The following is a 72,089-nucleotide window of genomic DNA, read 5'->3' as shown; positions in this document are numbered from 1 at the left end:
ATCCTTCAATCCATCCATCATCCATCCATCATCCGTCAGCCATCCATCCATCGATAATCCATCCATCATCCATCGTTCTTCCATCTATCCATCCATCAATCCATCATCCATCATCTATCCATCCAACCATCAACCATCCATCATCTGTCATCCATCCATCCATCATCCATCCATATTCCATCATCCATCCATCCATCAATCCGTCCATCATCCATCCATCGATCTGTCATCCATCCATCATCCAACATCCATCCATCATCCATCCATCATCCATCCATCATCCATCCATCATCAATCATCCATCCATCATCCGACATCCATCCATCCATCCATCATCCATCCATCATCCATCATCCATCCATCCATTCATCATCATTCATCCATCCATCATCCATCCATCATCAATCATCCATCCTTCACCCATCATCCATCAATCCATCCATCATCCATCCATCATCCATCATCCATCCATCCATCCATCATCCATCATACATCCTTCATCCATCCATCCATCCATCATCCATCCATCCATTCATCATCATTCATCCATCCATCATCCATCCATCATCAATCATCCATCCTTCACCCATCATCCATCCATCCATCCATCATCCATCCATCATCCATCATCCATCCATCCATCCATCATCCATCATCCATCCTTCATCCACCCATCCATCCATCATCCATCCATCAACCAACATCCAACCATCCATCCGTCCATCCGTCCATCATCCTTCATCCATCCATCCATCCATCTTCCAGCATCCATCCATCATCCATCCAAACATCATCCATCCATCCATCATCCATCCATCCATCATCCATCCATCATCTGTCATCCATCCATCATTCTTCCATCCATCCATCATCCATCATCCATCCATCCATCATCCATCATCCATCATCCATCCATCCATCATCCATCAATCCATCCATCCTCTGTCATCCATCCATGCTTCCAAACATCCATCATCCATCCAACATCCATTACCCATCATCCATCAATCAATCATCCATCCATCCATCAAACCATCATCCATCATACATCCATCCTTCATCCAACCATTCAGCCATCATCCATCCATCCATCATCCATCCATCCATCACCCATCCATCCATCATCCATCCATCCATACACCTTCCATCCATCATCTGTAATCCATCCATCATCCTTCAATCCATCCATCATCCATCCATCATCCGTCAGCCACCCATCCATCGATCATCCATCCATCATCCATCGTTCTTCCATCTATCCATCCATCCATCCATCATCCATCATCTATCCATCCATCCATCATCCATCCATCATCTGTCATCCATCCATCCATCATCCATCCATATTCCATCATCCATCCATCCATCCATCATCCATCCATCATCCATCCATCCATCCATCTGTCATCCATCCATCATCCAACATCCATCCATCATCAATCCATCATCCATCAATCATCCATCCATCATCCATCATCCATCCATCCATCCATCATCATTCATCCATCCATCATCCATCCATCATCAATCATCCATCCATCCATCCATCATCATTCATCCATCCATCATCCATCCATCATCAATCATCCATCCTTCACCCATCATCCATCCATCCATCATCCATCCATCATCAATCATCCATCCATCATCCATCCATCCTTCATCTGTCATCCATCCATCCATCCATCATCCATCCATCATCCTTCATCCACCCATCCATCCATCATCCATCCATCATCCAACATCCATCCATCCATCCGTCCATCATCCTTCATCCATCCATCCATCCATCCATCATCCAGCATCCATCCATCCTCCTTCCATCCAGCATCCATCCATCCATCATCCATCCATCCATCATCCATCCATCATCTGTCATCCATCCATCATCCTTCCATCCATCCATCATCCGTCATCCATCCATCCATTCATCATCCATCCGTCATGCATCATCCATCATCCATCCATCCATCATGTCATCCAACCAACCATCCATCCATCCATCATCTGTCATCCATCCATCATCCTTACGTCCATCCATCCATCAATCATCCATCATCCATCCATCATCCATCATTCATCCATCCATCATCCATCATTCATCCATCCATCATCCATCGATCAATCCTTCATCCATCCATCATCTCTCATCCATCCATCATTCTTCCATCCATCCATCATCCTTCCATCCATCCATCATCCTTCCATCCATCCATCATCCCTCCATCCATCCATCATCCATCAGACATCCATCATCCATCCATTCATCATCCATCCATACATCCATCATCCATCATTCCTCATCCATCCATCATCCAACATCCATCCATCTATCATCCATCATCCATCCATTATCCACCATCCATCCATCATCCAGCCAACCATCATCCATCATTCATCCATCATTCATCCATCATACATTCCTCCATCAATCCATCCATCCATCATCCATCCATCCTTCATCTGTCATCCATCCATCCATCATCCATCCATCATCCTTCATCCACCCACCCATCCATCATCCATCCATCAACCAACATCCAACCATCCATCCGTCCATCCGTCCATCATCCTTCATCCATCCATCCATCCATCCATCATCCAGCATCCATCCATCATCCATCCAAACATCATCCATCCATCCATCATCCATCCATCCATCATCCATCCATCATCTGTCATCCATCCATCATTCTTCCATCCATCCATCATCCGTCATCCATCCATCCATTCATCATCCATCCATCATCCATCATCCATCCATCCATCATCCATCAATCCATCCATCCTCTGTCATCCATCCATGCTTCCAAACATCCATCATCCATCCAACATCCATTATCCATCATCCATCAATCAATCATCCATCCATCCATCAAACCATCATCCATCATACATCCATCCTTCATCCAACCATTCAGCCATCATCCATCCAGCCATCATCCATCCATCCATCATCCATCCATCCATCATCCATCCATCCATACACCTTCCATCCATCATCTGTAATCCATCCATCATCCTTCAATCCATCCATCATCCATCCATCATCCGTCAGCCACCCATCCATCGATCATCCATCCATCATCCATCGTTCTTCCATCTATCCATCCATCCATCCATCATCCATCATCTATCCATCCATTCACCATCCATCCATCATCTGTCATCCATCCATCATCCATCCATATTCCATCATCCATCCATCCATCATCCATCCATCAATCCATCCATCATCCATCATCCATCCAACATCCATCCATCCATCCATCCATCTGTCATCCATCCATCATCCAACATCCATCCATCAACCATCCATCATCCATCAATCATCCATCCATCCATCCATCATCATTCATCCATCCATCATCCATCCATCATCAATCATCCATCCATCACCCATCATCCATCCATCCATCCATCATCCATCCATCATCCATCATCCATCCATCCATCCATCCATCATCCATCATCCATCCAACCTCCATCCATCCATCATCCATCCATCCTTCATCTGTCATCCATCCATCCATCCATCCATCATCCATCCATCATCCTTCATCCACCCATCCATCCATCATCCATCCATCTTCCAACATCCATCCACCCATCCGTCCATCCGTCCATCATCCTTCATCCATCCATCCATCCATTCATCATCCAGCATCCATCCATCATCCTTCCATCCATCATCCATCCATCCATCATCCATCCATCCATCATCCATCCATCATCTGTCATCCATCCATCATCCTTCCATCCATCATCCATCCATCATCCTTCATCCACCCACCCATCCATCATCCATCCATCAACCAACATCCAACCATCCATCCGTCCATCCGTCCATCATCCTTCATCCATCCATCCATCCATCCATCATCCAGCATCCATCCATCATCCATCCAAACATCATCCATCCATCCATCATCCATCCATCCATCATCCATCCATCATCTGTCATCCATCCATCATTCTTCCATCCATCCATCATCCGTCATCCATCCATCCATTCATCATCCATCCATCATCCATCATCCATCCATCCATCATCCATCAATCCATCCATCCTCTGTCATCCATCCATGCTTCCAAACATCCATCATCCATCCAACATCCATTATCCATCATCCATCAATCAATCATCCATCCATCCATCAAACCATCATCCATCATACATCCATCCTTCATCCAACCATTCAGCCATCATCCATCCAGCCATCATCCATCCATCCATCATCCATCCATCCATCATCCATCCATCCATACACCTTCCATCCATCATCTGTAATCCATCCATCATCCTTCAATCCATCCATCATCCATCCATCATCCGTCAGCCACCCATCCATCGATCATCCATCCATCATCCATCGTTCTTCCATCTATCCATCCATCCATCCATCATCCATCATCTATCCATCCATTCACCATCCATCCATCATCTGTCATCCATCCATCATCCATCCATATTCCATCATCCATCCATCCATCATCCATCCATCAATCCATCCATCATCCATCATCCATCCAACATCCATCCATCCATCCATCCATCTGTCATCCATCCATCATCCAACATCCATCCATCAACCATCCATCATCCATCAATCATCCATCCATCCATCCATCATCATTCATCCATCCATCATCCATCCATCATCAATCATCCATCCATCACCCATCATCCATCCATCCATCCATCATCCATCCATCATCCATCATCCATCCATCCATCCATCCATCATCCATCATCCATCCAACCTCCATCCATCCATCATCCATCCATCCTTCATCTGTCATCCATCCATCCATCCATCCATCATCCATCCATCATCCTTCATCCACCCATCCATCCATCATCCATCCATCTTCCAACATCCATCCACCCATCCGTCCATCCGTCCATCATCCTTCATCCATCCATCCATCCATTCATCATCCAGCATCCATCCATCATCCTTCCATCCATCATCCATCCATCCATCATCCATCCATCCATCATCCATCCATCATCTGTCATCCATCCATCATCCTTCCATCCATCCATCATCCGTCATCCATCCATCCATTCATCATCCATCCATCATCCATCATCCATCATCCATCCATCCATCATCTGTCATCCAGCCAACCATCCATCCATCCATCATCTGTCATCCATCCATCATCCTTACGTCCATCCATCCATCAATCATCCATCATCCATCCATCATCCATCCTTCATCGATCATCCATCCATCATCCATCCATCATCCATCCATCATCCATCATCATTCATCCATCCATCATCCATCATTCATCCATCCATCATCCATCTACCCACCCATTCATCATCCTTCATCCATCCATCATCCATCCACCCATCCATTCATCATCCTTCATCCATCCATCATCCATCATCAATCCATCCATCATCCATCCATCCATCATCCATCCATCCATCATCCATCCATCATCCATCCATCCATCATCCATCTATCCATCCATTCATCATCCTTCATCCATCCATCATCCAACATCGATCCATCCATCATCCATCATCCATCCATCCATCATCCATCCATCAATCATCCATCATCCATCCATCTTCCATCATCCATCCATCATCCATCCATCCATCATCCATCATCCATCCATCCATCATCCATCATCCATCATCCATCCATCATCCATGCATCTATTATCCATCCTTCATTCATCCATCATCCATCATCCATCATCCATCCATCCATCATCCATCATACATACATCCATCATCCATCCATCATCTGTCATCCATCCATCATCCGTCCATCATCTGTCATCCATCCATCATACTCACATCCATCAATCGATATATCATCCATCATCCATCCATGATCCATCCATGATCCATCCATGATCCATCATTCATCCACCCATCTACCCACCCATTCATCATCCTTCATCCATCCATCATCCATCCACCCATCCATTCATCATCCTTCATCCATCCATCATCCATCATCAATCCATCCATCATCCATCCATCCATCATCCATCCATCCATCATCCATCCATCATCCATCCATCCATCATCCATCCATCATCCATCCATCCATCATGCATCCATCATCCTTCATCCATCATCCATCTATCCATCCATTCATCATCCTTCATCCATCCATCATCCATCATCAACCCATCCATCATCCATGATCCATCCATCCATCATGCTTCCATCATCCTTCATCAATCATCCATCTATCCATCCATTCATCATCCTTCCTCCATCCATCATCCAACATCGATCCATCCATCATCCATCATCCATCCATCCATCATCCATTCATCAATCATCCTTCATCCATCCATCTTCCATCATCCATCCATCATCCATCCATCCATCATCCATCATCCATCCATCCATCATCCATCATCCATCATCCATCCATCATCCATGCATCTATTATCCATCCTTCATTCATCCATCATCCATCATCCATCCATCCATCATCCATCCATCCATCATCCATCATACATACATCCATCATCCATCCATCATCTGTCATCCATCCATCATCCGTCCATCATCTGTCATCCATCCATCATCCTCACATCCATCAATCGATCCATCATCCATCATCCATCCATGATCCATCCATGATCCATCCATGATCCAACATTCATCCACCCATCTATCCTTCCATCCATCCATCATCCATCCATCCATCATCCATCCATGATCCATCATCCATCCATCCATCTATCCATCCATTCATCCATCATCCATCCGTCATCTATCATCCATCCATCATTCATCCAGCCATCATCCATCCATCCATCATCCATCCATCCATCATCCATCCATCCATCCATCATCCATCATCCATCCATCCATCATCCATCCATCATCCATCCATCCATCATCCATCCATCATCTGTCAACCATCCATCATCCTTCCATCCATCCATCATCCATCATCCATCCATCCATCATCCATCATCCATCCATCCATCATCCATCATCAATCATCCATCCATCATCCATCCATCTATTATCCATCCTTCATCCATCCATCATCCATCATCCATCCATCCATCATCCATCCATCATCCATCCATCCATCATCCATCATCATCCATCCATCATCCATCCACCCATCTATCCATCCATTCATCCATCATTCATCCATCATCCATCATCCTTCCATCCATCCATTATCCATCCATCCATCATCCATCCATTATCCATCATCCATCCATCCATCTATCCATCCATTCATCCATCATCCATCCGTCATCCATCATCCATCCATCCATCATCCATCCATCATCCATCCATCCTTCATCCATCCATCATCTGTCATCCATCCATCATCCTTCCATCCATCATCTGTCATCCATCCATCCATCCATCCATCATCCATCTATCATCCATTATACATCATCCATCCATCCATCATCTGTCATCCAGCCAACCATCCATCCATCCATCCACCATCTTTCATCCATCCATCATCTTGACGTCCATCCATCCATCATCCATCATTCATCCATCATCCATCCGTCATCCATCATCCATCCATCATCCATCCATCATCCATCCATCCATCATCCATCCATCCATTCATCATCATTCATCCATCCATCATCCATCGTCCATCATCCATCCACCCATCATCCATCCATCCTTCATCCATCCTTCATCTGTCATCCATCCATCATCCTTCCATCCATCCATCATCCTTCCATCCATCCATCATCCTTCCATCCATTCATCATCCATCCATCATCCATCATTCTTCCATCCCTCCATCCAGCCATCATCCATCATCCATCCATCAACCATCCATCCATTCATCATCCATCCATCCATCATCCATCCATCCATCATCCATCCATCATCCATCATCCATCCATCTATCATCCATCATCCATCCATCATGCACCATCCATCCATCATCCATCATCCATCCATCATCCATCCAACCATCATCCATCATCCATCAATCATTCATCCATCATCCATCCATCCATCCATCCTCCATCAATCCCTCCATCCATCATCCATCCATCAAACCATCATCCATCATCCATTCCTTCATCATCCATCCATCCATCTTCCACCCGTCCATCATCATCCATCCATCCATCATCCATCCATCATTCTTCATCCATCCATCAATCATCCATTAGCCACCATACATCCATCATCAATCATCCATCCATCATCCATCCATCCATACATCCATCATCCCTCCATCCATCCATCCTCTGTCATCCATCCATCCTTCCATCCATCATCCATCCATCATCCATCATCCATCAATCAATCATCCATCCATCCATCAAACCATCATCCATCCATCCACCATCCATTCCTTCATCATCCATCCTTCCATCTTCCACCCATCCATCATCATCCATCCATCCATCATACATCCATCATCAATCATCCATCCATCATCCATCCATCCATACATCTGTCATCCCTCCATCCATCCATCCTATGTCATCCATCCATTCTTCCATCCATCCATCATCCATCCATCATCCATCCATCATCCATCAATCAATCATCTATCCATCATCCATCCATCTATTATCCATCCTTCATCCATCCATCATCCATCATCCATCCATCCATCATCCATCCATCATCCATCCATCCATCATCCATCATCATCCATCCCTCATCCATCCACCCATCTATCCATCCATTCATCCATCATTCATCCATCATCCATCATCCTTCCATTCATCCATTATCCATCCATCCATCATCCATCCATGATCCATCATCCATCCATCCATCTATCCATCCATTCATCCATCATTCTTCCATCATCCATCCATCATTCATCCAGCCATCATCCATCCATCCATCATCCATCCATCCATCATCCATCCATCCATCATCGACCATCCATCCATCCATCGTCCATCCATCATCCATCCATCCTTCATCCATCCATCATCTGTCATCCATCCATCATCCTTCCATCCATCATCTGTCATCCATCCATCCATCCATCATCCATCTATCATCCATTATACATCATCCATCCATCCATCACCTGTCATCCAGCCAACCATCCATCCATCCATCATCTTTCATCCATCCATCATCTTGACGTCCATCCATCCATCATCCATCATTCATCCATCATCCATCCGTCATCCATCATCCATCCATCATCCATTCATCATCCATCCATCCATCATCCATCCATCCATTCATCATCATTCATCCATCCATCATCCATCATCCATCATCCATCCATCCATCATCCATCCATCCTTCATCCATCCTTCATCTGTCATCCATCCATCATCCTTCCATCCATCCATCATCCTTCCATCCATCCATCATCCTTCCATCCATCCATCATCCATCATTCTTCCATCCCTCCATCCATCCATCATCCATCATCCATCCATCATGCACCATCCATCCATCATCCATCATCCATCCATCATCCATCCAAACATCATCCATCATCCATCAATCATTCATCCATCATCCATCCATCCATCCATCCTCCATCAATCCCTCCATCCATCATCCATCCATCAAACCATCATCCATCATCCATTCCTTCATCATCCATCCATCCATCTTCCACCCGTCCATCATCATCCATCCATCCTTCCATCCATCCATCATCCTTCCATCCATCCATCATCCTTCCATCCATCCATCATCCATCCATCATCCTTCATTCATCCATCCCTCTATCCATCCATCATCCATCATCCATCCATCATCCATCCATCCATTCATCATCCATCCATCCATCCATCCATCATCCATTTATCCATCATCCACCCCTCATCCATCATCCATCCCTCTATCATCCATCATCCATCCATCATCCACCATCCATCCATCATCCATCCATCATCCATCCAACCATAATCCATCATCCATCCATCATCTGTCATCCATCCATCATCCTTCCATCCATCCATCATCATTCATCCATCCATCATCCATCATCCATCCATCCATCATCCATCCATCCTTCATCCATCCATCATCTGTCATCCATCATCCTTCCATCCATCCATCATCCATCCATCATCCGTCATCCACCCATCCATCCATCATCCATCCATCATCATTCATCCATCCATCATCTGTATTCCATCCATCATCCTTCCATCCATCCATCATCCTTCCATTCATCCATCATCCATCCATCATCCATCATTCTTCCATCCCTCCATCCATCCATCCATTCATTATCCATCCACACATCCATCCATCTATCATCCATCCTCCATTAATTCATTATCCAACATCCATCCATCCATCATCAATCCATCATCCATCCATCCATCATCCATCATTCATCCATCTATCATCCATTATCCATCATCCATCCATCATCCACCATCCATCCATCATCCATCATCCAACCATCATCCATCCAACCATTATCCTTCATCCATCCATCATTCATCCATCATACATCCATCCATCCATCCTCCATCAATCCCTCCATCCATCATCCATCCATCAAACCATCATCCATCCATCCATCATACATTCCTTCATCATCCATCCATCCATCTTCCACCCATCCATCATCATCCATCCATCCATCCATCATCCATCATTCATCCATCATCCATCCATCAACCATCCATCAACCATCATACATCCATCATCAATCATCCATCCATCCATACATCCATCATCCCTCCATCCATCCATCCTCTGTCATCCATTCATCTGTCCATCAATCCATCATCCATCCATCATCCATCCATCATCCATCCATCCATCATCCATCCATCAATCATCCATCCATCCATCATCCATCCATCCATACACATTCCATCCATCATCTGTCATCCATCCATCATCCTTCAATCCAACCATCATCCATCCATCATCCGTCAGCCATCCATCCATCGATCATTCATCCTTCATCCATCGTTCTTCCATCCATCCATCCATCATCCATCATCCATCCATCCATCATCCATCCATCATCTGTCATCCATCCATCATCCTTCCACCCATCCATCATCCATCCATCATCCATCCATCCACCCATCATCAATCCCTCCATCATCAATCCATCCATCATTCTTCCATTCTTCATCCACACATTCATCATCCTTCATCCATCCATCACCCATCATCCATCTATCCATCCATTCATCATCCTTCATCCATCCATCATCCATCATCCATCCATCCATGCATCATCCATCCATCCATCATCCATCCATACACCTTCCATCCATCATCTGTCATCCATCCATCATCCTTCAAGCCATCCATCATCCATCCATCATCCATCAGCCATCCATCCATCGATCATCCATCCATCATCCATTGTTCTTCCATCCATCATCCATCCATCAACAGTCATCCATCCATCCATCATCCATCCATAATCCATCATCCATCAATCCATCCATCATCCATCCATCAATCCATCCATCCATCCATCATCCATTCATCATCCATCCATCTGTCATCCATCCATCACCCATCATCCATCTATCCATCCATTCATCATCCTTCATCCATCCATCATCCATCCATCCATCATCCATCCATCCATCATCCATGCATCATCCATCCATCCATCATGCATCCATCATCCTTCATCAATCATCCATCTATCCATCCATTCATCATCCTTCCTCCATCCATCATCCAACAACGATCCATCCATCATCCATCATCCATCCATCCATCATCCATCATCTATCATCCATCCATCATCCATCCATTTTTATCCATCCTTCATCCATCCATCATCCATCATCCAGCCATCCATCATCCATCCATCATACATCCATCCATCATACATCCATCCATCATCCATCCATCATCCGTCCATCATCTGTCATCCATCCATCATCCTTACATCCATCAATCCATCCGTCAACATTCATCCATCCATCTATCCATCCATTCATCCATCATTCATCCATCATCCATCATCCTTCCATCCATCCATCATCCATCCATCCATCATCCATCCATGATCCATCCATCTATCCATCCATTCATCCATCATCCATCCGTCATCCATCATCCATCCATCATTCATCCAGCCATCATCCATCCATCCATCATCCATCCATACATCATCCATCCATCCATCCTTCATCCAGCATCCATCCATCCATCATCGATCCATCATCCATCCATCCATCATCAATCCATCATCTGTCATCCATCCATCATCCTTCCATCCATCATCTGTCATCCATCCATCCATCCATCATCCATCTATCATACATTATACATCATCCATCCATCCATCATCTGTCATCCAGCCAACCATCCATCCGTCCATCCACCATCTTTCATCCATCCATCATCTTGACGTCAATCCATCCATCATCCATCATCCATCCATCATCCATCCGTCATCCATCATCCATCCATCATCCATCCATCATCCATCCATCCATCATCCATCCATCCATTCATCATCATTCATCCATCCATCATCCATCATCCATCATCCATCCATCCATCATCCATCCATCCTTCATCCATCCTTCATCTGTCATCCATCCATCATCCTTCCATCCATCCATCATCCTTCCATCCATCCATCATCCTTCCATCCATTCATCATCCATCCATCATCCATCATTCTTCCATCCCTCCATCCATCCATCATCCATCATCCATCCATCAACCATCCATCCATTCATCATCCATCCATCCATCATCCATCCATCCATCAGCCATCCATCATCCATCATCCACCCATCTATCATCCATCATCCATCCATCATCCACCATCCATCCATCATCCGTCATCCATCCATCATCCATCAATCCCTCCATCCATCATCCATCCATCAAACCATCATCCATCATCCATTCCTTCATCATCCATCCATCCATCTTCCACCCATCCATCATCATCCATCCATCCATCATCCATCCATCATCCATCATCCATCCATCATCCATCCATCAACCATCATACATCCATCATCAATCATCCATCCATCATCCATCCATCCATACATCTGTCACCCCTCCATCCATCCATCCTATGTCATCCATCCATTCTTCCATCCATCCATCATCCATCCATCATCCATCCATCATCCATCAATCAATCCTCCATCCATCCATCCAACCATCATCCATCATACATCCATCCTTCATCCAACCATTCATCCATCATGCATCCATCCATCATCCATCCATCCATCATCCATCCATCATCTGTCAACCATCCATCATCCTTCCACCCAGCCATCATCCATCCATCATCCATCCATTCACCCATCATCCATCCATCCTTCATCCACCCATTCATCCATCATCCATCTACCCACACATTCATCATCCTTCATCCATCCATCATCCATCCACCCATCCATTCATCATCCTTCATCCATCCATCATCCATCATCAATCCATCCATCATCCATCCATCCATCATCCATCCATCCATCATCCATCCATCATCCATCCATCCATCATGCATCCATCATCCTTCATCCATCATCCATCTATCCATCCATTCATCATCCTACATCCATCCATCATCCATCATCCTTCATCAATCATCCATCTATCCATCCATTCATCATCCTTCCTCCATCCATCATCCAACATCCATCCATCATCCATCAGCCATCCATCCATCATCCATCCATCAATCATCCTTCATCCATTCATCTTCCATCATCCATCCATCATCCATCCATCCATCATCCATCATCCATCCATCCATCATCCATCATCCATCATCCATCCATCATCCATCCATCTATTATCCATCCTTCATTCATCCATCATCCATCATCCATCCATCCATCATCCATCCATCCATCATCCATCATCCATCCATCCATCATCCATCCATCATCAGTCATCCATCCATCATCCGTCCATCATCTGTCATCCATCCATCATCCTCACATCCATTAATCCATCCATCATCCATCATCCATCCATGATCCATCCATGATCCATCCATGATCCATCATTAATCCACCCATCTATCCATCCATTCATCCATCATTCATCCATCATCCATCATCCTTCCATCCATCCATCATCCATCCATCCATCATCCATCCATGATCCATCATCCATCCATCCATCTATCCATCCATTCATCCATCATCCATCCGTCATCGATCATCCATCCATCATTCATCCAGCCATCATCCATCCATCCATCATCCATCCATTCATCATCCATCCATCCATCCATCATCCATCATCCATCCATCATCCATCCATCCATCATCCATCCATCATCTGTCATCCATCCATCATCCTTCCATCCATCCATCATCCATCATCCATCCATCCATCATCCATCATCCATCCATCCATCATCCATCATCAATCATCCATCCATCATCCATCCATCTATTATCCATCCTTCATCCATCCGTCATCCATCATCCATCCATCCATCATCCATCCATCATCCATCCATCCATCATCCATCATCATCCATCCATCATCCATCCACCCATCTATCCATCCATTCATCCATCATTCATCCATCATCCATCATCCTTCCATCCATCCATTATCCATCCATCCATCATCCATCCATTATCCATCATCCATCCATCCATCTATCCATCCATTCATCCATCATCCATCCGTCATCCATCATCCATCCATCCATCATCCATCCATCATCCATCCATCCTTCATCCATCCATCATCTGTCATCCATCCATCATCCTTCCATCCATCATCTGTCATCCATCCATCCATCCATCCATCATCCATCTATCATCCATTATACATCATCCATCCATCCATCATCTGTCATCCAGCCAACCATCGATCCATCCATCCACAATCTTTCATCCATCCATCATCTTGACGTCCATCCATCCATCATCCATCATTCATCCATCATCCATCCGTCATCCATCATCCATCCATCCATCATCCATCCATCCATTCATCATCATTCATCCATCCATCATCCATCATCCATCATCCATCCATCCATCATCCATCCATCCTTCATCCATCCTTCATCTGTCATCCATCCATCATCCTTCCATCCATCCATCATCCTTCCATCCATCCATCATCCTTCCATCCATTCATCATCCATCCATCATCCATCATTCTTCCATCCCTCCATCCAGCCATCATCCATCATCCATCCATCAACCATCCATCCATTCATCATCCATCCATCCATCATCCATCCATCCATCATCCATCCATCATCCATCATCCATCCATCTATCATCCATCATCCATCCATCATTCACCATCCATCCATCATCCATCATCCATCCATCATCCATCCAACCATCATCCATCATCCATCAATCATTTATCCATCATACATCCACCCATCCATCCTCCATCAATCCCTCCATCCATCATCCATCCATCAAACCATCATCCATCATCCATTCCTTCATCATCCATCCATCCATCTTCCACCCATCCATCATCATTCATCCATCCATCATCCATCCATCATCCATCATCCATCCATCAATCATCCATTGGCCACCATACTTCCATCATCAATCATCCATCCATCATCCATTCATCCATACATCCATCATCCCTCCATCCATCCATCCTCTGTCATCCATCCATCCTTCCATCCATCCATCATCCATCCATCATCCATCATCCATCAATCAATCATCCATCCATCCATCAAACCATCATCCATCCATCCATCATCCATTCCTTCAACATCCATCCTTCCATCTTCCACCCATCCATCATCACCCATCCATCCATCATCCATCATCCATCCATCATCCATCCATCAACCATCATACATCCATCATCAATCATCCATCCATCATCCATCCATCCATATTTCCGTCATCCCTCCATCCATCCATCCTATGTCATCCATCCATTCTTCCATCCATCCATCATCCATCCATCATCCATCAATCAATCATCCATCCATCATCCATCCATCTATTATCCATCCTTCATCCATCCATCATCCATCATCCATCCATCCATCATCCATCCATCATCCATCCATCCATCATCCATCATCATCCATCCATCATCCATCCACCCATCTATCCATCCATTCATCCATCATTCATCCATCATCCATCATCCTTCCATCCATCCATTATCCATCCATCCATCATCCATCCATGATCCATCATCCATCCATCCATCTATCCATCCATTCATCCATCATCCATCCGTCATCCGTCATCCATCCATCATTCATCCAGCTATCATCCATCCATCCATCATCCATCCATCCATCATCCATCCATCCATCATCCATCATCCATCCATCCATCATCCATCCATCATCCATCCATCCTTCATCCATCCATCATCTGTCATCCATCCATCATCCTTCCATCCATCATCTGTCATCCATCCATCCATCCATTATCCATCTATCATCCATTATACATCATCCATCCATCCTTCATCTGTCACCCAGCCAACCATCCATCCATCCATCCACCATCTTTCATCCATCCATCATCTTGACGTCCATCCATCCATCATCCATCATTCATCCATCATCCATCCGTCATCCATCATCCATCCATCATCCATCCATCATCCATCCATCCATCCATCATCCATCCATCCATTCATCATCATTCATCCATCCATCATCCATCATCCATCATCCATCCATCCATCATCCATCCATCCTTCATCCATCCTTCAACTGTCATCCATCCATCATTCTTCCATCCATCCATCATCCTTCCATCCATCCATCATCCTTCCATCCATCCATCATCCATCCATCATCCATCATTCTTCCATCCCTCCATCCATCCATCATCCATCATCCATCCATCAACCATCCATCCATTCATCATCCATCCATCCATCATCCATCCATCCATCATCCATCCATCATCCATCATCCATCCATCTATCATCCATCATCCATCCATCATGCACCATCCATCCATCATCCATCATCCATCCATCATCCATCCAACCATCATCCATCATCCATCAATCATTCATCCATCATACATCCATCCATCCATCCTCCATCAATCCCTCCATCCATCATCCATCCATCAAACCATCATCCATCATCCATTCCTTCATCATCCATCCATCCATCTTCCACCCGTCCATCATCATCCATCCATCCATCATCCATCCATCATCCATCATCCATCCATCAATCATCCATCAGCCACCATACATCCATCATCAATCATCCATCCATCATCCATCCATCCATACATCCATCATCCCTCCATCCATCCATCCTCTGTCATCCATCCATCCTTCCATCCATCCATCCTCCATCCATCATCCATCATCCATCAATCAATCATCCATCCATCCATCAAACCATCATCCATCCATCCATCATCCATTCCTTCATCATCCATCCTTCCATCTTCCACCCATCCATCATCATCCATCCATCCATCATCCATCCATCATCCATCATCCATCCATCATCCATCCAGCAACCATCATACATCCATCATCAATCATCCATCCATCATCCATCCATCCATACATCTGTCATCCCACAATCCATCCATCCTATGTCATCCATCCATTCTTCCATCCATCCATCATCCATCCATCATCCATCCATCATCCATCAATCAATCCTACATCCATCCATCCAACCATCATCTATCATACATCCATCCTTCATCCAAACATTCATCCATCATGCATCCATCCATCATCCATCCGTCCATCATCCATCCATCCATCATCCATCCATCATCTGTCATCCATCCATCATCCTTCCACCCATCCATCATCCATCCATCATCCATCATCCATCCATCCACCCATCATCCATCCATCCTTCATCCATCTACCCACCCATTCATCATCCTTCATCCATCCATCATCCATCTACCCATCCATTCATCATCCTTCATCCATCCATCATCAATCCATCCATCATCCATCCATCCATCATCCATCCATCCATCATCCATCCATCATCCATCCGTCCGTCATGCATCCATCATCCTTCATCCATCATCCATCTATCCATCCATTCATCATACTTCATCCATCCATCATCCATCATCCATCCATCCATCATCCATCATCCATCCATCCATCATGCTTCCATCCATCATCCTTCATCCATCCATCTTCCATCATCCATCCATCCATCATCCATCCATCCATCATTCATCATCCATGCATGATCCATCCATCATCCATCATCCATCCATCTATCATTCATCCTTCATCCATCCATCATCCATCATCCATCCATCCATCATCCATCCATCCATCATCCATCATCCATCCATCCATCATCCATCCATCAACTGTCATCCATCCATCATCCTTCCATCCATCCATCATCCGAACATCATCTGTCATCCATCCATCATCCTTACTTCCATCCGTCCAGCATCCATCATCCATCCATCATCCATCCATCCATCATCCATCCATGATCCATCATCCATCATCCATCCAGCCATCTATTCATCCATTTATCCATCATTCATCCAACATCCATCATCCTTCCATCCATCCATCATCCATCCATCCATCATCCATCCATGATCCATCATCCATCGTCCATCCATCCATCTATCCATCCATTCATCCATCATCCATCCATCATCCATCCGTCATCCATCCATCCATCATCCATCATCCATCCATCCATCATCCATCCATCAACTGTCATCCATCCATCATCCTTCCATCCATCCATCATCTGTCCATCATCTGTCATCCATCCATCATCCTTACGTCCATCCATCATCCTTCCATCCATCCATCATCCATCCATCCATCGTCCATCCATGATCCGTCATCCATCATCCATCCATCCATCCATCCATCCATCCATTCATCCATCATCCATCCATCATCCATCATCCATCCATCATCCATCCAGCCATCATCCATCCATCATCCATCATCCATTCATCATCCATCATCCATCCATCCATCATCCAACCATCCATTAATCATCCATCCATCATCCATCCAGCCATCATCCATCCATCCATCCATTATCCATCCATCCATCCATCATCCATCATCCATTCATCCATCATCCATCCATCATCCATCCATGCATCATCCTTCCATTCATCCATCATCTGTCATCCATCCATCCATCATCCATCTATCATCCATCATCCATCATCAATCCATCCATCATCTCTCATCCAGCCAACCATCCATCCATCCATCCATCATCTGTCATCCATCCATCATCCTTACGTCCATCCATCCATCCATCATCCATCATCAATCCATCATCCATCCATCATCCATCCATCATCCATCATCCATCCATCATCCATCCATCCATCATCCATCCATCCATCCATCATCATTCATCCATCCATCATCCATCATCCATCCATCCATCATCCATTCATCCTTCATCCATCCATCATCTGTCATTCATCCATCATCCTTCCATCCATCCATCATCCTTCCATCCATCCATCATCCTTCCATCCATCCATCATCCATCCATCATCCTTCATTCATCCATCCCTCCATCCATCCATCATCCATCATCCATCCATCATCCATCCATCCATTCATCATCCATCCATCCATCCATCATCCATTTATCCATCATCCACCCCTCATCCATCATCCATCCTTCTATCATCCATCATCCATCCATCATCCACCATCCATCCATCATCCATCCATCATCCATCCAACCATAATCCATCATCAATCCATCATCCATCCATCATCTGTCATCCATCCATCATCCTTCCATCCATCCATCATCATTCATCCATCCATCATCCATCATCCATCCATCCATCATCCATCCATCCTTCATCCATCCATCATCTGTCATCCATCATCCTTCCATTCACCCATCATCAATCCATCATCCGTCATCCACCTATCCATCCATCATCCATCCATCATCATTCATCCATCCATCATCTGTATTCCATCCATCATCCTTCCATCCATCCATCATCCTTCCATTCATCCATCATCCATCCATCATCCATCATTCTTCCATCCCTCCATCCAGCCATCCATTCATTATCCATCCACACATCCATCCATCTATCATCCATCCTTCATTAATCCATCATCCAACATCCATCCATCATCCATCCATCATCCATCCATCATCCATCCATCCATCATCCATCATTCATCCATCTATCATCCATCATCCATCATCCATCCATCATCCACCATCCATCCATCATCCATCATCCAACCATCATCCATCCAACCATTATCCTTCATCCATCCATCATTCATCCATCATCCATCCATCCATCCATCCTCCATCAATCCCTCCATCCATCATCCATCCATCAAACCATCATCCATCCATCCATCATACATTCCTTCATCATCCATCCATCCATCTTCCACCCATCCATCATCATCCATCCATCCATCCATCATCCATCCATCATCCATCATCCATCCATCATCCATCCAGCAACCATCATACATCCATCATCAATCATCCATCCATCATCCATCCATCCATACATCTGTCATCCCTCCATCCATCCATCCTATGTCATCCATCCATTCTTCCATCCATCCATCATCCATCCATCATCCATCCATCATCCATCAATCAATCCTACATCCATCCATCCAACCATCATCTATCATACATCCATCCTTCATCCAAACATTCATCCATCATGCATCCATCCATCATCCATCCGTCCATCATCCATCCATCCATCATCCATCCGTCATCTGTCATCCATCCATCATCCTTCCACCCATCCATCATCCATCTATCATCCATCATCCATCCATCCACCCATCATCCATCCATCCTTCATCCATCTACCCACCCATTCATCATCCTTCATCCATCCATCATCCATCTACCCATCCATTCATCATCCTTCATCCATCCATCATCAATCCATCCATCATCCATCCATCCATCATCCATCCATCCATCATCCATCCATCATCCATCCGTCCGTCATGCATCCATCATCCTTCATCCATCATCCATCTATCCATCCATTCATCATCCTTCATCCATCCATCATCCATCATCCATCCATCCATCATCCATCATCCATCCATCCATCATCCATCCATCATCCTTCATCCATCCATCTTCCATCATCCATCCCTCCATCATCCATCCATCATTCATCATCCATGCATGATCCATCCATCATCCATCATCCATCCATCTATCATTCATCCTTCATCCATCCATCATCCATCATCCATCCATCCATCATCCATCCATCATCCATCCATCCATCATCCATCATCCATCCATCCATCATCCATCCATCAACTGTCATCCATCCATCATCCTTCCATCCATCCATCATCCGAACACCATCTGTCATCCATCCATCATCCTTACTTCCATCCGTCCAGCATCCATCATCCATCCATCCATCATCCATCCATGATCCATCATCCATCGTCCATCCATCCATCTATCCATCCATTCATCCATCATCCATCCATCATCCATCCGTCATCCACCCATCCATCATCCATCATCCATCCATCCATCATCCATCCATCAACTGTCATCCATCCATCATCCTTCCATCCATCCATCATCTGTCCATCATCTGTCATCCATCCATCATCCATCCATCCATACATCTGTCATCCCTCCATCCATCCATCCTATGTCATCCATCCATTCTTCCATCCATCCATCATCCATCCATCATCCATCCATCATCCATCAATCAATCCTACATCCATCCATCCAACCATCATCTATCATACATCCATCCTTCATCCAAACATTCATCCATCATGCATCCATCCATCATCCATCCGTCCATCATCCATCCATCCATCATCCATCCGTCATCTGTCATCCATCCATCATCCTTCCACCCATCCATCATCCATCCATCATCCATCATCCATCCATCCACCCATCATCCATCCATCCTTCATCCATCTACCCACCCATTCATCATCCTTCATCCATCCATCATCCATCTACCCATCCATTCATCATCCTTCATCCATCCATCATCAATCCATCCATCATCCATCCATCCATCATCCATCCATCATCCATCCGTCCGTCATGCATCCATCATCCTTCATCCATCATCCATCTATCCATCCATTCATCATCCTTCATCCATCCATCATCCATCATCCATCCATCCATCATCCATCATCCATCCATCCATCATGCTTCCATCCATCATCCTTCATCCATCCATCTTCCATCATCCATCCATCCATCATCCATCCATCCATCATTCATCATCCATGCATGATCCATCCATCATCCATCATCCATCCATCTATCATTCATCCTTCATCCATCCATCATCCATCATCCATCCATCCATCATCCATCCATCATCCATCCATCCATCATCCATCATCCATCCATCCATCATCCATCCATCAACTGTCATCCATCCATCATCCTTCCATCCATCCATCATCCGAACATCATCTGTCATCCATCCATCATCCTTACTTCCATCCGTCCAGCATCCATCATCCATTCATCATCCATCCATCCATCATCCATCCATGATCCATCATCCATCGTCCATCCATCCATCTATCCATCCATTCATCCATCATCCATCCATCATCCATCCGTCATCCATCCATCCATCATCCATCATCCATCCATCCATCATCCATCCATCAACTGTCATCCATCCATCATACTTCCATCCATCCATCATCTGTCCATCATCTGTCATCCATCCATCATCCTTACGTCCATCCATCATCCTTCCATCCATCCATCATCCATCCATCCATCGTCCATCCATGATCCGTCATCCATCATCCATCCATCCATCCATCCATCCATCCATCCATTCATCCATCATCCATCCATCATCCATCATCTATCCATCATCCATCCAGCCATCATCCATCCATCATCCATCATCCATTCATCATCCATCATCCATCCATCCATCATCCATCCATCCATTAATCATCCATCCATCATCCATCCAGCCATCATCCATCCATCCATCCATTATCCATCCATCCATCCATCATCCATCATCCATTCATCCATCATCCATCCATCATCCATCCATGCATCATCCTTCCATTCATCCATCATCTGTCATCCATCCATCCATCATCCATCTATCATCCATCATCCATCATCAATCCATCCATCATCTCTCATCCAGCCAACCATCTATCCATCCATCCATCATCTGTCATCCATCCATCATCATTACGTCCATCCATCCATCCATCATCCATCATCAATCCATCATCCATCCATCATCCATCCATCATCCATCATCCATCCATCATCCATCCATCCATCATCCATCCATCCATCCATCATCATTCATCCATCCATCATCCATCATCCATCCATCCATCATCCATCCATCCTTCATCCATCCATCATCTGTCATTCATCCATCATCCTTCCATCCATCCATCATCCTTCCATCCATCCATCATCCTTCCATCCATCCATCATCCATCCATCATCCATCATTCATCCATCCCTCCATCCATCCATCATCCATCATCCATCCATCATCCATCCATCCATTCATCATCCATCCATCCATCCATCATCCATTTATCCATCATCCACCCCTCATCCATCATCCATCCTTCTATCATCCATCATCCATCCATCATCCACCATCCATCCATCATCCATCCATCATCCATCCAACCATAATCCATCATCCATCCATCATCCATCCATCATCTGTCATCCATCCATCATCCTTCCATCCATCCATCATCATTCATCCATCCATCATCTGTCATCCATCATCCTTCCATCCACCCATCATCAATCCATCATCCATCATCCACCCATCCATCCATCATCCATCCATCATCATTCATCCATCCATCATCTGTATTCCATCCATCATCCTTCCATCCATCCATCATCCTTCCATTCATCCATCATCCATCCATCATCCATCATTCTTCCATCCCTCCATCCATCCATCCATTCATTATCCATCCACACATCCATCCATCTATCATCCATCCTTCATTAATCCATCATCCAACATCCATCCATCATCCATCCATCATCCATCCATCATCCATCCATCCATCATCCATCATTCATCCATCTATCATCCATCATCCATCATCCATCCATCATCCACCATCCATCCATCATCCATCATCCAACCATCATCCATCCAACCATTATCCTTCATCCATCCATCATTCATCCATCATCCATCCATCCATCCATCCTCCATCAATCCATCCATCCATCATCCATCCATCAAACCATCATCCATCCATCCATCATACATTCCTTCATCATCCATCCATCCATCTTCCACCCATCCATCATCATCCATCCATCATCCATCATTCATCCATCATCCATACATCAACCATCCATCAACCATCATACATCCATCATCAATCATCCATCCATCATCCATCCATCCATACATCCATCATCCCTCCATCCATCCATCCTCTGTCATCCATTCATCCGTCCATCAATCCATCATCCATCCATCATCCATCCATCATCCATCCATCCATCATCCATCCATCAATCATCCATCCATCCATCATCCATCCATCCATACACATTCCATCCATCATCTGTCATCCATCCATCATCCTTCAATCCATCCATCATCCATCCATCATCCGTCAGCCATCCATCCATCGATCATCCATCCTTCATCCATCGTTCTTCCATCCATCCATCCATCATCCATTATCCATCCATCCATCATCCATCCATCATCTGTCATCCATCCATCATCCTTCCACCCATCCATCATCCATCCATCATCCATCCATCCACCCATCATCAATCCATCCATCATCAATCCATCCATCATTCTTCCATTCTTCATCCACACATTCATCATCCTTCATCCATCCATCACCCCTCATCCATCTATCCATCCATTCATCATTCTTCATCCATCCATCATCCATCATCCATCCATCCATCCATCATCCATCCATCCATCATCCATCCATACACCTTCCATCCATCATCTGTCATCCATCCATCATCCTTCAAGCCATCCATCATCCATCCATCATCCATCAGCCATCCATCCATCGATCATCCATCCATCATCCATTGTTCTTCCATCCATCATCCATCCATCAACAGTCATCCATCCATCCATCATCCATCCATAATCCATCATCCATCAATCCATCCATCATCCATCCATCAATCCATCCATCCATCCATCATCCATCCATCATCCATCCATCTCTCATCCATCCATCACCCATCATCCATCTATCCATCCATTCATCATCCTTCATCCATCCATCATCCATCCATCCATCATCCATCCATCCATCATCCATGCATCATCCATCCATCCATCATGCATCCATCATCCTTCATCAATCATCCATCTATCCATCCATTCATCATCCTTCCTCCATCCATCATCCAACATCGATCGATCCATCATCCATCATCCATCCATCCATCATCCATCATCTATCATCCATCCATCATCCATCCATCTATTATCCATCCTTCATCCATCCATCATCCATCCATCCATCACACATCCATCCATCATCCATCCATCATCTGTCATCCATCCATCATCCGTCCATCATCTGTCATCCATCCATCATCCTTACATCCATCAATCCATCCATCAACATTCATTCATCCAGCTATCCATCCATTCATCCATCATTCATCCATCATCCATCATCCTTCCATCCATCCATCATCCATCCATCCATCATCCATCCATGATCCATCCATCTATCCATCCATTCATCCATCATCCATCCGTCATCCATCATCCATCCATCATTCATCCAGCCATCATCCATCCATCCATCATCCATCCATCCATCATCCATCCATCCATCCTTCATCCAGCATCCATCCATCCATCATCGATCCATCATCCATCCATCCATCATCAATCCATCATCTGTCATCCATCCATCATCCTTCCATCCATCATCTGTCACCCATCCATCCATCCATCATCCATCTATCATACATTATACATCATCCATCCATCCATCATCTGTCATCCAGCCAACCATCCATCCGTCCATCCACCATCTTTCATCCATCCATCATCTTGACGTCCATCCATCCATCATCCATCGTCCATCCATCATCCATCTGTCATCCATCATCCATCCATCATCCATCCATCATCCATCCATCCATCATCCATCCATCCATTCATCATCATTCATCCATCCATCATCCATCATCCATCATCCATCCATCCATCATCCATCCATCCTTCATCCATCCTTCATCTGTCATCCATCCATCATCCTTCCATCTATCCATCATCCTTCCATCCATCCATCATCCTTCCATCCATTCATCATCCATCCATCATCCATCATTCTTCCATCCCTCCATCCATCCATCATCCATCATCCATCCATCAACCATCCATCCATTCATCATCCATCCATCCATCATCCATCCATCCATCAGCCATCCATCATCCATCATCCACCCATCTATCATCCATCATCCATCCATCATCCACCATCCATCCATCATCCGTCATCCATCCATCATCCATCAATCCCTCCATCCATCATCCATCCATCAAACCATCATCCATCATCCATTCCTTCATCATCCATCCATCCATCTTCCACCCATCCATCATCATCCATCCATCCATCATCCATCCATCATCCATCATCCGTCCATCATCCATCCATCAACCATCATACATCCATCATCAATCATCCATCCAACATCCATCCATCCATACATCCGTCACCCCTCCATCCATCCATCCTATGTCATCCATCCATTCTTCCATCCATCCATCATCCATCCATCATCCATCCATCATCCATCAATCAATCCTCCATCCATCCATCCAACCATCATCCATCATACATCCATCCTTCATCCAACCATTCATCCATCATGCATCCATCCATCAGCCATCCATCATCCATCATCCACCCATTTATCATCCATCATCCATCCATCATCCACCATCCATCCATCATCCGTCATCCATCCATCATCCATCAATCCCTCCATCCATCATCCATCCATCAAACCATCATCCATCATCCATTCCTTCATCATCCATCCATCCATCTTCCACCCATCCATCATCATCCATCCATCCATCATCCATCCATCATCCATCATCCGTCCATCATCCATCCATCAACCATCATACATCCATCATCAATCATCCATCCATCATCCAACCATCCATACATCCGTCACCCCTCCATCCATCCATCCTATGTCATCCATCCATTCTTCCATCCATCCATCATCCATCCATCATCCATCCATCATCCATCAATCAATCCTCCATCCACCCATTCATCCATCATCCATCTACACACCCATTCATCATCCTTCATCCATCCATCATCCATCCACCCATCCATTCATCATCCTTCATCCATCCATCATCAATCCATCCATCATCCATCCATCCATCATCCAACCATCATCCATCCATCCATCATGCATCCATCATCCTTCATCCATCATCCATCTATCCATCCATTCATCATCCTTCATCCATCCATCATCCATCATTCACCCATCCATCATCCATCATCCATCCATCCATCATGCTTCCATCATCCTTCATCAATCATCCATCTATCCATCCATTCATCATCCTTCCTCCATCCATCATCCAACATCGATCCATCCATCATCCATCATCCATCCATCCATCATCCATCCATCAATCATCCTTCATCCATCCATCTTCCATCATCCATCCATCATCCATCCATCCATCATCCATCCATCCATCATCCATCATCCATCATCCATCCATCATCCATCCATCTATTATCCATCCTTCATTCATCCATCATCCATCATCCATCCATCCATCATCCATCCATCCATCATCCATCGTACATCCATCCATCATCCATCCATCATCTGTCATCCATCCATCATCCGTCCATCATCTGTCATCCATCCATCATCCTCACATCCATCAATCCATCCATCATCCATGATCCATCCATGATCCATCTATGATCCATCCATGATCCATCATTCATCCACCCATCTATCCATCCATTCATCCATCATTCATCCATCATCCATCATCCTTCCATCCATCCATCATCCATCCATCCATCATCCATCCATGATCCATCATCCATCAATCCATCTATCCATCCATTCATCCATCATCCATCCGTCATCTATCATCCATCCATCATTCATCCAGCCATCATCCATTCATCCATCATCCATCCATCCATCATCCATCCATCCATCCATCATCCATCATCCATCCATCCATCATCCATCCATCATCCATCCATCCATCATCCATCCATCATCTGCCATCCATCCATCATTCTTCCATCCATCCATCATCTGTCATCCATCCATCATCCATCTATCATCCATTATCCATCATCCATCCATCCATCATCTGTCATCCAGCCAACCATCCATCCATCCATCCACCATCTCTCATCCATCCATCATCTTGACGTCCATCCATCCATCATCCATCATCCATCCATCATCCATCCGTCATCCATCATCCATCCATCATCCATCCATCATCCATCCATCCATCATCCATCCATCCATTCATCATCATTCATCCATCCATCATCCATCATCCGTCAGCCATCCATCCATTGATCATCCATACTTCATCCATCGTTCTTCCATCCATCCATCCATCATCCATCATCCATCCATCCATCATCCATCCATCATCTGTCATCCATCCATCATCCTTCCACCCATCCATCATCCATCCATCATCCATCCATCCACCCATCGTCCATCCATCCATCATCCATCCATTCATCATTCTTCCATTCTTCATCCACACATTCATTATCCTTCATCCTTCCATCACCCATCATCCATCTATCCATCCATTCATGATCCTTCATCCATCCATCATCCATCATCCATCAATCCATCATCCATCCATCCATCATCCATCCATACACCTTCCATCCATCATCTGTCATCCATCCATCATCCTTCAATCCATCCATCATCCATCCATCATCCATCAGCCATCCATCCATCGATCATCCATCCATCATCCATCGTTCTTCCATGCATCATCCATCCATCAACAGTCATCCATCCATCCATCATCCATCCATAATCCATCATCCATCAATCCATCCATCATCCATCCATCAATCCATCCATCCATCCATCCATCATCCATCCATCATCCATCCATCTGTCATCCATCCATCACCCATCATCCATCTATCGATCCATTCATCATCCTTCATCCATCCATCATCCATCATCCATCCATCCATCATCCATCCATCTATCATCCATCCATCCATCCATCATCCATGCATCATCCATCCATCCATCATGCATCCATCATCCTTCATCAATCATCCATCTATCCATCCATTCATCATCCTTCCTCCATCCATCATCCAACATCGATCGATCCATCATCCATCATCCATCCATCCATCATCCATCCATCCATCATCCTTAATCCATCCATCATCCATCATCCATCCATCATCCATCCGTCATCCATCATCCATCCATCATCCATCCATCATCCATCCATCCATCATCCATCCATCCATTCATCATCATTCATCCATCCATCATCCATCATCCATCATCCATCCATCCATCATCCATCCATCCTTCATCCATCCTTCATCTGTCATCCATCCATCATCCTTCCATCCATCCATCTTCCTTCCATCCATCCATCATCCTTCCATCCATCCATCATCCATCCATCATCCATCATTCTTCCATCCCTCCATCCATCCATCATCCATCATCCATCCATCTATCATCCATCATCCGTCCATCACCCACCATCCATCCATCATCTGTCATCCATCCATCATCCATCCAAACATCATCCATCATCCATCAATCATTCATCCATCATACATCCATCCATCCAACCTCCATCAATCCCTCCATCCATCATCCATCCATCAAACCATCATCCATCATCCATTCCTTCATCATCCTTCCATTCATCTTCCACCCGTCCATCATCATCCATCCATCCATCATCCATCCATCATCCATCATCAATCCATCATCCATCCATCAACCATCATACATCCATCATCAATCATCCATCCATCATCCATACATCCATCATCCCTCCATCCATCCATCCTCTGTCATCCATCCATCCTGCCATCCATCCATCATCCATCCATCATCCATCATCCATCAATCAATCATCCATCCATCCATCAAACCATCATCCATCCATCCATCATCCATTCCTTCATCATCCATCCTTCCATCTTCCACCCATCCATCATCATCCATCCATCCATCATCCATCCATCAACCATCATACATCCATCATCAATCATCCATCCATCCATACATCTGTCACCCCTCCATCCATCCATCCTATGTCATCCATCCATTCTTCCATCCATCCATCATCCATCCATCATCCATCCATCAACCATCAATCAATCCTCCATCACCCATCCAACCATCATCCATCATACATCCATCCTTCATCCAACCATTCATCCATCATGCATCCATCCATCATCCATCCGTCCATCATCCATCCATCCATCATCCATCCATCATCTGTCATCCATCCATCATCCTTCCACCCATCCATCATCCATCCATCATCCATCATCCATCCATCCACCCATCATCCATCCATCCTTCATCCACCCATTCATCCATCATCCATCTACCCACCCATTCATCATCCTTCATCGATCCATCATCCATCTACCCATCCATTCATCATCCTTCATCCATCCATCATCAATCCATCCATCATCCATCCATCCATCCATCATCCATCCATCCATCATCCATCCATCATCCATCCATCCATTATGCATCCATCATCCTTCATCCATCATCCATCTATCCATCCATTCATCATCCTTCATCCATCCATCATCCATCATCCATCCATCCATCATCCATCGTCCATCCATCCATCATGCTTCCATCTATCATCCTTCATCCATCCATCTTCCATCATCCATCCATCCATCATCCATCCATCCATCATTCATCATCCATGCATGTTCCATCCATCATCCATCATCCATCCATCTATCATTCATCCTTCATCCATCCATCATCCATCATCCATCCATCCATCATCCATCCATCATCCATCCATCCATCATCCATCATCCATCCATCCATCTTCCATCCATCAACTGTCATCCATCCATCATCCTTCCATCCATCCATCATCCGAACATCATCTGTCATCCATCCATCATCCTTACTATCATCCATCCATCCATCATCCATCCATGATCCAACATCCATCATCCATCCATCCATCTATTCATCCATTTATCCATCATCCATCCATCATCCATCATCCTTCCATCCATCCATCATCCATCCATCCGTCATCCATCCATGATCCATCACCCATCATCCATCCATCCATCTATCCCTCCATTCATCCATCATCTGTCCATCATCCATCCGTCATCCATCCATCCATCATCCATCATCCATCCATCCATCATCCATCCATCAACTGTCATCCATCCATCATCCTTCCATCCATCCATCATCCGTCCATCATCTGTCATCCATCCATCATCCTTACGTCTATCCATCATCCTTCCATCCATCCATCATCCATCCATACATCATCCATCCATGATCCATCATCCATCATCCATCCATCCATGCATCATCCTTCCATTCAGCCATCATCTGTCATCCATCCATCCATCATCCATCCATCATCCATCCATGCATCATCCTTCCATTCAGCCATCATCTGTCATCCATCCATCCATCATCCATCTATCATCCATCATCCATCATCAATTCATCCATCATCTCTCATCCAGCCAACCATCCATCCATCCATCCATCATCTGTCATCCATCCATCATCCTTACGTCCATCCATCCATCCATCCATCATCCATCATCAATCCATCATCCATCCATCATCCATCCATCATCCATCATCCATCCATCATCCATCCATCCATCATCCATCCATCCATCCATCATCATTCATCCATCCATCATCCATCATCCATCCATCCATCATCCATCCATCCTTCATCCATCCATCATCTGTCATTCATCCATCATCCTTCCATCCATCCATCATCCTTCCATTAATCCATCATCCTTCCATCCATCCATCATCCTTCCATCCATCCATCATCCATCCATCCATTCATCATCCATCCATCCATCCATCATCCATTTATCCATCATCCACCCCTCATCCATCATCCATCCATCTATCATCCATCATCCATCCATCATCCACCATCCATCTGACATCCATCATCCATCCATCATCCATCCAACCATAATCCATCATCCATCCATCATCCATCCATCATCTGTCATCCATCCATCATCCTTCCATCCATCCATCATCAATCATCCATCCATCATCCATCATCCATCCATCCTTCATCCATCCATCATCTGTCATCCATCATCCTTCCATCCATCCATCATCCATCCATCATCCGTCATCCACCCATCCATCCATCATCCATCCATCATCATTCATCCATCCATCATCTGTATTCCATCCATCATCCTTCCATCCATCCATCATCCTTCCATTCATCCATCATCCATCCATCATCCATCATTCTTCCATCCCTCCATCCATCCATCCATTCATTATCCATCCACACATCCATCCATCTATCATCCATCCTTCATTAATCCATCATCCAACATCCATCCATCCATCATCCATCCATCATCCATCCATCCATCATCCATCATTCTTCCATCTATCATCCATCATCCATCCATCATCCACCATCCATCCATCATCCATCATCCAACCATCATCCATCCAACCATCATCCTTCATCCATCCATCATTCATCCATCATACATCCATCCATCCATCCTCCATCAATCCCTCCATCCATCATCCATCCATCAAACCATCATCCATCCATCCATCATACATTCCTTCATCATCCATCCATCCATCTTCCACCCATCCATCATCATCCATCCATCCATCCATCATCCATCATTCATCCATCATCCATCCATCAACCATCCATCAACCATCATACATCCATCATCAATCATCCATCCATCATCCATCCATCCATACATCCATCATCCCTCCATCCATCCATCCTCTGTCATCCATTCATCCGTCCATCAATCCATCATCCATCCATCATCCATCCATCATCCATCCATCCGTCATCCATCCATCCATCCACATTCCATCCATCATCTGTCATCCATCCATCATCCTTCAATCCATCCATCATCCATCCATCATCCGTCAGCCATCCATCCATCGATCATCCATCCTTCATCCATCGTTCTTCCATCCATCCATCCATCATCCATCATCCATCCATCATCTGTCATCCATCCATCATCCTTCCACCCATCCATCATCCATCCATCATCCATCCATCCACCCATCATCAATCCATCCATCATCCATCCATCCATCATTCTTCCATTCTTCATCCACACATTCATCATCCTTCATCCATCCATCACCCATCATCCATCTATCCATCCATTCTTCATCCTTCATCCATCCATCATCAATCATCCATCCATCCATCATCCATCCATCCATCATCCATCCATACACCTTCCATCCATGATCTGTCATCCATCCATCATCCTTCAAGCCATCCATCATTCATCCATCATCCATCAGCCATCCATCCATCGATCATCCATCCATCATCCATTGTTCTTCCATCCATCATCCATCCATCAACAGTCATCCATCCATCCATCATCCATCCATAATCCATCATGCATCAATCCATCCATCATCCATCCATCAATCCATCCATCCATCCATCATCCATCCATCATCCATCCATCTGTCATCCATCCATCACCCATCATCCATCTATCCATCCATTCATCATCCTTCATCCATCCATCATCCATCATCCATCCATCCATCATCCATCCATCCATCATCCATCCATCCATCATCCATGCATCATCCATCCATCATGCATCCATCATCCTTCATCAATCATCCATCTATCCATCCATTCATCATCCTTCCTCCATCCATCATCCAACAACGATCCATCCATCATCCATCATCCATCCATCCATCATCCATCATCTATCATCCATCCATCATCCATCCATCTATTATCCATCCTTCATCCATCCATCATCCATCATCCATCCATCCATCATCCATCCATCATCCATCCATCCATCATCCATCCATCATCTGTCATCCATCCATCATCCTTCCACCCATCCATCATCCATCCATCATCCATCATCCATCCATCCACCCATCATCCATCCATCCTTCATCCACCCATTCATCCATCATCCATCTACCCACCCATTCATCATCCTTCATCGATCCATCATCCATCTACCCATCCATTCATCATCCTTCATCCATCCATCATCAATCCATCCATCATCCATCCATCCATCCATCATCCATCCATCCATCATCCATCCATCATCCATCCATCCATTATGCATCCATCATCCTTCATCCATCATCCATCTATCCATCCATTCATCATCCTTCATCCATCCATCATCCATCATCCATCCATCCATCATCCATCGTCCATCCATCCATCATGCTTCCATCTATCATCCTTCATCCATCCATCTTCCATCATCCATCCATCCATCATCCATCCATCCATCATTCATCATCCATGCATGATCCATCCATCATCCATCATCCATCCATCTATCATTCATCCTTCATCCATCCATCATCCATCATCCATCCATCCATCATCCATCCATCATCCATCCATCCATCATCCATCATCCATCCATCCATCTTCCATCCATCAACTGTCATCCATCCATCATCCTTCCATCCATCCATCATCCGAACATCATCTGTCATCCATCCATCATCCTTACTATCATCCATCCATCCATCATCCATCCATGATCCAACATCCATCATCCATCCATCCATCTATTCATCCATTTATCCATCATCCATCCATCATCCATCATCCTTCCATCCATCCATCATCCATCCATCCGTCATCCATCCATGATCCATCACCCATCATCCATCCATCCATCTATCCCTCCATTCATCCATCATCTGTCCATCATCCATCCGTCATCCATCCATCCATCATCCATCATCCATCCATCCATCATCCATCCATCAACTGTCATCCATCCATCATCCTTCCATCCATCCATCATCCGTCCATCATCTGTCATCCATCCATCATCCTTACGTCTATCCATCATCCTTCCATCCATCCATACATCATCCATCCATGATCCATCATCCATCATCCATCCATCCATGCATCATCCTTCCATTCAGCCATCATCTGTCATCCATCCATCCATCATCCATCCATCATCCATCCATGCATCATCCTTCCATTCAGCCATCATCTGTCATCCATCCATCCATCATCCATCTATCATCCATCATCCATCATCAATTCATCCATCATCTCTCATCCAGCCAACCATCCATCCATCCATCCATCATCTGTCATCCATCCATCATCCTTACGTCCATCCATCCATCCATCCATCATCCATCATCAATCCATCATCCATCCATCATCCATCCATCATCCATCATCCATCCATCATCCATCCATCCATCATCCATCCATCCATCCATCATCATTCATCCATCCATCATCCATCATCCATCCATCCATCATCCACCCATCCTTCATCCATCCATCATCTGTCATTCATCCATCATCCTTCCATCCATCCATCATCCTTCCATTAATCCATCATCCTTCCATCCATCCATCATCCATCCATCATCCTTCATTCATCCATCCCTCCATCTATCCATCATCCATCATCCATCCATCATCCATCCATCCATTCATCATCCATCCATCCATCCATCATCCATTTATCCATCATCCACCCCTCATCCATCATCCATCCATCTATCATCCATCATCCATCCATCATCCACCATCCATCTGACATCCATCATCCATCCATCATCCATCCAACCATAATCCATCATCCATCCATCATCCATCCATCATCTGTCATCCATCCATCATCCTTCCATCCATCCATCATCAATCATCCATCCATCATCCATCATCCATCCATCCTTCATCCATCCATCATCTGTCATCCATCATCCTTCCATCCATCCATCATCCATCCATCATCCGTCATCCACCCATCCATCCATCATCCATCCATCATCATTCATCCATCCATCATCTGTATTCCATCCATCATCCTTCCATCCATCCATCATCCTTCCATTCATCCATCATCCATCCATCATCCATCATTCTTCCATCCCTCCATCCATCCATCCATTCATTATCCATCCACACATCCATCCATCTATCATCCATCCTTCATTAATCCATCATCCAACATCCATCCATCCATCATCCATCCATCATCCATCCATCCATCATCCATCATTCTTCCATCTATCATCCATCATCCATCCATCATCCACCATCCATCCATCATCCATCATCCAACCATCATCCATCCAACCATCATCCTTCATCCATCCATCATTCATCCATCATACATCCATCCATCCATCCTCCATCAATCCCTCCATCCATCATCCATCCATCAAACCATCATCCATCCATCCATCATACATTCCTTCATCATCCATCCATCCATCTTCCACCCATCCATCATCATCCATCCATCCATCCATCATCCATCATTCATCCATCATCCATCCATCAACCATCCATCAACCATCATACATCCATCATCAATCATCCATCCATCATCCATCCATCCATTACATCCATCATCCCTCCATCCATCCATCCTCTGTCATCCATTCATCCGTCCATCAATCCATCATCCATCCATCATCCATCCATCATCCATCCATCCGTCATCCATCCATCCATCCACATTCCATCCATCATCTGTCATCCATCCATCATCCTTCAATCCATCCATCATCCATCCATCATCCGTCAGCCATCCATCCATCGATCATCCATCCTTCATCCATCGTTCTTCCATCCATCCATCCATCATCCATCATCCATCCATCATCTGTCATCCATCCATCATCCTTCCACCCATCCATCATCCATCCATCATCCATCCATCCACCCATCATCAATCCATCCATCATCCATCCATCCATCATTCTTCCATTCTTCTTCCACACATTCATCATCCTTCATCCATCCATCACCCATCATCCATCTATCCATCCATTCATCATCCTTCATCCATCCATCATCAATCATCCATCCATCCATCATCCATCCATCCATCATCCATCCATACACCTTCCATCCATGATCTGTCATCCATCCATCATCCTTCAAGCCATCCATCATCCATCCATCATCCATCAGCCATCCATCCATCGATCATCCATCCATCATCCATTGTTCTTCCATTCATCATCCATCCATCAACAGTCATCCATCCATCCATCATCCATCCATAATCCATCATGCATCAATCCATCCATCATCCATCCATCAATCCATCCATCCATCCATCATCCATCCATCATCCATCCATCTGTCATCCATCCATCACCCAGCATCCATCTATCCATCCATTCATCATCCTTCATCCATCCATCATCCATCATCCATCCATCCATCATCCATCCATCCATCATCCATCCATCCATCATCCATGCATCATCCATCCATCATGCATCCATCATCCTTCATCAATCATCCATCTATCCATCCATTCATCATCCTTCCTCCATCCATCATCCAACAACGATCCATCCATCATCCATCATCCATCCATCCATCATCCATCATCTATCATCCATCCATCATCCATCCATCTATTATCCATCCTTCATCCATCCATCATCCATCATCCATCCATCCATCATCCATCCATCATCCATCCATCCATCATCCATCATACATCCATCCATCATCCATCCATCATCTGTCATCCATCCATCATCCGTCCATCATCTGTCATCCATCCATCATCCTGACATCCATCAATCCATCCATCAACATTCATCCATCCATCTATCCATCCATTCATCCGTCATTCATCCATCATCCATCATCCTTCCATCCATCCATCATCCATCCATCCATCATCCATCCATGATCCATCATCCATCCATCCATCTATCCATCCATTCATCCATCATCCATCCATCATCCATCATCCATCCATCATTCATCCAGCCATCATCCATCCATCCATCATCCATCCATCCATCATCGATCCATCCATCCATCATCCATCATCCATCCATCCATCATCCATCCACCATCCATCCATCCATCATCAATCCATCATCTGTCATCCATGCATCATCCTTCCATCCATCATCTGTCATCCATCCATCCATCCATCATCCATCTATCATCCATTATACATCATCCATCCATCCATCATCTGTCATCCAGCCAACCATCCATCCATCCATCCACCATCTTTCATCCATCCATCATCTTGACGTCCATCCATCCATCATCCATCATCCATCCATCATCCATCCGTCATCCATCATCCATCCATCATCCATCCATCATCCATCCATCCATCATCCATCCATCCATTCATCATCATTCATCCATCCATCATCCATCATCCATCCATCCATCATCCATCCATCCATTCATCATCATTCATCCATCCATCATCCATCATCCATCCATCCATCATCCATCCATCCTTCATCCATCCTTCATCTGTCATCCATCCATCATCCTTCCATCCATCCATCATCCTTCCATCCATCCATCATCCTTCCATCCATCCATCATCCTTCCATACATCCATCATCCATCCATCATCCATCATTCTTCCATCCCTCCATCCATCCATCATCCAACATCCATCCATCAACCATCCATCCATTCATCATCCATCCATCCATCATCCATCCATCCATCATCCATCCATCATCCATCATCCATCCATGCATCATCCTTCCATTCATCCATCATCTGTCATCCATCCATCCATCATCCATCTATCATCCATCATCCATCATCAATCCATCCATCATCTCTCATCCAGCCAACCATCCATCCATCCATCCATCATCTGTTGTCCATCCATCATCCTTACGTCCATCCATCCATCCATCACCCATCATCAATCCATCATCCATCCATCATCCATCCATCATCCATCATCCATCCATCATCCATCCATCCATCATCCATCCATCCTTCGTCCATCCATCATCTGTCATTCATCCATCATCCTTCCATCCATCCATCATCCTTCCACCCATCTATCATCCTTCCATCCATCCATCATCCATCCATCATCCTTCATTCATCCAGCCCTCCATCCATTCATCATCCATCATCCATCCATCATCCATCCATCCATTCATCATCCATCCATCCATCCATCATCCACCCCTCATCCATCATCCATCCATCTATCATCCATCATCCATCCATCATCCACCATCCATCTGTCATCCATCATCCATCCATCATCCATCCAACCATAATCCATCATCCATCCATCATCCATCCATCATCTGTCATCCATCCATCATCCTTCCATCCATCCATCATCATTCATCCATCCATCATCCATCATCCATCCATCCATCATCCATCCATCCTTCTTCCATCCATCATCTGTCATCCATCATCCTTCCATCCATCCATCATCCATCCATCATCCGTCATCCACCCATCCATCCATCATCCTTCCATTCATCCATCATCCATCCATCATCCATCATTCTTCCATCCCTCCATCCATCCATCCATTCATTATCCATCCACACATCCATCCATCTATCATCCATCCTTCATTAATCCATCATCCAACATCCATCCATCCATCATCCATCCATCATCCATCCATCCATCATCCTTCCATCCATCCATCATCCATCATCCATCCATCATCTGTCATCCATCCATCATCCTTCCACCCATCCATCATCCATCCATCATCCATCCATCCACCCATCATCAATCCATCCATCATCCATCCATCCATCATTCTTCCATTCTTCTTCCACACATTCATCATCCTTCATCCATCCATCACCCATCATCCATCTATCCATCCATTCATCATCCTTCATCCATCCATCATCAATCATCCATCCATCCATCATCCATCCATCCATCATCCATCCATACACCTTCCATCCATGATCTGTCATCCATCCATCATCCTTCAAGCCATCCATCATCCATCCATCATCCATCAGCCATCCATCCATCGATCATCCATCCATCATCCATTGTTCTTCCATCCATCATCCATCCATCAACAGTCATCCATCCATCCATCATCCATCCATAATCCATCATGCATCAATCCATCCATCATCCATCCATCAATCCATCCATCCATCCATCATCCATCCATCATCCATCCATGTGTCATCCATCCATCACCCATCATCCATCTATCCATCCATTCATCATCCTTCATCCATCCATCATCCATCATCCATCCATCCATCATCCATCCATCCATCATCCATCCATCCATCATCCATGCATCATCCATCCATCATGCATCCATCATCCTTCATCAATCATCCATCTATCCATCCATTCATCATCCTTCCTCCGTCCATCATCCAACAACGATCCATCCATCATCCATCATCCATCCATCCATCATCCATCATCTATCATCCATCCATCATCCATCCATCTATTATCCATCCTTCATCCATCCATCATCCATCATCCATCCATCCATCATCCATCCATCATCCATCCATCCATCATCCATCATACATCCATCCATCATCCATCCATCATCTGTCATCCATCCATCATCCGTCCATCATCTGTCATCCATCCATCATCCTGACATCCATCAATCCATCCATCAACATTCATCCATCCATCTATCCATCCATTCATCCATCATTCATCCATCATCCATCATCCTTCCATCCATCCATCATCCATCCATCCATCATCCATCCATGATCCAACATCCATCCATCCATCTATCCATCCATTCATCCATCATCCATCCATCATCCATCATCCATCCATCATTCATCCAGCCATCATCCATCCATCCATCATCCATCCATCCATCATCGATCCATCCATCCATCATCCATCATCCATCCATCCATCATCCATCCACCATCCATCCATCCATCATCAATCCATCATCTGTCATCCATGCATCATCCTTCCATCCATCATCTGTCATCCATCCATCCATCCATCATCCATCTATCATCCATTATACATCATCCATCCATCCATCATCTGTCATCCAGCCAACCATCCATCCATCCATCCACCATCTTTCATCCATCCATCATCTTGACGTCCATCCATCCATCATCCATCATCCATCCATCATCCATCCGTCATCCATCATCCATCCATCATCCATCCATCATCCATCCATCCATCATCCATCCATCCATTCATCATCATTCATCCATCCATCATCCATCATCCATCCATCCATCATCCATCCATCCATTCATCATCATTCATCCATCCATCATCCATCATCCATCCATCCATCATCCATCCATCCTTCATCCATCCTTCATCTGTCATCCATCCATCATCCTTCCATCCATCCATCATCCTTCCATCCATCCATCATCCTTCCATCCATCCATCATCCTTCCATACATCCATCATCCATCCATCATCCATCATTCTTCCATCCCTCCATCCATCCATCATCCAACATCCATCCATCAACCATCCATCCATTCATCATTCATCCATCCATCATCCATCCATCCATCATCCATCCATCATCCATCATCCATCCATGCATCATCCTTCCATTCATCCATCATCTGTCATCCATCCATCCATCATCCATCTATCATCCATCATCCATCATCAATCCATCCATCATCTCTCATCCAGCCAACCATCCATCCATCCATCCATCATCTGTTGTCCATCCATCATCCTTACGTCCATCCATCCATCCATCACCCATCATCAATCCATCATCCATCCATCATCCATCCATCATCCATCATCCATCCAGCATCCATCCATCCATCATCCATCCATCCTTCATCCATCCATCATCTGTCATTCATCCATCATCCTTCCATCCATCCATCATCCTTCCACCCATCTATCATCCTTCCATCCATCCATCATCCATCCATCATCCTTCATTCATCCAGCCCTCCATCCATTCATCATCCATCATCCATCCATCATCCATCCATCCATTCATCATCCATCCATCCATCCATCATCCACCCCTCATCCATCATCCATCCATCATCCACCATCCATCTGTCATCCATCATCCATCCATCATCCATCCAACCATAATCCATCATCCATCCATCATCCATCCATCATCTGTCATCCATCCATCATCCTTCCATCCATCCATCATGCATCCATCCATCATCGATCCATCCATCCATCATCCATCATCCATCCATCCATCATCCATCCACCATCCATCCATCCATCATCAATCCATCATCTGTCATCCATGCATCATCCTTCCATCCATCATCTGTCATCCATCCATCCATCCATCATCCATCTATCATCCATTATACATCATCCATCCATCCATCATCTGTCATCCAGCCAACCATCCATCCAGCCATCCACCATCTTTCATCCATCCATCATCTTGACGTCCATCCATCCATCATCCATCATCCATCCATCATCCATCCGTCATCCATCATCCATCCATCATCCATCCATCATCCATCCATCCATCATCCATCCATCCATTCATCATCATTCATCCATCCATCATCCATCATCCATCCATCCATCATCCATCCATCCATTCATCATCATTCATCCATCCATCATCCATCATCCATCCATCCATCATCCATCCATCCTTCATCCATCCTTCATCTGTCATCCATCCATCATCCTTCCATCCATCCATCATCCTTCCATCCATCCATCATCCTTCCATCCATCCATCATCCTTCCATACATCCATCATCCATCCATCATCCATCATTCTTCCATCCCTCCATCCATCCATCATCCAACATCCATCCATCAACCATCCATCCATTCATCATTCATCCATCCATCATCCATCCATCCATCATCCATCCATCATCCATCATCCATCCATGCATCATCCTTCCATTCATCCATCATCTGTCATCCATCCATCCATCATCCATCTATCATCCATCATCCATCATCAATCCATCCATCATCTCTCATCCAGCCAACCATCCATCCATCCATCCATCATCTGTTGTCCATCCATCATCCTTACGTCCATCCATCCATCCATCACCCATCATCAATCCATCATCCATCCATCATCCATCCATCATCCATCATCCATCCATCATCCATCCATCCATCATCCATCCATCCTTCATCCATCCATCATCTGTCATTCATCCATCATCCTTCCATCCATCCATCATCCTTCCACCCATCTATCATCCTTCCATCCATCCACCATCCATCCATCATCCTTCATTCATCCAGCCCTCCATCCATTCATCATCCATCATCCATCCATCATCCATCCATCCATTCATCATCCATCCATCCATCCATCATCCACCCCTCATCCATCATCCATCCATCTATCATCCATCATCCATCCATCATCCACCATCCATCTGTCATCCATCATCCATCCATCATCCATCCAACCATAATCCATCATCCATCCATCATCCATCCATCATCTGTCATCCATCCATCATCCTTCCATCCATCCATCATCATTCATCCATCCATCATCCATCATCCATCCATCCATCATCCATCCATCCTTCTTCCATCCATCATCTGTCATCCATCATCCTTCCATCCATCCATCATCCATCCATCATCCGTCATCCACCCATCCATCCATCATCCTTCCATTCATCCATCATCCATCCATCATCCATCATTCTTCCATCCCTCCATCCATCCATCCATTCATTATCCATCCACACATCCATCCATCTATCATCCATCCTTCATTAATCCATCATCCAACATCCATCCATCCATCATCCATCCATCATCCATCCATCCATCATCCATCATTCATCCATCTATCATCCATCATCCATCATCCATCCATCATCCACCATCCATCCATCATCCATCATCCAACCATCATCCATCCAACCATCATCCTTCATCCATCCATCATTCATCCATCATCCATCCATCCATCCATCCTCCATCAATCCCTCCATCCATCATCCATCCATCAAACCATCATCCATCCATCCATCATACATTCCTTCATCATCCATCCATCCATCTTCCACCCATCCATCATCATCCATCCATCCATCCATCATTCATCATTCATCCATCATCCATCCATCAACCATCCATCAACCATCATACATCCATCATCAATCATCCATCCATCATCCATCCATCCATACATCCATCATCCCACCATCCATCCATCCTCTGTCATCCATTCATCCGTCCATCAATCCATCATCCATCCATCATCCATCCATCCATCATCCATCCATCCATCATCCATCCATCCATCATCCATCCATCCATACACATTCCATCCATCATCTGTCATCCATCCATCATCCTTCAATCCATCCTTCATCCATCCATCATTCATCCATCATACATCCATCCATCCATCCTCCATCAATCCCTCCATCCATTATCCATCCATCAAACCATCATCCATCCATCCATCATACATTCCTTCATCATCCATCCATCCATCTTCCACCCATCCATCATCATCCATCCATCCATCCATCATCTGTCATCCATCCATCCATCCATCATCCATCTATCATCCATTATCCATCATCCATCCATCCATCATCTGTCATCCAGCCAACCATCCATCCATCCATCCACCATCTCTCATCCATCCATCATCTTGACGTCCATCCATCCATCATCCATCATCCATCCATCATCCATCCGTCATCCATCATCCATCCATCATCCATCCATCCATCATCCATCCATCCATTCATCATCATTCATCCATCCATCATCCATCATCCGTCAGCCATCCATCCATTGATCATCCATACTTCATCCATCGTTCTTCCATCCATCCATCCATCATCCATCATCCATCCATCCATCATCCATCCATCATCTGTCATCCATCCATCATCCTTCCACCCATCCATCATCCATCCATCATCCATCCATCCACCCATCATCCATCCATCCATCATCCATCCATCCATCATTCTTCCATTCTTCATCCACACATTCATCATCCTTCATCCATCCATCACCCATCATCCATCTATCCATCCATTCATCATCCTTCATCCATCCAGCATCCATCATCCATCCATCCATCATCCATCCATCCATCATCAATCCATACACCTTCCATCCATCATCTGTCATCCATCCATCATCCTTCAATCCATCCATCATCCATCCATCATCCATCAGCCATCCATCCATCGATCATCCATCCATCATCCATCGTTCTTCCATGCATCATCCATCCATCAACAGTCATCCATCCATCCATCATCCATCCATAATCCATCATCCATCAATCCATCCATCATCCATCCATCAATCCATCCATCCATCCATCATCCATCCATCATCCATCCATCTGTCATCCATCCATCACCCATCATCCATCTATCGATCCATTCATCATCCTTCATCCATCCATCATCCATCATCCATCCATCCATCATCCATCCATCTATCATCCATCCATCCATCATCCATGCATCATCCATCCATCCATCATGCATCCATCATCCTTCATCAATCATCCATCTATCCATCCATTCATCATCCTTCCTCCATCCATCATCCAACATCGATCGATCCATCATCCATCATCCATCCATCCATCATCCATCCATCCATCATCCTTAATCCATCCATCATCCATCATCCATCCATCATCCATCCGTCATCCATCATCCATCCATCATCCATCCATCATCCATCCATCCATCATCCATCCATCCATTCATCATCATTCATCCATCCATCATCCATCATCCATCATCCATCCATCCATCATCCATCCATCCTTCATCCATCCTTCATCTGTCATCCATCCATCATCCTTCCATCCATCCATCTTCCTTCCATCCATCCATCATCCTTCCATCCATCCATCATCCATCCATCATCCATCATTCTTCCATCCCTCCATCCATCCATCATCCATCATCCATCCATCTATCATCCATCATCCATCCATCATCCACCATCCATCCATCATCTGTCATCCAAACATCATCCATCATCCATCAATCATTCATCCATCATACATCCATCCATCCAACCTCCATCAATCCCTCCATCCATCATCCATCCATCAAACCATCATCCATCATCCATTCCTTCATCATCCATCCATTCATCTTCCACCCGTCCATCATCATCCATCCATCCATCATCCATCCATCATCCATCATCAATCCATCATCCATCCATCAACTATCATACATCCATCATCAATCATCCATCCATCATCCATACATCCATCATCCCTCCATCCATCCATCCTCTGTCATCCATCCATCCTGCCATCCATCCATCATCCATCCATCATCCATCATCCATCAATCAATCATCCATCCATCCATCAAACCATCATCCATCCATCCATCATCCATTCCTTCATCATCCATCCTTCCATCTTCCACCCATCCATCATCATCCATCCATCCATCATCCATCCATCAACCATCATACATCCATCATCAATCATCCATCCATCATCCATCCATCCATACATCTGTCACCCCTCCATCCATCCATCCTATGTCATCCATCCATTCTTCCATCCATCCATCATCCATCCATCATCCATCCATCATCCATCAATCAATCCTCCATCACCCATCCAACCATCATCCATCATACATCCATCCTTCATCCAACCATTCATCCATCATGCATCCATCCATCATCCATCCGTCCATTATCCATCCATCCATCATCCATCCATCATCTGTCATCCATCCATCCACCCATCATCCATCCATCCTTCATCCACCCATTCCTCCATCATCCATCTACCCACCCATTCATCATCCTTCATCGATCCATCATCCATCTACCCATCCATTCATCATCCTTCATCCATCCATCATCAATCCATCCATCATCCATCCATCCATCATCCATCCATCCATCATCCATCCATCATCCATCCATCCATCATGCATCCATCATCCTTCATCCATCATCCATCTATCCATCCATTCATCATCCTTCATCCATCCATCATCCATCATCCATCCATCCATCATCCATCATCCATCCATCCATCATGCTTCCATCCATCATCCTTCATCCATCCATCTTCCATCATCCATCCATCCATCATCCATCCATCCATCATTCATCATCCATGCATGATCCATCCATCATCCATCATCCATCCATCTATCATTCATCCTTCATCCATCCATCATCCATCATCCATCCATCCATCATCCATCCATCATCCATCCATCCACCATCCATCATCCATCCATCCATCATCCATCCATCAACTGTCATCCATCCATCATCCTTCCATCCATCCATCATCCGAACATCATCTGTCATCCATCCATCATCCTTACTATCATCTATCCATCCATCATCCATCCATGATCCAACATCCATCATCCATCCATCCATCTATTCATCCATTTATCCATCATCCATCCATCATCCATCATCCTTCCATCCATCCATCATCCATCCATCCGTCATCCATCCATGATCCATCACCCATCATCCATCCATCCATCTATCCCTCCATTCATCCATCATCTGTCCATCATCCATCCGTCATCCATCCATCCATCATCCATCATCCATCCATCCATCATCCATCCATCAACTGTCATCCATCCATCATACCTTCCATCCATCCATCATCCGTCCATCATCTGTCATCCATCCATCATCCTTACGTCCATCCATCATCCTTCCATCCATCCATCATCCATCCATACATCATCCATCCATGATCCATCATCCATCCATCCATCCATCCATCCATCCATTCATCCATCATCCATCCATCATCCTTCATCCATCCATCATCCATCCAGCCATCATCCATCCATCATCCATCATCCATTCATCATCCATCATCCATCCATCCATCATCCATCCATCCATTAATCATCCAGCCATCATCCATCCAGCCATCATCCATCCATCCATCCATTATCCATCCATCCATTCATCATCCATCATCCATTCATCCATCATCCATCCATCATCCATCCATGCATCATCCTTCCATTCAGCCATCATCTGTCATCCATCCATCCATCATCCATCTATCATCCATCATCCATCATCAATTCATCCATCATCTCTCATCCAGCCAACCATCCATCCATCCATCCATCATCTGTCATCCATCCATCATCCTTACGTCCATCCATCCATCCATCATCCATCATCAATCCATCATCCATCCATCATCCATCCATCATCCATCATCCATCCATCATCCATCCATCCATCATCCATCCATCCATCCATCAGCATTCATCCATCCATCATCCATCATCCATCCATCCATCATCCATCCATCCTTCATCCATCCATCATCTGTCATTCATCCATCATCCTTCCATCCATCCATCATCCTTCCATTCATCCATCATCCTTCCATCCATCCATCATCCATCCATCATCCTTCATTCATCCATCCCTCCATCCATCCATCATCCATCATCCATCCATCCATCATCCATCCATCCATCATCCATCCATCCATCATCCATCCATCCATCATCCATCCATCCATACACATTCCATCCATCATCTGTCATCCATCCATCATCCTTCAATCCATCCTTCATCCATCCATCATTCATCCATCATACATCCATCCATCCATCCTCCATCAATCCCTCCATCCATTATCCATCCATCAAACCATCATCCATCCATCCATCATACATTCCTTCATCATCCATCCATCCATCTTCCACCCATCCATCATCATCCATCCATCCATCCATCATCTGTCATCCATCCATCCATCCATCATCCATCTATCATCCATTATCCATCATCCATCCATCCATCATCTGTCATCCAGCCAACCATCCATCCATCCATCCACCATCTCTCATCCATCCATCATCTTGACGTCCATCCATCCATCATCCATCATCCATCCATCATCCATCCGTCATCCATCATCCATCCATCATCCATCCATCCATCATCCATCCATCCATTCATCATCATTCATCCATCCATCATCCATCATCCGTCAGCCATCCATCCATTGATCATCCATACTTCATCCATCGTTCTTCCATCCATCCATCCATCATCCATCATCCATCCATCCATCATCCATCCATCATCTGTCATCCATCCATCATCCTTCCACCCATCCATCATCCATCCATCATCCATCCATCCACCCATCGTCCATCCATCCATCATCCATCCATCCATCATTCTTCCATTCTTCATCCACACATTCATCATCCTTCATCCATCCATCACCCATCATCCATCTATCCATCCATTCATCATCCTTCATCCATCCAGCATCCAACCCATCATCCATCTATCCATCCATTCATCATCCTTCATCCATCCAGCATCCATCATCCATCCATCCATCATCCATCCATCCATCATCAATCCATACACCTTCCATCCATCATCTGTCATCCATCCATCATCCTTCAATCCATCCATCATCCATCCATCATCCATCAGCCATCCATCCATCGATCATCCATCCATCATCCATCGTTCTTCCATGCATCATCCATCCATCAACAGTCATCCATCCATCCATCATCCATCACCATCCATCATCCATCAATCCATCCATCATCCATCCATCATCCATCCATCCATCCATCCATCATCATCCATCATCATCCATCATCCATCCATCATCCATCCATCATCCATCATCATCCATCATCCATCCATCATCCATCATCCATCCATCATCCATCCATCATCATCCATCCATCATCCATCATCCATCATCATCATCCATCCATCATCCATCATCATCCATCCATCCATCATCCATCATCCATCATCCATCATCCATCCATCATCCAACATTCCATCCATCATCCATCCATCCATCATCATATCCATCCATCATCCATCATCCATCCATCATCCATCCGTCATCCATCATCCATCCATCATCCATCCATCATCCATCCATCCATCATCCATCCATCCATTCATCATCATTCATCCATCCATCATCCATCATCCATCATCCATCCATCCATCATCCATCCATCCTTCATCCATCCTTCATCTGTCATCCATCCATCATCCTTCCATCCATCCATCTTCCTTCCATCCATCCATCATCCTTCCATCCATCCATCATCCATCCATCATCCATCATTCTTCCATCCCTCCATCCATCCATCATCCATCATCCATCCATCTATCATCCATCATCCATCCATCATCCACCATCCATCCATCATCTGTCATCCAAACATCATCCATCATCCATCAATCATTCATCCATCATACATCCATCCATCCAACCTCCATCAATCCCTCCATCCATCATCCATCCATCAAACCATCATCCATCATCCATTCCTTCATCATCCATCCATTCATCTTCCACCCGTCCATCATCATCCATCCATCCATCATCCATCCATCATCCATCATCAATCCATCATCCATCCATCAACTATCATACATCCATCATCAATCATCCATCCATCATCCATACATCCATCATCCCTCCATCCATCCATCCTCTGTCATCCATCCATCCTGCCATCCATCCATCATCCATCCATCATCCATCATCCATCAATCAATCATCCATCCATCCATCAAACCATCATCCATCCATCCATCATCCATTCCTTCATCATCCATCCTTCCATCTTCCACCCATCCATCATCATCCATCCATCCATCATCCATCCATCAACCATCATACATCCATCATCAATCATCCATCCATCATCCATCCATCCATACATCTGTCACCCCTCCATCCATCCATCCTATGTCATCCATCCATTCTTCCATCCATCCATCATCCATCCATCATCCATCCATCATCCATCAATCAATCCTCCATCACCCATCCAACCATCATCCATCATACATCCATCCTTCATCCAACCATTCATCCATCATGCATCCATCCATCATCCATCCGTCCATTATCCATCCATCCATCATCCATCCATCATCTGTCATCCATCCATCCACCCATCATCCATCCATCCTTCATCCACCCATTCATCCATCATCCATCTACCCACCCATTCATCATCCTTCATCGATCCATCATCCATCTACCCATCCATTCATCATCCTTCATCCATCCATCATCAATCCATCCATCATCCATCCATCCATCATCCATCCATCCATCATCCATCCATCATCCATCCATCCATCATGCATCCATCATCCTTCATCCATCATCCATCTATCCATCCATTCATCATCCTTCATCCATCCATCATCCATCATCCATCCATCCATCATCCATCATCCATCCATCCATCATGCTTCCATCCATCATCCTTCATCCATCCATCTTCCATCATCCATCCATCCATCATCCATCCATCCATCATTCATCATCCATGCATGATCCATCCATCATCCATCATCCATCCATCTATCATTCATCCTTCATCCATCCATCATCCATCATCCATCCATCCATCATCCATCCATCATCCATCCATCCACCATCCATCATCCATCCATCCATCATCCATCCATCAACTGTCATCCATCCATCATCCTTCCATCCATCCATCATCCGAACATCATCTGTCATCCATCCATCATCCTTACTATCATCTATCCATCCATCATCCATCCATGATCCAACATCCATCATCCATCCATCCATCTATTCATCCATTTATCCATCATCCATCCATCATCCATCATCCTTCCATCCATCCATCATCCATCCATCCGTCATCCATCCATGATCCATCACCCATCATCCATCCATCCATCTATCCCTCCATTCATCCATCATCTGTCCATCATCCATCCGTCATCCATCCATCCATCATCCATCATCCATCCATCCATCATCCATCCATCAACTGTCATCCATCCATCATACCTTCCATCCATCCATCATCCGTCCATCATCTGTCATCCATCCATCATCCTTACGTCCATCCATCATCCTTCCATCCATCCATCATCCATCCATACATCATCCATCCATGATCCATCATCCATCCATCCATCCATCCATCCATCCATTCATCCATCATCCATCCATCATCCATCATCCATCCATCATCCATCCAGCCATCATCCATCCATCATCCATCATCCATTCATCATCCATCATCCATCCATCCATCATCCATCCATCCATTAATCATCCAGCCATCATCCATCCAGCCATCATCCATCCATCCATCCATTATCCATCCATCCATCCATCATCCATCATCCATTCATCCATCATCCATCCATCATCCATCCATGCATCATCCTTCCATTCAGCCATCATCTGTCATCCATCCATCCATCATCCATCTATCATCCATCATCCATCATCAATTCATCCATCATCTCTCATCCAGCCAACCATCCATCCATCCATCCATCATCTGTCATCCATCCATCATCCTTACGTCCATCCATCCATCCATCATCCATCATCAATCCATCATCCATCCATCATCCATCCATCATCCATCATCCATCCATCATCCATCCATCCATCATCCATCCATCCATCCATCAGCATTCATCCATCCATCATCCATCATCCATCCATCCATCATCCATCCATCCTTCATCCATCCATCATCTGTCATTCATCCATCATCCTTCCATCCATCCATCATCCTTCCATCCATCCATCATCCTTCCATCCATCCATCATCCATCCATCATCCTTCATTCATCCATCCCTCCATCCATCCATCATCCATCATCCATCCATCCATCATCCATCCATCCTTCTTCCATCCATCATCTGTCATCCATCATCCTTCCATCCATCCATCATCCATCCATCATCCGTCATCCACCCATCCATCCATCATCCTTCCATTCATCCATCATCCATCCATCATCCATCATTCTTCCATCCCTCCATCCATCCATCCATTCATTATCCATCCACACATCCATCCATCTATCATCCATCCTTCATTAATCCATCATCCAACATCCATCCATCCATCATCCATCCATCATCCATCCATCCATCATCCATCATTCATCCATCTATCATCCATCATCCATCATCCATCCATCATCCACCATCCATCCATCATCCATCATCCAACCATCATCCATCCAACCATCATCCTTCATCCATCCATCATTCATCCATCATCCATCCATCCATCCATCCTCCATCAATCCCTCCATCCATCATCCATCCATCAAACCATCATCCATCCATCCATCATACATTCCTTCATCATCCATCCATCCATCTTCCACCCATCCATCATCATCCATCCATCCATCCATCATCCATCATTCATCCATCATCCATCCATCAACCATCCATCAACCATCATACATCCATCATCAATCATCCATCCATCATCCATACATCCATCATCCCACCATCCATCCATCCTCTGTCATCCATTCATCCGTCCATCAATCCATCATCCATCCATCATCCATCCATCATCCATCCATCCATCATCCATCCATCCATCATCCATCCATCCATCATCCATCCATCCATACACATTCCATCCATCATCTGTCATCCATCCATCATCCTTCAATCCATCCTTCATCCATCCATCATTCATCCATCATACATCCATCCATCCATCCTCCATCAATCCCTCCATCCATCATCCATCCATCAAACCATCATCCATCCATCCATCATACATTCCTTCATCATCCATCCATCCATCTTCCACCCATCCATCATCATCCATCCATCCATCCATCATCTGTCGTCCATCCATCCATCCATCATCCATCTATCATCCATTATCCATCATCCATCCATCCATCATCTGTCATCCAGCCAACCATCCATCCATCCATCCACCATCTCTCATCCATCCATCATTTTGACGTCCATCCATCCATCATCCATCATCCATCCATCATCCATCCGTCATCCATCATCCATCCATCATCCATCCATCATCCATCCATCCATCATCCATCCATCCATTCATCATCATTCATCCATCCATCATCCATCATCCGTCAGCCATCCATCCATTGATCATCCATACTTCATCCATCGTTCTTCCATCCATCCATCCATCATCCATCATCCATCCATCCATCATCCATCCATCATCTGTCATCCATCCATCATCCTTCCACCCATCCATCATCCATCCATCATCCATCCATCCACCCATCGTCCATCCATCATCCATCCATCCATCATTCTTCCATTCTTCATCCACACATTCATCATCCTTCATCCATCCATCACCCATCATCCATCTATCCATCCATTCATCATCCTTCATCCATCCATCATCCATCATCCATCCATCCATCATCCATCCATCCATCATCCATCCATACACCTTCCATCCATCATCTGTCATCCATCCATCATCCTTCAATCCATCCATCATCCATCCATCATCCATCAGCCATCCATCCATCGATCATCCATCCATCATCCATCGTTCTTCCATGCATCATCCATCCATCAACAGTCATCCATCCATCCATCATCCATCCATAATCCATCATCCATCAATCCATCCATCATCCATCCATCAATCCATCCATCCATCCATCATCCATCCATCATCCATCCATCTGTCATCCATCCATCACCCATCATCCATCTATCGATCCATTCATCATCCTTCATCCATCCATCATCCATCATCCATCCATCCATCATCCATCCATCTATCATCCATCCATCCATCATCCATGCATCATCCATCCATCCATCATGCATCCATCATCCTTCATCAACCATCCATCTATCCATCCATTCATCATCCTTCCTCCATCCATCATCCAACATCGATCGATCCATCATCCATCATCCATCCATCCATCATCCATCCATCCATCATCCTTAATCCATCCATCATCCATCATCCATCCATCATCCATCCGTCATCCATCATCCATCCATCATCCATCCATCATCCATCCATCCATCATCCATCCATCCATTCATCATCATTCATCCATCCATCATCCATCATCCATCATCCATCCATCCATCATCCATCCATCCTTCATCCATCCTTCATCTGTCATCCATCCATCATCCTTCCATCCATCCATCTTCCTTCCATCCATCCATCATCCTTCCATCCATCCATCATCCATCATTCTTCCATCCCTCCATCCATCCATCATCCATCATCCATCCATCTATCATCCATCATCCATCCATCATCCACCATCCATCCATCATCTGTCATCCATCCATCATCCATCCAAACATCATCCATCATCCATCAATCATTCATCCATCATACATCCATCCATCCAACCTCCATCAATCCCTCCATCCATCATCCATCCATCAAACCATCATCCATCATCCATTCCTTCATCATCCATCCATTCATCTTCCACCCGTCCATCATCATCCATCCATCCATCATCCATCCATCATCCATCATCAATCCATCATCCATCCATCAACTATCATACATCCATCATCAATCATCCATCCATCATCCATACATCCATCATCCCTCCATCCATCCATTCTCTGTCATCCATCCATCCTGCCATCCATCCATCATCCATCCATCATCCATCATCCATCAATCAATCATCCATCCATCCATCAAACCATCATCCATCCATCCATCATCCATTCCTTCATCATCCATCCTTCCATCTTCCACCCATCCATCATCATCCATCCATCCATCATCCATCCATCAACCATCATACATCCATCATCAATCATCCATCCATCATCCATCCATCCATACATCTGTCACCCCTCCATCCATCCATCCTATGTCATCCATCCATTCTTCCATCCATCCATCATCCATCCATCATCCATCCATCATCCATCAATCAATCCTCCATCACCCATCCAACCATCATCCATCATACATCCATCCTTCATCCAACCATTCATCCATCATGCATCCATCCATCATCCATCCGTCCATCATCCATCCATCCATCATCCATCCATCATCTGTCATCCATCCATCATCCTTCCACCCATCCATCATCCATCCATCATCCATCATCCATCCATCCACCCATCATCCATCCATCCTTCATCCACCCATTCATCCATCATCCATCTACCCACCCATTCATCATCCTTCATCGATCCATCATCCATCTACCCATCCATTCATCATCCTTCATCCATCCATCATCAATCCATCCATCATCCATCCATCCATCATCCATCCATCCATCATCCATCCATCATCCATCCATCCATCATGCATCCATCATCCTTCATCCATCATCCATCTATCCATCCATTCATCATCCTTCATCCATCCATCATCCATCATCCATCCATCCATCATCCATCATCCATCCATCCATCATGCTTCCATCCATCATCCTTCATCCATCCATCTTCCATCATCCATCCATCCATCATCCATCCATCCATCATTCATCATCCATGCATGATCCATCCATCATCCATCATCCATCCATCTATCATTCATCCTTCATCCATCCATCATCCATCATCCATCCATCCATCATCCATCCATCATCCATACATCCATCATCCATCATCCATCCATCCATCATCCATCCATCAACTGTCATCCATCCATCATCCTTCCATCCATCCATCATCCGAACATCATCTGTCATCCATCCATCATCCTTACTATCATCCATCCATCCATCATCCATCCATGATCCAACATCCATCATCCATCCATCCATCTATTCATCCATTTATCCATCATCCATCCATCATCCAGCATCCTTCCATCCATCCATCATCCATCCATCCATCATCCATCCATGATCCATCACCCATCATCCATCCATCCATCTATCCCTCCATTCATCCATCATCTGTCCATCATCCATCCGTCATCCATCCATCCATCATCCATCATCCATCCATCCATCATCCATCCATCAACTGTCATCCATCCATCATCCTTCCATCCATCCATCATCCGTCCATCATCTGTCATCCATCCATCATCCTTACGTCCATCCATCATCCTTCAATCCATCCATCATCCATCATTCATCCATCTATCATCCATCCATCATCCATCCATCCATCATCCATCATTCATCCATCTATCATCCATCATCCATCATCCATCCATCATCCACCATCCATCCATCATCCATCATCCAACCATCATCCATCCAACCATCATCCTTCATCCATCCATCATTCATCCATCATCCATCCATCCATCCATCCTCCATCAATCCCTCCATCCATCATCCATCCATCAAACCATCATCCATCCATCCATCATACATTCCTTCATCATCCATCCATCCATCTTCCACCCATCCATCATCATCCATCCATCCATCCATCATCCATCATTCATCCATCATCCATCCATCAACCATCCATCAACCATCATACATCCATCATCAATCATCCATCCATCATCCATCCATCCATACATCCATCATCCCACCATCCATCCATCCTCTGTCATCCATTCATCCGTCCATCAATCCATCATCCATCCATCATCCATCCATCATCCATCCATCCATCATCCATCCATCCATCATCCATCCATCCATCATCCATCCATCCATACACATTCCATCCATCATCTGTCATCCATCCATCATCCTTCAATCCATCCTTCATCCATCCATCATTCATCCATCATACATCCATCCATCCATCCTCCATCAATCCCTCCATCCATCATCCATCCATCAAACCATCATCCATCCATCCATCATACATTCCTTCATCATCCATCCATCCATCTTCCACCCATCCATCATCATCCATCCATCCATCCATCATCTGTCATCCATCCATCCATCCATCATCCATCTATCATCCATTATCCATCATCCATCCATCCATCATCTGTCATCCAGCCAACCATCCATCCATCCATCCACCATCTCTCATCCATCCATCATCTTGACGTCCATCCATCCATCATCCATCATCCATCCATCATCCATCCGTCATCCATCATCCATCCATCATCCATCCATCCATCATCCATCCATCCATTCATCATCATTCATCCATCCATCATCCATCATCCGTCAGCCATCCATCCATTGATCATCCATACTTCATCCATCGTTCTTCCATCCATCCATCCATCATCCATCATCCATCCATCCATCATCCATCCATCATCTGTCATCCATCCATCATCCTTCCACCCATCCATCATCCATCCATCATCCATCCATCCACCCATCGTCCATCCATCCATCATCCATCCATCCATCATTCTTCCATTCTTCATCCACACATTCATCATCCTTCATCCATCCATCACCCATCATCCATCTATCCATCCATTCATCATCCTTCATCCATCCATCATCCATCATCCATCCATCCATCATCCATCCATCCATCATCCATCCATACACCTTCCATCCATCATCTGTCATCCATCCATCATCCTTCAATCCATCCATCATCCATCCATCATCCATCAGCCATCCATCCATCGATCATCCATCCATCATCCATCGTTCTTCCATGCATCATCCATCCATCAACAGTCATCCATCCATCCATCATCCATCCATAATCCATCATCCATCAATCCATCCATCATCCATCCATCAATCCATCCATCCATCCATCATCCATCCATCATCCATCCATCTGTCATCCATCCATCACCCATCATCCATCTATCGATCCATTCATCATCCTTCATCCATCCATCATCCATCATCCATCCATCCATCATCCATCCATCTATCATCCATCCATCCATCATCCATGCATCATCCATCCATCCATCATGCATCCATCATCCTTCATCAATCATCCATCTATCCATCCATTCATCATCCTTCCTCCATCCATCATCCAACATCGATCGATCCATCATCCATCATCCATCATCCATCCATCCATCATCCTTAATCCATCCATCATCCATCATCCATCCATCATCCATCCGTCATCCATCATCCATCCATCATCCATCCATCATCCATCCATCCATCATCCATCCATCCATTCATCATCATTCATCCATCCATCATCCATCATCCATCATCCATCCATCCATCATCCATCCATCCTTCATCCATCCTTCATCTGTCATCCATCCATCATCCTTCCATCCATCCATCTTCCTTCCATCCATCCATCATTCTTCCATCCATCCATCATCCATCCATCATCCATCATTCTTCCATCCCTCCATCCATCCATCATCCATCATCCATCCATCTATCATCCATCATCCATCCATCATCCACCATCCATCCATCATCTGTCATCCATCCATCATCCATCCAAACATCATCCATCATCCATCAATCATTCATCCATCATACATCCATCCATCCAACCTCCATCAATCCCTCCATCCATCATCCATCCATCAAACCATCATCCATCATCCATTCCTTCATCATCCATCCATTCATCTTCCACCCGTCCATCATCATCCATCCATCCATCATCCATCCATCATCCATCATCAATCCATCATCCATCCATCAACTATCATACATCCATCATCAATCATCCATCCATCATCCATACATCCATCATCCCTCCATCCATCCATCCTCTGTCATCCATCCATCCTGCCATCCATCCATCATCCATCCATCATCCATCATCCATCAATCAATCATCCATCCATCCATCAAACCATCATCCATCCATCCATCATCCATTCCTTCATCATCCATCCTTCCATCTTCCACCCATCCATCATCATCCATCCATCCATCATCCATCCATCAACCATCATACATCCATCATCAATCATCCATCCATCATCCATCCGTCCATACATCTGTCACCCCTCCATCCATCCATCCTATGTCATCCATCCATTCTTCCATCCATCCATCATCCATCCATCATCCATCCATCATCCATCAATCAATCCTCCATCACCCATCCAACCATCATCCATCATACATCCATCCTTCATCCAACCATTCATCCATCATGCATCCATCCATCATCCATCCGTCCATCATCCATCCATCCATCATCCATCCATCATCTGTCATCCATCCATCATCCTTCCACCCATCCATCATCCATCCATCATCCATCATCCATCCATCCACCCATCATCCATCCATCCTTCATCCACCCATTCATCCATCATCCATCTACCCACCCATTCATCATCCTTCATCGATCCATCATCCATCTACCCATCCATTCATCATCCTTCATCCATCCATCATCAATCCATCCATCATCCATCCATCCATCATCCATCCATCCATCATCCATCCATCCATCATGCATCCATCATCCTTCATCCATCATCCATCTATCCATCCATTCATCATCCTTCATCCATCCATCATCCATCATCCATCCATCCATCATCCATCATCCATCCATCCATCATGCTTCCATCCATCATTCTTCATCCATCCATCTTCCATCATCCATCCATCCATCATCCATCCATCCATCATTCATCATCCATGCATGATCCATCCATCATCCATCATCCATCCATCTATCATTCATCCTTCATCCATCCATCATCCATCATCCATCCATCCATCATCCATCCATCATCCATCCATCCATCATCCATCATCCATCCATCCATCATCCATCCATCAACTGTCATCCATCCATCATCCTTCCATCCATCCATCATCCGAACATCATCTGTCATCCATCCATCATCCTTACTATCATCCATCCATCCATCATCCATCCATGATCCAACATCCATCATCCATCCATCCATCTATTCATCCATTTATCCATCATCCATCCATCATCCATCATCCTTCCATCCATCCATCATCCATCCATCCGTCATCCATCCATGATCCATCAGCCATCATCCATCCATCCATCTATCCCTCCATTCATCCATCATCTGTCCATCATCCATCCGTCATCCATCCATCCATCATCCATCATCCATCCATCCATCATCCATCCATCAACTGTCATCCATCCATCATCCTTCCATCCATCCATCATCCGTCCATCATCTGTCATCCATCCATCATCCTTACGTCCATCCATCATCCTTCCATCCATCCATCATCCATCCATACATCATCCATCCATGATCCATGATCCATCCATCCATCCATCCATTCATCCATCATCCATTCATCATCCATCATCCATCCATCCATCATCCATCCATCCATTAATCATCCAGCCATCATCCATCCAGCCATCATCCATCCATCCATCCATTATCCATCCATCCATCCATCATCCATCATCCATTCATCCATCATCCATCCATCATCCATCCACGCATCATCCTTCCATTCAGCCATCATCTGTCATCCATCCATCCATCATCCATCTATCATCCATCATCCATCATCAATTCATCCATCATCTCTCATCCAGCCAACCATCCATCCATCCATCCATCATCTGTCATCCATCCATCATCCTTACGTCCATCCATCCATCCATCATCCATCATCAATCCATCATCCATCCATCATCCATCCATCATCCATCATCCATCCATCATCCATCCATCCACCATCCATCCATCCATCCATCATCATTCATCCATCCATCATCCATCATCCATCCATCCATCATCCATCCATCCTTCATCCATCCATCATCTGTCATTCATCCATCATCCTTCCATCCATCCATCATCCTTCCATCCATCCATCATCCTTCCATCCATCCATCATCCATCCATCATCCTTCATTCATCCATCCCTCCATCCATCCATCATCCATCATCCATCCATCATCCATCCATCCATTCATCATCCATCCATCCATCCATCATCCATTTATCCATCATCCACCCCTCATCCATCATCCATCCATCTATCATCCATCATCCATCCATCATCCACCATCCATCTGACATCCATCATCCATCCATCATCCATCCAACCATAATCCATCATCCATCCATCATCCATCCATCATCTGTCATCCATCCATCATCCTTCCATCCATCCATCATCATTCATCCATCCATCATCCATCATCCATCCATCCTTCATCCATCCATCATCTGTCATCCATCATCCTTCCATCCATCCATCATCCATCCATCATCCGTCATCCACCCATCCATCCATCATCATTCAAACATCCATCATCTGTATTCCATCCATCATCCTTCCATCCATCCATCATCCTTCCATTCATCCATCATCCATCCATCATCCATCATTCTTCCATCCCTCCATCCATCCATCCATTCATTATCCATCCACACATCCATCCATCTATCATCCATCCTTCATTAATCCATCATCCAACATCCATCCATCCATCATCCATCCATCATCCATCCATCCATCATCCATCATTCTTCCATCTATCATCCATCATCCATCATCCATCCATCATCCACCATCCATCCATCATCCGTCATCCAACCATCATCCATCCAACCATCATCCTTCATCCATCCATCATTCATCCATCATACATCCATCCATCCATCCTCCATCAATCCCTCCATCCATCATCCATCCATCAAACCATCATCCATCCATCCATCATACATTCCTTCATCATCCATCCATCCATCTTCCACCCATCCATCATCATCCATCCATCCATCCATCATCCATCATTCATCCATCATCCATCCATCAACCATCCATCAACCATCATACATCCATCATCAATCATCCATCCATCATCCATCCATCCATACATCCATCATCCCTCCATCCATCCATCCTCTGTCATCCATTCATCCGTCCATCAATCCATCATCCATCCATCATCCATCCATCCATCATCCATCCATCCATCCACATTCCATCCATCATCTGTCATCCATCCATCATCCTTCAATCCATCCATCATCCATCCATCATCCGTCAGCCATCCATCCATCGATCATCCATCCTTCATCCATCGTTCTTCCATCCATCCATCCATCATCCATCATCCATCCATCCATCATCCATCCATCATCTGTCATCCATCCATCATCCTTCCACCCATCCATCATCCATCCATCATCCATCCATCCACCCATCATCAATCCATCCATCATCCATCCATCCATCATTCTTCCATTCTTCATCCACACATTCATCATCCTTCATCCATCCATCACCCATCATCCATCTATCCATCCATTCATCATCCTTCATCCATCCATCATCAATCATCCATCCATCCATCATCCATCCATCCATCATCCATCCATACAACTTCCATCCTTGATCTGTCATCCATCCATCATCCTTCAAGCCATCCATCATCCATCCATCATCCATCAGCCATCCATCCATCGATCATCCATCCATCATCCATTGTTCTTCCATCCATCATCCATCCATCAACAGTCATCCATCCATCCATCATCCATCCATAATCCATCATCCATCAATCCATCCATCATCCATCCATCAATCCATCCATCCATCCATCATCCATCCATCATCCATCCATCTGTCATCCATCCATCACCCATCATCCATCTATCCATCCATTCATCATCCTTCATCCATCCATCATCCATCCATCCATCATCCATCCATCCATCATCCATGCATCATCCATCCATCCATCATGCATCCATCATCCTTCATCAATCATCCATCTATCCATCCATTCATCATCCTTCCTCCATCCATCATCCAACAACGATCCATCCATCATCCATCATCCATCCATCCATCATCTATCATCTATCATCCATCCATCATCCATCCATCTATTATCCATCCTTCATCCATCCATCATCCATCATCCATCCATCCATCATCCATCCATCATCCATCCATCCATCATCCATCATACATCCATCCATCATCCATCCATCATCTGTCATCCATCCATCATCCGTCCATCATCTGTCATCCATCCATCATCCTGACATCCATCAATCCATCCATCAACATTCATCCATCCATCTATCCATCCATTCATCCATCATTCATCCATCATCCATCATCCTTCCATCCATCCATCATCCATCCATCCATCATCCATCCATGATCCATCATCCATCCATCCATCTATCCATCCATTCATCCATCATCCATCCGTCATCCATCATCCATCCATCATTCATCCAGCCATCATCCATCCATCCATCATCCATCCATCCATCATCCATCCATGATCCATCATCCATCCATCCATCCACCATCCATCCATCCATCATCAATCCATCATCTGTCATCCATCCATCATCCTTCCATCCATCATCTGTCATCCATCCATCCATCCATCATCCATCTATCATCCATTATACATCATCCATCCATCCATCATCTGTCATCCAGCCAACCATCCATCCATCCATCCACCATCTTTCATCCATCCATCATCTTGACGTCCATCCATCCATCATCCATCATCCATCCGTCATCCATCATCCATCCATCATCCATCCATCATCCATCCATCCATCATCCATCCATCCATTCATCATCATTCATCCATCCATCATCCATCATCCATCCATCCATCATCCATCCATCCTTCATCCATCCTTCATCTGTCATCCATCCATCATCCTTCCATCCATCCATCATCCTTCCATCCATCCGTCATCCTTCCATCCATCCATCATCCATCCATGATCCATCATTCTTCCATCCCTCCATCCATCCATCATCCATCATCCATCCATCAACCATCCATCCATTCATCATCCATCCATCCATCCATCATCCATCCATCCATCATCCATCCATCATCCATCATCCATCCATGCATCATCCTTCCATTCATCCATCATCTGTCATCCATCCATCCATCATCCATCTATCATCCATCATCCATCATCAATCCATCCATCATCACTCATCCAGCCAACCATCCATCCATCCATCCATCATCTGTCGTCCATCCATCATCCTTACGTCCATCCATCCATCCATCACCCATCATCAATCCATCATCCATCCATCATCCATCCATCATCCATCATCCATCCATCATCCATCCATCATCCATCCATCCTTCATCCATCCATCATCTGTCATTCATCCATCATCCTTCCATCCATCCATCATCCTTCCACCCATCCATCATCCTTCCATCCATCCATCATCCATCCATCATCCTTCATTCATCCATCCCTCCATCCATTCATCATCCATCATCCATCCATCATCCATCCATCCATTCATCATCCATCCATCCATCCATCATCCATTTATCCATCATCCACCCCTCATCCATCATCCATCCATCTATCATCCATCATCCATCCATCATCCACCATCCATCTGTCATCCATCATCCATCCATCATCCATCCAACCATAATCCATCATCCATCCATCATCCATCCATCATCTGTCATCCATCCATCATCCTTCCATCCATCCATCATCATTCATCCATCCATCATCCATCATCCATCCATCCATCATCCATCCATCCTTCATCCATCCATCATCTGTCATCCATCATCCTTCCATCCATCCATCATCCATCCATCATCCGTCATCCACCCATCCATCCATCATCCTTCCATTCATCCATCATCCATCCATCATCCATCATTCTTCCATCCCTCCATTCATCCATCCATTCATTATCCATCCACACATCCATCCATCTATCATCCATCCTTCATTAATCCATCATCCAACATCCATCCATCCATCATCCATCCATCATCCATCCATCCATCATCCATCATTCATCCATCTATCATCCATCATCCATCATCCATCCATCATCCACCATCCATCCATCATCCATCATCCAACCATCATCCATCCAACCATCATCCTTCATCCATCCATCATTCATCCATCATCCATCCATCCATCCATCCTCCATCAATCCCTCCATCCATCATCCATCCATCAAACCATCATCCATCCATCCATCATACATTCCTTCATCATCCATCCATCCATCTTCCACCCATCCATCATCATCCATCCATCCATCCATCATCCATCATTCATCCATCATCCATCCATCAACCATCCATCAACCATCATACATCCATCATCAATCATCCATCCATCATCCATCCATCCATACATCCATCATCCCACCATCCATCCATCCTCTGTCATCCATTCATCCGTCCATCAATCCATCATCCATCCATCATCCATCCATCATCCATCCATCCATCATCCATCCATCCATCATCCATCCATCCATCATCCATCCATCCATACACATTCCATCCATCATCTGTCATCCATCCATCATCCTTCAATCCATCCTTCATCCATCCATCATTCATCCATCATACATCCATCCATCCATCCTCCATCAATCCCTCCATCCATCATCCATCCATCAAACCATCATCCATCCATCCATCATACATTCCTTCATCATCCATCCATCCATCTTCCACCCATCCATCATCATCCATCCATCCATCCATCATCCATCATTCATCCATCATCCATCCATCAACCATCCATCAACCATCATACATCCATCATCAATCATCCATCCATCATCCATCCATCCATACATCCATCATCCCACCATCCATCCATCCTCTGTCATCCATTCATCTGTCCATCAATCCATCATCCATCCATCATCCATCCATCATCCATCCATCCATCATCCATCCATCCATCATCCATCCATCCATCATCCATCCATCCATACACATTCCATCCATCATCTGTCATCCATCCATCATCCTTCAATCCATCCATCATCCATCCATCATCCGTCAGCCATCCATCCATCGATCAACCATCCTTCATCCATCGTTCTTCCATCCATCCATCATCCATCATCCATCCATCCATCATCCATCCATCATCTGTCATCCATCCATCATCCTTCCACCCATCCATCATCCATCCATCCACCCATCATCAATCCATCCATCATCCATCCATCCATCATTCTTCCATTCTTCATCCACACATTCATCATCGTTCATCCATCCATCACCCATCATCCATCTATCCACCCATTCATCATCCTTCATCCATCCATCATCCATCATCCATCCATCCATCATCCATCCATGCATCATCCATCCATACACCTTCCATCCATCATCTGTCATCCATCCATCATCCTTCAATCCATCCATCATCCATCCATCATCCATCAGCCATCCATCCATCGATCATCCATCCATCATCCATTGTTCTTCCATCCATCATCCATCCATCAACAGTCATCCATCCATCCATCATCCATCCATAATCCATCATCCATCAATCCATCCATCATCCATCCATCTGTCATCCATCCATCACCCATCATCCATCTATCCATCCATTCATCATCCATCATCCATCCATCCATCATCCATCCATCCATCATCCATCCATCCATCATCCATGCATCATCTATCCATCCATCATGCATCCATCATCCTTCATCAATCATCCATCTATCCATCCATTCATCATCCTTCCTCCATCCATCATCCAACAACGATCCATCCATCATCCATCATCCATCCATCCATCATCCATCATCTATCATCCATCCATCATCCATCCATCTATTATCCATCCTTCATCCTTCCATCATCCATCATCCATCCATCCATCATCCATCCATCATCCATCCATCCATCATCCATCATACATCCATCCATCATCCATCCATCATCTGTCATCCATCCATCATCCGTCCATCATCTGTCATCCATCCATCATCCTTACATCCATCAATCCATCCATCAACATTCATCCATCCATCTATCCTTCCATTCATCCATCATTCATCCATCATCCATCATCCTTCCATCCATCCATCATCCATCCATCCATCATCCATCCATGATCCATCATCCATCCATCCATCTATCCATCCATTCATCCATCATGCATCCGTCATCCATCATCCATCCATCATTCATCCAGCCACCATCCATCCATCCATCATCCATCCATCCATCCTCGATCCATCCATCCATCATCCATCATCCATCCATCCATCATCCATCCACCATCCATCCATCCATCATCAATCCATCATCTGTCATCCATCCATCATCCTTCCATCCATCATCTGTCATCCATCCATCGATCCATTATCCATCTATCATCCATTATACATCATCCATCCATCCATCATCTGTCATCCAGCCAACCATCCATCCATCCATCCACCATCTTTCATCCATCCATCATCTTGACGTCCATCCATCCATCATCCATCATCCATCCATCATCCAACCGTCATCCATCATCCATCCATCTTCCATCCATCATCCATCCATCCATCATCCATCCATCCATTCATCATCATTCATCCATCCATCATCCATCATCCGTCATCCATCCATCCATCATCCATCCATCCTTCATCCATCCTTCATCTGTCATCCATCCATCATCCTTCCATCCATCCATCATCCTTCCATCCATCCGTCATCCTTCCATCCATCCATCATCCATCCATCATCCATCATTCTTCCATCCCTCCATCCATCCATCATCCATCATCCATCCATCAACCATCCATCCATTCATCATCCACCCATCCATCATCCATCCATCCATCATCCATCCATCATCCATCCATGCATCATCCTTCCATTCATCCATCATCTGTCATCCATCCATCCATTCATCATCCATCCATCCATCATCCATCCATCCATCATCCATCCATCATCCATCCATGCATCATCCTTCCATTCATCCATCATCTGTCATCCATCCATCCATCATCCATCTATCATCCATCATCCATCATCAATCCATCCATCATCTCTCATCCAGCCAACCATCCATCCATCCATCCATCATCTGTCATCCATCCATCATCCTTACGTCCATCCATCCATCCATCATCCATCATCAATCCATGATCCATCCATTATCCATCCATCATCCGTCATCCATCCATCATCCATCCATCCATCATCCATCCATCCATCCATCATCATTCATCCATCCATCATCCATCATCCATCCATCCATCATCCATCCATCCTTCATCCATCCATCATCTGTCATTCATCCATCATCCTTCCATCCATCCATCATCCTTCCATTAATCCATCATCCTTCCATCCATCCATCATCCATCCATCATCCTTCATTCTTCCATCCCTCCATCCATCCATCCATCCATTCATTATCCATCCACACATCCATCCATGTTTCATCCATCCTTCATTAATCCATCGTCCAACATCCATCCATCCATCATCCATCCATCATCCATCCATCCATCATCCATCATTCATCCAGCTATCATCCATCATCCATCATCCATCCATCATCCACCATCCATCCATCATCCATCATCCAACCATCATCCATCCAACCATCATCCTTCATCCATCCATCATTCATCCATCATATATCCATCCATCCATCCTCCATCAATCCCTCCATCCATCATCCATCCATCAAACCATCATCCATCATACATTCCTTCATCATCCATCCATCCATCTTCCACCCATCCATCATCATCCATCCATCCATCCATCATCCATCATTCATCCATCATCCATCCATCAACCATCCATCAACCATCATACATCCATCATCAATCATCCATCCATCATCCATCCATCCATACATCCATCATCGCTCCATCCATCCATCCTCTGTCATCCATTCATCCGTCCATCAATCCATCATCCATCCATCATCCATCCATCATCCATCCATCCATCATCCATCCATCCATCATCCATCCATCCATCATCCATCCATTCATACACATTCCATCCATCATCTGTCATCCATCCATCATCCTTCAATCCATCCATCATCCATCCATCATCCGTCAGCCATCCATCCATCGATCATCCATCCTTCATCCATCGTTCTTCCATCCATCCATCCATCATCCATCATCCATCCATCCATCATCCATCCATCATCTGTCATCCATCCATCATCCTTCCACCCATCCATCATCCATCCATCATCCATCCATCCACCCATCATCAATCCATCCATCATCCATCCATCCATCATTCTACAATTCTTCATCCACACATTCATCATCCTTCATCCATCCATCACCCATCATCCATCTATCCATCCATTCATCATCCTTCATCCATCCATCATCCATCATCCATCCATCCATCATCCATCCATCCATCATCCATCCATACACCTTCCATCCATCATCTGTCATCCATCCATCATCCTTCAAGCCTTCCATTATCCATCCATCATCCATCAGCCATCCATCAATCGATCATCCATCCATCATCCATTGTTCTTCCATCCATCATCCATCCATCAACAGTCATCCATCCATCCATCATCCATCCATAATCCATCATCCATCAATCCATCCATCATCCATCCATCAATCCATCCATCCATCCATCATCCATCCATCATCCATCCATCTGTCATCCATCCATCACCCATCATCCATCTATCCATCCATTATTATCCTTCATCCATCCGTCATCCATCATCCATCCATCCATCATCCATCCATCCATCATCCATCCATCCATCATCCATGCATCATCCATCCATCCATCATGCATCCATCATCCTTCATCAATCATCCATCTATCCATCCATTCATCATCCTTCCTCCATCCATCATCCAACAACGATCCATCCATCATCCATCATCCATCCATCCATCATCCATCATCTATCATCCATCCATCATCCATCCATCTATTATCCATCCTTCATCCATCCATCATCCATCATCCATCCATCCATCATCCATCCATCATCCATCCATCCATCATCCATCATAAATCCATCCATCATCCATCCATCATCTGTCATCCATCCATCATCCGTCCAACATCTGTCATCCATCCATCATCCTTACATCCATCAATCTATCCATCAACATTCATCCATCCATCTATCCATCCATTCATCCATCATTCATCCATCATCCATCATCCTTCCATCCATCCATCATCCATCCATCCATCATCCATCCATGATCCATCATCCATCCATCCATCTATCCATCCATTCAGCCATCATCCATCCGTCATCCATCATCCATCGATCATTCATCCAGCCATCATCCATCCATCCATCATCCATCCATCCATCATCCATCCATCCATCCATCTTCCATCATCCATCCATCCATCATCCATCCACCGTCCATCCATCCATCATCAATCCATCATCTGTCATCCATCCATCATTCTTCCATCCATCATCTGTCATCCATCCATCCATCCATCATCCATCTATCATCCATTATACATCATCCATCCATCCATCATCTTTCATCCAGCCAACCATCCATCCATCCATCCATCCGCCATCTTTCATCCATCCATCATCTTGACGTCCATCCATCCATCATCCATCATCCATCCATCATCCATCCGTCATCCATCATCCATCCATCATCCATCCATCATCCATCCATCCATCATCCATCCATCCATTCATCATCATTCATCCATCCATCATCCATCATCCATCATCCATCCATCCATCATCCATCCATCCTTCAACCATCCTTCATCTGTCATCCATCCATCATCCTTCCATCCATCCATCATCCTTCCATCCATCCATCATCCTTCCATCCATCCATCATCCATCCATCATCCATCATTCTTCCACACCTCCATCCATCCATCATCCATCATCCATCCATCAACCATCCATCCATTCATCATCCATCCATCCATCATCCATCCATCCATCATCCATCCATCATCCATCATCCATCCATCTATCATCCATCATCCATCCATCATCCACCATCCATCCATCATCTGTCATCCATCCATCATCCATCCAACCATCATCCATCATCCATCAATCATTCATCCATCATACATCCATCCTCCATCAATCCCTCCATCCATCATCCATCCAACAAACCATCATCCATCATCCATTCCTTCATCATCCATTCATCCATCTTCCATCCATCATCATCCATCCATCCATCATCCATCCATCATCCATCCATCATCCATCCATCAACCATCATACATCCATCATCAATCATCCATCCATCATCCATACATCCATACATCCATCATCCCTTCTTCCATCCATCCTCTGTCATTCATCCATCCTTCCATCCATCCATCATCCATCCATCATCCATCAATCAATCATCCATCCATCCATCAAACCATCATCCATCCATCCATCATCCATTCCTTCATCATCCATCCTTCCATCTTCCACCCATCCATCATCATCCATCCATCCATCATCCATTCATCATCCATCATCCATCCATCATCCATCCATCAACCATCATACTCCCATCATCAATCATCCATCCATCATCCATCCATCCATACATCCGTCACCCCTCCATCCATCCAACCTATGTCA

The sequence above is a fragment of the Somniosus microcephalus genome, chromosome 8 (assembly GCF_052327205.1).
Source record: "Somniosus microcephalus isolate GS21.2 chromosome 8, FLI_Smic_1.0, whole genome shotgun sequence".
Classification (NCBI taxonomy): domain Eukaryota; kingdom Metazoa; phylum Chordata; class Chondrichthyes; order Squaliformes; family Somniosidae; genus Somniosus; species Somniosus microcephalus.
The sequence above is the reverse complement of the archived record's forward strand: the minus strand, read 5'-3'. Positions refer to the sequence as shown.